Source organism: Sylvia atricapilla, chromosome 2 (genome assembly GCF_009819655.1).
Source record: "Sylvia atricapilla isolate bSylAtr1 chromosome 2, bSylAtr1.pri, whole genome shotgun sequence".
In the NCBI taxonomy this organism is placed as follows: Eukaryota; Metazoa; Chordata; class Aves; order Passeriformes; family Sylviidae; genus Sylvia; species Sylvia atricapilla.
Window position 1 is genome coordinate 8,213,402 of NC_089141.1, and position 72,089 is coordinate 8,285,490.

The window sequence follows — 72,089 nt, forward strand, 5'->3', positions numbered from 1 at the left end:
TGTTATTAGGATTGTGGATTTTAAACATAAAGACTCTACTTCCCCTTAGATCTGCACAGATGGTTTTACAATAAGATACATTATCTCTGATAGCCATTTTTATACCACTATTTTGCAAAAACTTCATTTTTGGGTTCTTTCTTTAAAATACATTTTTAAAGTTTTAAGCATCAGCATTAAGAATATTGAATACCACATTAAAAAAGATAAATATTCTGTGTAACATTCAATCAGATCCACAATTTAAGAGACATGGATTTATCAAAGATGACAACTACTTTTGGCATAGTTACTGGGTTTTACATTTCTTTATACTGAGGTTTGCCTCATCCCATTCCCACTTTTTTTCAAATTTTCATTTGTGTAGACCTTGATGTAGAGTTTTCTGGAGCAGAGCTGATTGGTTATATTTTTTAAAACCATCTAAATGGTTATATATAACAAATTCAGACATGGCTGTAATATCAGAATCAAAGATGCAACCTCAAGAAGAGTAATGAATATTAGACAATAACACATTTTAATATCTTTTTGATATTGATATCAACCATTATATAGCTTAGGATGAGATATCTGAGCATTTTATACACTTGGAATCACCTATGGAATTTCCATCAGAAAAGCAACTCAGTCTAATAGCATTCATAGAGTAGAATCTGTATATAGTTCAAATTTGTCTAAGCTGCAATCTTATTATATAGTCACTGAACAAGTAATTATACTATCTATTATTATAATTTGTCCTGTGAAGAACTCTGAAAATAATTAATAAGACTGTGGGAAATTACACTTTAAAAATTCTTGTATGGTACATCAAGAGAAGGAAATTCTTCCTTTTTAATCTGCATACAATAATTCTGCCTTCACACTTTTAATACAGGGAAGGTTGTGGTCCTGTTAGCAGGGTATTGGAAAATATTTCTAACAAAGACACTTTTTGCTGTTTCTAAACAAAATACCTTTTGCGAATTGGTTCATATTTGATGTTTTTGATAAAGAACTGTCAATCTCATCAGTTTTATTGCTGCAAAGCACAATGATTTTTTACTGGACTGATCTTAAAAGGCATTTGAGACATTTTAGATTCAGTCTTCATCCTGGGTGTGATACATTCATTTTTATTTTCAAGTATCTATTCCTACTGCTGAGGAAGCCTACAGGATTCAATTTGAATCAACAATAGGAATAAAGTCTACTTTTTTATCCTCATACTTTTCAGTGGTTGTTCTTTTATGCCACATGAGTTCTTTCCCTGTGACCAGAGCAATCTTTCCAGGACTTTGTGAGATCATTATTTACCCACAAGTATGTGTCATTTCCCTATAAAATCAACCTCATTCTTATAGTCAACTTTTCAAATATGCACACTTGGCTATTAAAATTATTTTATTTCTTTTCAGAAGACAAAGTGAAAACTTCAAGATTGCTTAACCAACAAAATTTTTATTTGTGACTTTTTTTCCAGAGGAAATTTTCATTTTAGTAAAAAGCCTAAAAAATTTTTACTTCCAACAGTCAATATTAAGACATAGTCTTAGTATTTTCAATATGTAATTAACATTGCTGACCATTAGGGTATATCAAAGTCCTATTCTTTCAGCTATATCTTACTCATCTCCCTGTATTAAGTGCACGGAATATGCTCAAGGATTGCAATAAGCAAAGGCACACAACATGAAAAATAACACAGAAGGATCTCTGTCAAATATTGCTGTGGTAGGTGGCACTGAAATGCCACAGATTTCTATCAATGCTTAAAATCTTCTATTCATTTTGTTACATGGTGCAATAACACTATCATTAACCAAGATGAGAGCTAGTTTGTGCACAATTTATGTTCTAATAGTTGTAATAAAATAGGTACATATGTTTCCATCCAAAGTACTTATATCTCATACATATGCCAAATGATTACAATAATATATATCACTGATGGTCTTCATATATAATATAAATTTAGCTACAACTTTCCTGTATCATTAGCCATAAAAATTTCAGGAGCACTGAGGCAGCATGAGATACCAATGGACAAGTAATAAAACACTGCGCCTTCAGGGGATAGTTTCAGAAAATCATTATCAGCTTTACTTCCATTAACTCACTCAAACAAAGATCAAAAATCATCTTGGTTTTGCTTTATTGACAAGCATTATTATCCAGAATAAAAGAACTTAGTTCATTCTAACACAGTACACATGTGTGTGCTAGACTGATTGTGAGCTTATGAAGTTTCTTCCCAGTGTACCAATTCCACACATCTGTACCTGCAGCAGGTTTTACCTCAGAAATTGAAGATAAACCTCCTTAAAAATGGCCTGCAATTTGCTCTGTAATTATGTACTCATCTGTATCTTGTCACCTTTATATGAACTGTTATTGGTAAGCAATAAGAAAATGTGGGAGTTCATACTTGCTATCCATACCATCTATCAAGTGAGAAAAAAGATGCAGACTGAAGAAGACGATGAAGATTTTACTCCACTTGATATGTAATATTTTAATGATATTCTAGTGGCATTATTCAGGTATGTCCATTTGTGTGCTAGTGTCCCAACAGCCAAAGAAACTTTAGCCATTTATTTGGTCTGACATGTCAAAACAGTTATATATATATATATATATATAAAACAATTATTTATTTATGCTAAAATATTTTATTAAAATTAGGAAGATGTATCTTGTAATCACATCAAACAGTCAGCTTTTGCACCACACAATGTAAGCAATATTACTTTTGGTACAGAGTTTTGTTGGACCTTTCTGTAATTAATTGACTAGGAACTCTATTCTACATAGGCTGTTACAGGAACATCAACAAACTGATACTTGGTGCTTGATTAGGGATTTATTCATTTGGAACTGATTCAAGTCATGGTGGAGAAAAGAAATCAAGATCTAATTTAGAAGTCTGAAAAGAAAGAGTGGACAAACTACACAGCAAAGAAAAACAGGCAAATAAAAGTGGAGAATCTTGAGCTTGAATTACAATAAGTAATAATGCTCTGAATTTTGCAGATTGAAAGTCTCTAACTTTCTCATTTTATATGAACACAAAAACTTAGTTTGTGGTTGATAGTGGTCATTAGATGTTTCTATGTCTTTTTTTCTACCTGCACCTACATCAATTTCATGCAAAGCCTACATCTAATGTACAGTGTAATTCTGTCAATTAGTTAAATAGCTATGAAGATCCACTCATTTAATTCTTAGAAAAATATCAACATAACTGACAAGATACTGTGTCTATGGTGATGTTCTTTCAAATATACACTTTACAGTTTGTAAGTAGGAAAATAGTTTACTCTCAGAATGAACCTTGTAACAAGACATGTTAGTTTGTGGCAAGGACAATGAGCTGGTGGATAGCAGCATCTTGCAGCTTCATGGATGGCAGCATCCATCACTAAGGAGTGTGAAGGATCTTTCATCTGGGAGTCACAGGGTTTGGAAACTCATCAAGCAGATACCCATTCCTCAGTGGCAAGAAATTCTTGCCTTTGAGGCCATTGAGGCACTGACACAGATTGCTCAGAGCAGTTGTGGATGCCCCATCCCTGAGACTGTTCAAGGTTAGGTTTGACGGAACTCTGAACAACCTGGTCTAGTGGAATATGTCCCTGCCCACGGCAAGGGGTTGGAAATGGATGAGCTTTAAGGCCCTTTCCAACCCAAACCATTCATTTACTTGTGAACATGGATAGACTTGTAGCTGATCTAAATCATTAGAACACTGGCTGCTAATGTACTATTTAGCCAAATGGAGTGGAAAAAAGTTTTAAAGACATCATTTTAGGCATAAAAGTTTTGAAGGCATACATCTTAGAAGCAGCTGTTATAGACTGGAAACTTTCATCATAATGATAGTGCAGATCTCAAGAACCTGTATGTTATATGCTTTCTCCTGTTCAGCACATTTGATATGCAACCTTGCCTTTTGGCTGCTGAGAGTAAATTTATTTAGAAAAGTACTAGAGACCAAAAATAACTTAGAAAAATAAAAATATACATATGAGTGACAAAGTAACTGCTTATTCTGGTGAACAACATTTCTATAGTTTATAAATAAATCATTCAACTTCTTAACATTCTCTTATTGAAGTAGCTCAGAAGCTACTCCAGAATTTGACATTTGGATTTTAAGTTGAAGTGCAGAAAAACAGACCATGTGTGAAGGTCAGCAACAATTCATTAACATTAAAAGTTATAAACTGTCTAGCAACATTTCAGATGTTCATTCATTTATGAAAAGACATTATACATCTTGTAAGGATTTAAAATGGTTTCTAACAAATAAAATGAAGAAAGGACTTAAATATTAGCTAAAGTATCAGCTAAACAGTGTACCCAATTAGATTATAGGTGCAAAGGTTATTGTCACCATTTTTAGAAACAGGTAGGTTACATACCAATCTTTGTACGTACATTTTTTGTCGACGTGCAGTCAGCAATTTATCAGTATTCCCTATGCAGAGGTCATCTGAATTTTTAATGGCATTTGAATTTTTTATGTCATGTATGTTTGTTCCTCAAGAATTACACCAAGTATTTTATTTAAAAAAAACCTCCACACACAGAAAAAATAATAGTTTTTATTTTACAGTGATTAAAATCACCATGTATTACAAAACAAATAGAGCTTCCATTTTTGGTTGCCTATTTTCAAATGTGCAAATATGTAGGATGACTTTCAGAATACCATACTCATATATGATGTCCTAAAACTGTATATTTTGGAGTTCTTTGATAAGATCAGACATTTGTCACACAGAGAATAAGTGAAGATCAACATAGGTCCCTTCTGGCACATCATTAAGAGAAAATGGAATTCTGCCATAGGACCAAGGTTCTCCTGTCAGATTCCTTCTAAGGAATCTTAATATGCCCCACCTCTTGTACTAAAGAAATGGCTTGAAGCTGCAGAACTTTGGAAGGCTCTGCTGCATCAGAATAAGCTTTCTGAACAGAGACAAAAAGTAGAATAGCTCATCTTTGCTTATAAATCCTAAATTCTCCTGAATACCTTAAGATTCATGGGATTTACTCTTGGGAGTAAGACCTGCAGGTCTTAATGCAGGTTAACAGCACAGGCACTCCTTTTTTACAAGTTCCATTGCAATATGATATATAAAAGTAATTTAAATGAAAATAATGGGAGTGGGGAAACTTAGTTTTAGAATTACTATAGATTTCTTCAAGTTAAGCTATATATATAACAAAATTTTAGTGAAAAGTAAAGAAAATATCATATTTAAACCTTGAAGATTCCTGTTTTCCCTTATCTCATTAATTTCTTACAAGAAAGAAGATACATCTCTTTCTCAATTTTAATAATCTGAAAGTTTGATGGCTACAGTTAATATTGCAAAAGGCAAATTCAGATTAAAAATTGCACCAGCTAACATGAGCACTTATTTTAAAATGGGATGAGCTTGTGTTCTTGTGCAATAACCTCAGGAGTAACCTGAAAACCAGCTAAAGCCAAAATCAGGTTCCTGATCTAGCCCAAATCTAATCTATCAGCCTAATTTAATCCTAAATTCTCTGAAATTAAGTCATCTCAAACCATAACAAACACGCTTATATATGACAAACACACCTATGGTCTTCTTGGGTACATAAAGAGAAAAAGGTTCACATATCATATTATATTTCTGTAGCAGATTGTGCAAACTCGAATAATACTCAGGAACAAGGAATGAAAACTGAAAGTCTGCAATGTTTCTGTAAATTCCACTCCACTGGTTTAGGATACTTGGGATACAGGGATTCAGAATTATTTTCTACACTCATCTCTTAAAAATACTCAATTAATCTATAAGTAAAACTACATATAATTAAAGTTATTTTTATTTTCTATATTACCATATGATGATCTAAAAGATAAAATGTGGCATTGTGAATGTACAGATTTACACTATTCAGCTTTATAAATATGACACGACAGCTACATTCTATAAGGTAGAATATCCAATCTCATGAATTTTAGAGCTGTCAGTTACTGGAGGAAAGAGAAAGACTTCAACATAACAAAGTATCTCTAATTTCAGTATTGGCTATATGGAATACATATACATGGTATGTTTGGAAGTTACTAACTACAACACATTCTGCAACATAAAAGGTTATATTTAAAACAGTGAATACAGGCTTTCTTCATAGCAAAATTGTCCATTTTATATCCTTGGTATGCAGGTAAGCGTGCTGGTTTTGCATTAATTGACATTTAGTGAGCAGAGAAGAAACCAGTCACAGAAGTGATTTTCTAAGACAAGATGCTACCAGTTTCCTTTGTGCCTGACAAAACCGATCAGTGACTAGTTTGAATACTGACACCTTGCTAAACCACCAGAAAGCTGAACACACCTCTGTGAGATTCATGTTTTAAGATGAACAAGCCCAGGAAAAGCTCTTCTCCGGCCTGAGAACAGGTAAGAGGCTGGCCCAGCCTTCTCCATGTGGCCAGCCTTTCTGAGACCCTGCCACAGCCCATCATGACTGTTTCAGCCACCAGTGACAATAATGACCATCCACAGGCCCCGCGCAAGATATTAACTCTTTAATTGCACAGATGAAACTTGCTAGGAGCAAGAACAAAGGACATCGATTATCTCTCAAGAGAAAAGGACAGAGTGAAGACACACAGAGAAACAACATGGAGACACCAAGGTCAGTGAAGAAGGGAGAAGATGGGAGAAGAATGAAGAAGTGCCTTAGTCTTAGACTGAAATTCTTTTGCAAGGCCACAGTAATGGACTGTATAGGCTAGGATATCCCTTTAATTAATGAAAACTGTGTGGGGAGATGAAAGGTTCAAGTTGCAGATATGAGCAAAGGCATTTGTGTTGAAGCAAGTAAACATTGACGTAGCTGTGATCTTATAAGAAGCTTGAACAGAGAAAGAGGACCCTTGTCCTCAGGGAAAGAAGAAGATCTCTGTTCCCAGAGATGATCTCAGAGATAAAAGAAGAGAACCTTTGCTTTTGAACAGCTTATCCTTAGAATGGTACATCATAAGTTTGACATGGCCCATGAAAGCAGCTATAAGAAGTCCTATAAGGGAGGAACTTCATAAATGCAGATTTCTAGGTAGCTGTTCTTCGTGAATATTGAAGCCAAGAGAGAACTGTTTCCTTGTGGAAAAGTCTCCATGACATGGCAGGAGATCCTCCCCCTCAGTGAACTGATGGAAGACTATTTTAGAGGTGGTAAATGGACCTAAGTCCCAAGGTTTTTTCTCTGTAAGTTGTTAGTGGGAAAGAAAGGAAGGTTGTAGGGGGAGGAGACATGTTCTGAAGGTTTTATTCTGATTCTTATTTTATCTTTTATTTTCTTTCAGTTCTGCTTAAATAAAGTTTTCTTTATACCCTTTAAAGATTTCAGCCTGCTTTGCTCTTCTCTTAATCCTATCTCACAGCAGAAAAGGAGTAAATCTAGTGGTTGCAATGGTCTTTTGCCAGTGCTCAACCCACCACAGGAAGTTTATACATTATTGAAAAATAAATCTGATTTTTATTCAGATTTTTATTCCATAAATAAATTAATGTCCTGATTAAAAATTTCATCATTTTACTTATAAACTGCAGTTGACAAGTTTTTATGTAATGTAAACCTTTATATAGCTTACTTGTTAATATTGCTTTAATTTCCAAATATCTGTATATTTTCCGAAGTTCCTTATAATCCTTTGTTGGATTAGTGCCTTAGGAATTTCACTTGGGCTGAAGAGCACTGAGATATTGCTATAGAGGCCATTGGGATTACCCAGACTTGCAGTTCTGAGATTTTCAAATTAACTACAGAACAGTAGAGTTTTGTATATTGAGTTTAATAATCACAAGGCTAAAGATTCTCCTCAGAATATGGAAACAGGCTTCAGAGCTTACAGATACAGATAAGTTTAACAGAATGATCAATTGATAAAATATTGTCAAAACTTCTTTCTGGTTTTGATTCTCCTTTCAAAATTAAAATAACAGATAAAAGAAAAGAAAATAGTTGGCTATAAGTGGTTGAGGTCATTAGCATAACTCTTACCCCATCTGTCACTTACATGTCCATGATCAATATGTCAAAATAATATGGTCAACATAAATTAGTCTGGTTCTGATTCTAACCACGACATTATTATACACTCCTGAATTTAAATTTTTAAAAAAATATTAAAACCCCTAATAATTTAGGGGAAAAATGTTAAGCAATATAAAAAATATGTGTGCCTTTGTTACAATAACTGCAAGGAGCTGGGTATTTTTCATTATGTTAGGAAGCATGTAAACAATATGTGCTAAACTTCATTTTAATCTAATCAGCAAGAATTTTTATTTGAAAAACAATTCTCTGCTCAGCAGCTGAAGTGCCATGGCTGTTTATAAACTCGATAGCCTAACATTCTTCTTGATTGCTGATTTTCTCCATAATTTCTTTGAAATTTTCCTCCAAAGCATGCCCTCTCTATATTTTAGGACTGTGAACTTGGCCGAAAATTTAATTGGAATTGCACTTCAATATGTTTTGGCTCCCTGTCCTGGTACTCAATCATGAGCAAGAGAGACAGGATAGAGCATCTTATATAAATGTGAAGTTTAATATTCTAAAGAACATGTCCTTCCTTCCTTCCTTCCTTCCTTCCTTCCTTCCTTCCTTCCTTCCTTCCTTCCTTCCTTCCTTCCTTCCTTCCTTCCTTCCTTCCTTCCTTCCTTCCTTCCTTCCTTCCTTCCTTCCTTCCTTCCTTCCTTCCTTCCTTCCTTCCTCTGTTGAAAATCTACAAGCTAGAAATACCTTGAAACATTTTAGGTTGTTGTGATAGGTTTTACTGAAAGAAAAAACACCAAAAACCCAACACCCAAAAAAAAAAAAAAAAAGAAAAAGAAAAAAAGCCCACATCCACAATGTTTGTTACTGGATGACTGATTTATAAAAAGTAGTAGATGGACCCTAAATTAATAGAAAGGTCTTGTCTTCATGAAATCTCTTTGTGGTAAAACACTGTTTTTCCAGGCGATTTCAATTAATAGATATATCTGTTTCCTATCCTTTGTCCTTCCCTGGCCTCTTGGACTCTTCTTGACAGTAAAGTAAAAACACGCCACAGTTTTCTGCCACTTGATATGCCTCTGAAAATATTTGCACCAAGAAATGGAAAATGGTGTATTTATGATTAAACTGTTGAAACACTGGTTTTGTTCACAAAACTGTAAAATGAGAACAACTCTCCCAAGGCCAACAGCAAAACAGGACTGTAAGACCAAAATTAGGGACACATTCATACTGTTAACACTTACCATTTTTTTTCTTATGTCATTGTCTAGCATATCTTCCATCAAAATGTAGCAGGTAAATACAGTCTGTTAAAGCTTGTTAAAGCTCTTACAATAAAAGATCCAATGAACTGAAGTTGGCAAATACCCAAATATTTGGCAATTTGCCATAGGTTTAATTTTTCTAAAGAAAATATAATGGTTTCTGTGAGGTAGCACACAGCTTTCTAAAGGAAGTAGATTTTTCCAGACAAGAATATTTAAAAATGTTTTCAAAATGCACTTTAATGACTCAATACTCAGCTAGCTGCTTCAAATATTTATATTTTGGAATATAGCTTTAACTCCTATGAAAATTAAAGTCTCATTTGAAGGGAGTATGATTTAATGGAACTTCAAAAAATTTAATTTTAGTCTAAATAGGTACAGTATTGCTAGACTGTACCTATTTAGATTAGTGCATAACTGAACAGATTTAAAACAACTTTTTTATTAAAAGCATTTCTTTCAGAATAATAGAACCCTTGATGCTATCTCTGAAATAAGCTGTGGGAAGATAGAGAGAAAGTGAAAGAGAAGCAGGACAGAGTTTGAAGATGTATGCAAACTGAAGAGAAATAATTCTGGTATTTCTTTATTTTAATTTATGCAAATATTAAGACTTCAAAGACAAAGAGAGAAAAGAGATTTCTTATTATTGACCAGTGGGTACAAAACAAAGAATAGTAATCTATAAAACTTTCCTGATGAGAAATATCCAGTAGTCATTAACTAAGAGACATAAAACACAATTAAATTTTAAATGAAGTTGGGGAGAGGAGCATACTTGTCTCCAGTGTTAATGTCACAGGGAGAAAGAGGGAAAAAATCTCCTGTTCTAAAAATTTCTCCTATTAATTCTGCTAGGCATTTACCAGGAGAAATATTTTTGAGTTATACGCAACAATATGCAACAAAACTTCTCTGAACCAAAAACATTGTGTTCAGGTGGTCAGAAAAACACAAGGTCATGCAACCTCAAGGATTTCTTGTACTTGACATGAATACAAAGAAATATGTTTATTGAGATTTAAACATATACCTATGAATATAGAAGAGTCTTAACAAATGTAACTGAAAGGTTATCCTCAGATTAGGAGGGGATTTTAATTTGTCCCTTTTCAGATATTGACAAGATGAGCAATTCAATAAAAAATATTCATTAAAGACACCTACCATAACTGCAAGAAAATGTATTTAGGGGTAGAAATAACAAAGAAAATAGGTTCTCCTTACGCACTCACAGTTCCATCTTAATCAGCAACTATCAAAAGATGAATAGAGGTCTCCTTTTAGAAGGGGAGGAGAAGGATTGGTGCTAAGCAAATGCTATTTCCAAGTGACCTTTTGTTATTGCTAGGAAGAGCTCTCTGAATTCTTCTTTGCCACAGAAAAACATCCCACAACCCCTTAAATAGAGTAGAGAATATCCACAATAAAATCAGTCATACATCTGTAGGGCACATTTTTAAAAACCCAGGTTGGATTTAGTAACACACAAAATATTAGCATATTTCTTAATCTTTTGTTAGACATTTACCATTCTGTCCCATCCAAATTCATAGAAGCACACTGCACATTATTTTATTTTAATTTTTTTTTCTGAATAGAACTCAGAAATTAAAACTAGAGCCTCACTGTACTGTGTCCTGCACGCATCTGGGATGAAAAGATTGCCTCTTCACCAGAGAGCTTACATCTAAATTCTTAGAAAGAGAGTGTTGTTACAGAGGTGATTCAAGGTATTTGATCAAAATGCCAGGATTTTCAAAGGCAGATAAGAAAATTGAGTCTGCACTTAACAGAATTAAGTATTCATAAGATTTCTTGCATTACTCTCATTTTATCACTCATATAAACCACTACCATGTATTTATTCTAGACAGACTAAAAATTACACTTTCAAGCAATTAATAAGTATTAAAGAAAACTTTCAAATGGCAGTGTTCATTCAGCCAGTCTTCTGACAATAAATTCTAAATGTTAGTGCTGAAATTTAAAATTTTTTGGTTTTGTGGTTCTACAAACTCTATTGCATAAGAGGATGATAAAAAATATCTAGGGACCCTTCCAAAACACTTTGCACTTTGGAATATTTTTCTGGCTTCATAGAAATCCACAGCAAGTCCACAATTAACTCCTGAATCTGAGCTCAGATTATATTTATAACTACTCTGGCTACAACAGTTTCTACTGTGTTTTCTGATAAAATGTTGTCTGAAATGGCTCATGTTGCACACTGCTGGGGAAGATACAAGTTGTGCTACTGCTGAGAGGTGCCATGAAACAAATACCAGATCTGTCCTAGCATGCTCAGATTTCCATCTGTGACACTAAATGTTGCTGTGAAAACTCACTATATCAGCTTGTGCTGACAATCAGTTTTCTGACCAACCCAGCCCTTTCCTGACTGTGAAAAGTAGAGCCTCTGAGCTTTCCGTGTTGCCTCTCCAGGTAGTCTGCCCTCCACATATCTGCTGTCCCCCGTGTGTGACACGTTAGCCTGCTATATGCTTGTTTTGTCATACAGGACAGGGGTGCTGACACATCTCCTCTGTGTGTCCTCAAGGAGCACTGCCACAATATACAATCCCTTCACCTCTTTGGGATATTAAATGGATGTATTTCCCCATGGATACAGCCCTAGCACCACTCAGCCTGAAGTTCTACAGAGACGAGGCAAGCAACTTGTTGGAAATGTATCTTAAATTTAGCTCAGTTTTGTAGCCCAAACTTCAGGACTGGTTCTAAAAGGACACATGCAAACAGCAAAGTTTGAATGAATCAGTAAAATTAGTGATATAAATTGTTTATCTTATCTGAGACTGTGTATACAACATGCGTTATAACTATTAAAAACACATAATAAAAATGCAGTTATTGGTCTCATTTAAACATAGACCATAAAGAAATATTTGTGTAATAAATTATTTATGCAAGCATTTGCATTATTGTGGCATTTCTTCAATATATTTTAGCAGTCCCAAGCTGCAAACCTAACTTCAGCTCAACATTGATTTTCAGCTGATAAGCTTCTTTCAATCTTCAGTAAATTAAAACTGTAAATTGTGGCTACAGTTACATAGTGTGTTTATTCTTTCTGAAATACTCTACAGGACTTCTCTATTCTAAAATAATCTTATTTGAAAAGATGGAAAAGAAAAGGAATTTCCAATAAATTCTCTTAAAAATTCTTCATTCTAAAGCACATTTTTCTTCATTTACTTGAAAACAATAGCTGAATTTTTATTCATTAAACCGATTTTTCGGGGTTTTTTTTTCAAAATTTGCAATCTGCAATTGTGTTTTCTCCTGTAAAGTTCTTATTTAAAAAAAAAAAAAATCAATACAAATATATTTTCTACATGAGTATGTAACTGCAATTTGACTCTAAGGACAGTTATATATGCCAAATGAATGACACTGAAATTAAGCAACAAAAAAAAGAAGCCATAAAGAATTCTGAAGAAAATTGGAGTCTTGTCTGAATGCAGACGTACTGCAGAATTTACTGTAGTGCATCCTTATACTAAATGTATATTTATTTAGCATGTTAGACCCTGAATAAAAACAAAATGTGAAAAATGGCATTTGTAAACAAAAAATTTCAAGAGTTAAAGTGAGAAAAGTGGTGAGAAAAGTTAGGGAGAAAAAGAGATGCTGAAATAAGGTGTTGGGTTGTAGAACTGAAGAAGTTCTGGAAACCAAGACCTGCTTTTCAGCATTGGAAGTCTATATCTCACAACAAACCTAAAAAGCAGTATCCCCTCTCAACAACAGTCTGCAGGCAGAAGAAGATTCTCAGCTGGAAATACTAGATCAGACACATAGCCCTGAATAATATGGATGGTAAAAAACAGGAAAGACACAATACTGAGATTCTCCTCCTGCTTCCAGTGGCAGAGCAGGAGCAATAGTGCCATGAAATTCCAAACTATCCTTCAGTGCTGTGCTGCCTTGGGTGGGACCCAGTACTTTTTCTAAGTAGTACTACTGTTAATGAGTTGCAGCATCTAGTTAATTTAGGCTGATGGAGGGGAAGCCAATGGGTTACCAGAGGAGAAACTGGCCTTATGACTATTGCAATGATTTTGAAATGTTTAGAAATACAAGATTTTCTGGAAGTTGCTACAGCAATAGGATCAGTGGAGGAATGAGAATGAGGGTTTCCCAAAGTGGTCTTGGTGAGATTCCTGTATGATACCTAAAATCTTGTTTTTTTTAAAAAAATAAAGAATATACACACTTTAGCTCTCCATTCATGCAATAAAAAAACCTCAGTAATTTCAAATGTGAGTAATATATCTTGGAATGAACAGTATTATAACCTATAAACCTCAAACATGAATTGGCATGAAAATGTAAATTATACTGCTTGTTATATTACTTAGATTTGTACATTTGTTAAAACAATTTAGCAGTTAATCATCTTGCCATGATTTTAATCTGTTGGTTGCTACAGGTTGAGATAATTTAGAAATGGATTTTCCCGCTTTTTATTCAATTAAAGCACCATTTTCTTTAGAAATTTAAACCAGAATGTACATGGTGGAAATATGCAAAAGTATTATTATGAAAATAAACCATAAATTATTACATATCTATACACTGTATCTCCACTGCAATGAGCATAAGACAATTTTTATTTTATTAATCTGTGTTTGATGAAGATTTTTGGTTAATTGAGAATTATTAAGAATAGCTAAAGTAGGAAGCCAAGATATAAATCTTGTTTGGGTTGACTTGATTTTTTTCTGGACTTCTTACTGTGATATAAATTGTTATTTCAAATCAGCTGTTAAAAATCCTTTAGAATCAGTGTGTGGATTTACTTTAGGATACTCTGAAAAAATGGGAAATAAGCGTGGGATTTGAATTGTGAGATAAGTAGTGTGAGAGGAAAAGAGTGAGAAACTAATAGAAAGGCATGAGTAATTAGAAAACAAAAAATGCCACCAAAAAAAAAAAAAAGAGCTATTAAACATAGATTGAAACACATTGGAATAAAAGCTTTACTTAAGAATTAAAAAATAAAATAAAATAAATAAATAAAAAAGAAGACAATAACAATAAGAGCAAATTTAGGACCAGAAAAGGACTTAATGAGAGAACTGGAATTAGCATATCTTCACATCCCAAAAGTGAAATGAGTTCCCAAAATGTCAAATGCCACAGAAACTGCACTTGTTGTTAATTTTGCCAGGAAAAGGCTTAGAAAGGTTAGACTGATGACAAAATTTATGGGGGGGATGAATGGAGAGATAGAAGGACAGAAAGAAGAGTAAAATAATCATCTTTTCTTTACCCTCAGAAAAGTTTAGACAAGGTGAATATTGTTCCTGGGTATTTTTGTTTGTTTGCTTTTAGATTGTTGGGATTTTGTGAATTATCTTCCTATATGTTAAAATTATTGTGCACATATTAAGCACATATAAGTAATAGAAAGGAAGAGAGAGCTCTGACCTTGTACAAATGCAAAAACAAGGATAACTTTGGCAAAACAGGTGAAACAAGGTTCTCACTTGCTCCTGCTGCAGACTTCTTGACTGAGGGCTGACACTGAGGCTAATATCCAAATGCTTCCAAAGAAAACATACTGTGGGACAATTTAAAACATTTCTGTACTATTTCTGACTCTTGTCTCCTCAATGGTGTCATTGTAAGTTGTTAATGGTGTAAGTTTCAGCTCCTTCACTCAGCAGTGGTATCATTTACAACAGCTGCTTCTGCTATTGACTGATGAAACTAAAATGCACCTAAAAGCATTATAAATAACAGACTTGCAGATTGTTCAGTGAGGATTGACATTACCTTGAGAAACTGTATTGATTTGCCATATTTATTTATGGGACTTCTTCCATGATAAATTTTTGTGGATATTTGAGGGAGGTGAGAAAAAAACCCCACAGCTATGGTTTACTTCAAAGACTCGAAGTGCTCCAAACAAGTCCTCCAAATTTTATGGGTTTTTTGGCCAGCTTTTGAGTGGCAAACCCTGCTATCCTATTAAGAATTTTGAGACTCAAATTTACACAGACAAAACTCATTCTACAAATTATTGAGAGTATGAAAAGGTCTTTTTCTCAGCCTTCCTGAACATACATAGAGTTGTCATTCATACTCTTTTCTGTTACTTTTTACCTGTCTCTACTTTGTGCCAGAGACTTTCCTTCTACATTTCTCTACCTGTTCCCCATCTGGCATGTAGAATGGCAAATGGAGCTAAATGAGCTCACAGAACAAACTCACTATTATGCAATTAATGTTTAAACTCCTATTAAGTTTCAAAGTAAAGTTCAGTGTGAAATTACTCAAAGTAGGCTGTCAAAAATTTCATTTGCAAAAGTCTTTTTTCATAATTCTGGCATAGTGTTGTTGCTATTATTACATAAACAAATCAATATATTTCAAAGGTTGCTTAGATGTTGGCATAAAGGTTGTTTTAATAGCATGGTGGCAGAGAAAAATATACATTCATGTTTATAAGTAGAAACTATTTGCAATGGAGACAGTACATGCAATGCAGACAGTATTACCTTGATGTTAAATAGGATCTTCATGAGTTCACTCTCATTATCTTAACAATTTCAGAGAGAACAAGAATATTGATGAGACAAGGTAAGTCATCTGGTCCCTTACAGTTGAAATAGTGGAGATATTTCATCACTAAAACAGTACCTCTAATTGTATCTCATCCTATGAAAAATATTATTGTGTTACAGTTAAAATGAAACATATTAAAAAGTTTATTCTTGAAGCTAAACTGACCTCATTCATTGAAGTCATGCCTCTCAACATTCCTAGCCAAAACAGCTTAAGACTTTTCTTCCCCAATTGGTGAGACCCCACCTGCAGGGCTGCACCCAGCTCTGGGCTCCCAGCACAGCAAGGACAGGGACCTGCTGGAGCCAGGCCACAGCAGGCACCAAGGGGATCAGAGGGATGGAGCAGCTCTGCTCTGAGGAAAGGCTGAGAGAATTTGGGCTGCTCAGCCTGGAAAAGAGAAAGTTTTGAGGCACCCTAATTGGGTCCTTCAGGTACCTGATGGGACCCTATAAGAAAGATGGAGAGAAACTACTCATAAGGGTCTGGAGAGACAGGACAAGGGAGAATGCCTTCAGAATGGGAGTAGGTTTAGACTGGATATTAGGAAGGAATTCTTCCCTGTGAGAGTGGTGAGGCACTGGAACAGCTTTCCAAGAGAAGTTGTCTGCCCCATCCCTGGAGGGGTTCAAGACCAGATTGGATGGAGCCTGAGCAACCTGGTCTTGAGGGAGGTCTCCCTGCCCATGGCAGAGGGTTTGGAACAAGATGATCTTTAGGGTCCTTTCTAATTGAAACCATTCTACCACAACTCATCACATTTCTACCAAACAACAGACAGATGAGACAAGCACTATAAAAATCAACACATGTGTTTCAAGAATATGAAACATCTCTTTCTAGGAAGAATATAAGAGTAGTACCATCTTTTTATCAAATATGCTATTGCATATCAGTGCAAGTATTGAAAGATGTCCAAAAATCAGCAACAGCTTAGCAACTTTTGTTTTGTTGACTGTTTTCAGGAAATATATAATTTATATCAGTTAGTGTTAAAATACAGCATTTGGAGTTACATATTTTCATAGAAAAATTATAGATTATTTTTTAAAAATCTTTTGGAATGCCAATGCTTTGTGTTATCAGATTATTTCATTTATCTAAACCTTTCCTCTTGTAAATTAAGCTTTACTGAGACAACAAACAATTCCGTTGAAGGCAATTTGGATTTGACTTCTTACTTACCTTGTCTTTCTGTTATATCTTCTTCACATTTGTTCCTATGTTCTCATGAGCAAAATGGTCTGAGTTTCTCAGAGCAATATTTGGATAGTTCCAAAAACTCAAGGAGTCTATATAACAATATTAGCATTATTTTTGCACATCATCAAGAGTGGTGTTGATCCTTTAAGCAGCAAAAAAGACCTGCACTGAAAATGCAGTTTAAAAAATCCATGAAATTCAATCAGCTTATAGATCTGAATGTCCTTTCTTCTCCTTTTATGGTTTAAGAAACAGCATCTAAGCTTGTAAAATGCTGTAAATAGCTGATATAGAAAAGACTGCTTTGAAATAAGGACAGACTGAAAATAAACTGCAAAATTTTATTTAGAAAAGATGAATTTTTCTGTGTTATTGAAAAATATATTTGTATATGTTATCTCAAGATACTAGAGAGATTTCAAAAGCTGTTCAAGTGAAAGATTTAAATGTATTTTATTTCATTATAGACTTTGAAATGTGACCATGCCTTTCAGTATCATCACTTTGAATCGACACAATATATACAGCAACTTCCCAGTAAGCCAATAGATACTTTGGAAGTATAATAAATGAATACATTGTGAAGGGGTATTGTTCTACTTATCTTGATAAGAGGATTAAATTCACATGCACTAAATTAAGGCAATGTGTCCCAGAAAAATGCTGATCACATAGCTGAATTTTCTGCTTCAAACAAACAAAAAATTAGAGTTAGTAGAAAAGACAAAAAATATAAAAAATTGTCCAATAGTGTATGAATAGTGAGCCAAAAAAGAAATCATATATCTAACATCTCCAGCAATGTCCTGCATTTGTAGTCATAACACTTCAAGCTAAGTTAAATGTTACTTCTCCTTTCCTTTACTCAGCTCAGTATTACATAATGGTTGGACAAACAGAGGTTAAGTGAAAGACATCCTGTGTTTGAATAAGTGTCTTTTCTTTAATTGCCATGCCTTTCATTACTTTAAAAGTAGTGAGTGATCACATTGATAAAGAATATAGTTATGTAGAAACTAAGGTGAGCATTGAAGAGCCAAGATAATGGAGACTGATTGGACTCATTTTGTGTTTGTGAAACATATAAAAATATGTGCAAGTACATGTACACATAGATTGATTATTTCTTGTCATAATATTAGCAGATTTACATATATCCAGATCATGCAGCAATATTGATCCAAACACTGTGTGTTGGCTGCAAATTTGTGAGTTGGCTCCAAATTGGTCTCGGTTATTTTAAATTAACAAATTATCTAATGACTTAATTCTTGTCTTTTGGATTTTTCTTTGGTTACCTGTAGAAAAATAATCAAGGTAAAATGTTCCTTACTTCGATAAACAGGGAGAGACGGGTATGTGGTGTTCAGTACTTTTTCCAAAATTTATTTAGTACTAAATTGCACTAAATAACACTGTTTTAAAATACATGTTTAGCTTTTTTGATTGGAGTTTATTTGAATTTGCCCAAGGAATGCCACATTCTAGATTGTTTGAGGGGATTTATTTACAGAGTGACTCACTTTCATACTTAATGTGATAGAACTAGTGATATACAGACTTGTCAAATACAAAGTATTACCATTTTACACCAAGGATTAAGGGATTAAACAAACAAGCAAAAATAATTTAACCATACTGTCTTAGGTTACAAAGTAAGATGTAACCAAAAGTATGTATTCTTTCACCATCTCCATAAGCTGTTAAAACCAGGTGAGGCAGTGTTCTTTATCTCATCCATGACACAACCCTGATAACTCCCTTCGAGGGATATCTTCAGTTATCAAATCTTTCTGAATGCCTCATGAAGTTATATCATCCCATCGAGAGATGTTCCACCCAGGGGAAGGAGCAAAGCATTCTTACTTGGATAATATCTGAGGTTAGGAACACCACAAGTAGCTTTATCCACTGGATTCCCAGAGGACAAGAGCTACATCACCATCACTGGACCTTCAGAAAAAGACCAGACCCTTCCATAGGATCACTGCTTCAAGAGAACTACATCTATTATTTCAATAGGAATGCAACCAGCATTTAACTGGACTGCTACCACCACTGTGCCTGACAACCTGGTCAGGTTGTATCAGGTTGGGTGTCAGGTTGTACCCTGGCTCTGTCAGTTTAAGGCAGTGTTTTCAGCTTTTATTTTAATATTCCTATTAAATTATAGTCCTGACTTGGAATCACTCACTGGTTTTCTTACAAACCAGTACACATACAAAGATGTAGTAGCCAAAAAACAAGCTGCAAAAGGAAATTGGTAGCAAACCTCTGCTCAGTTTCTACAGTGAGAATCTAGAGATCCTCTTAGAATGAGTGGAATTTCTTGAATTTATTTTGTCTAAGAAACATATTTTTGCAGTATTCTCAGAGGCGTTGAAGAGGTTTCTGGTGTAGTTTGTTGGGTTGGATTTTTTTTTTTGGGGGGGTGGGGTTGGAGTGGAGAAGAACAATTTTTCATATGGATAATTTTCACAGAATTACTACCTTAAAAAGACAATTCATTGGGAATGTGTAATGATGAGTAGTTTCTGGAACTACTCTTGAAAGGTCAAATTGACATAGCATTAAGGTGCATATTTGGTTATTTGAATCCCCTGCTTCTTGACACAATTATGTGGCTGCTGAAATGCTTACTAGGGCAGAGAGTGACACCATGGGCAAAGATATCAGTGATCTTCAAAGTGGCTGGAAAATATAGCCATATTTTCAAATGGAGTTCAATGATTTCGAGAGTAGACAACTCTTTTTCTCAGCTAAGAGAGAATGGCAAGGTGGCTCAGGTAGGTACTAGGGAAGTGAGGAACTGGCAGGATGCAGATTTATCTGCATGATTTACCTGTCACAGATTCATTAAACTTTGTACCGCTTTTCAAGAAAAAAGGCCAATCAACCGATCGCTGCGCCTTCACCAACCTTGTCAAGATACAAAACCCTTCTATAAATAACAACATTAAAGAGCAACTTTCAAGTTTCACCACAGTGCACAAGAGGAAAAAGTTTAAAATATTGAGAAGACAGAAGAAGATGTTTCTTATCTTTTATACTAAGATCTAGAACCCTTCCTGCTGGCGTAGGCAAGGCAAGTTTCCCTTTTGCATCTCACCAAATATTGCCTAAATTTAGTGCATGGACAAGAGTTGGGTCACCTACCTGAAGAGAAATCTCAGCACCTTGATGATCACATCTGTTTTGAAAGCAAAAAGTGTTTCCTTGCTGTGATTTTAGCAACAGCACATTTGAAATCTATAAAGTGCAAGACAATATGAAGAGTTGAATGGGAGAATTCTGGACCTCCTGTAGCTGCTACACAATTGTGCTTAATCCTCTAAATCAAGTTATAAACACATCTGGGGGAAAAAATAGTAAAATAAATTCTAAAATAAAAGCAATAAAATATAATATCATATAGTGGCAGGTAATTTTAAAGCTATTTTCATTGGAACAAGCTAAGATCTGAAAATATTTTTTCAAACTACTGCAATGAGTACTTAATTCTTTTGTCATAAATACAAGACGAATTGAATGCTAGTCCATTGACCTTCCTTTGGTATACCTTCCAGATATGGTATCTGATTGTATTGATATTACTAATATTACTTAGACTTGAACATTTTTTTCTGCTGAATATGGACACAATCTCTGCCCATCTCCCGCTTTTAATTTCACTACTGTTTTCACTCAATCTTTTGACCCAACTTGGAACCAGGCAGGCACTGGTACTGCAGAAAAATCATTAACTTGTGAAGAGTTTCTGGAAATCTCTCACCTGTACTTTGGGTGTCTGTGTGAGTTCTGTAGATAAATGGCATAATGAGGATTTGTCCCTGCCTTCTAAGACCAGGTCATCTCAAATAAGGATTTACCTACAGACATCTTGCAAGAATTGCAAAAACATTTCTTTCATAGACGCTTAAGAAAAGCTGTGCTGGCCCTCCATCTGTTTGCTCGGTCATCTCATTTTTATAACTGGAGGCATACACTTAGACAAAAATTTCCTTCTCAAATAAGGAATTGGGTTGAGTGAGATTTTAAAAATCAATGTCTCTAAAAACAACCTGTAAATTTATGAAAAATATCTACTAAAAGAAACTCAGAAATAATTGCAACAGCACTTCCATGAAACATTCTTGTAATTGATGAAAAACATGGGTCTTGCTGGACAGTATTATTTCAGTTATATTGTATATGGGTTTATAATTGCTAAAACTGTTATGACTTCTGTTTATGTCTTGTTACCACAAGACTCTGTGGGAAGGCACAGCTGCAGGCTGGACAGTTGGAAGCCAGCTGGGAGGTGAGAGCTAGTTATGACTCATGGACAGAAAACTGCAGCTGAGCAGCCAATAGGTGCCCTTCTTCTGTTAAGTTTGGGTTTTGTCTGGTTGAGACAAAAGGCATAAAAGCGAAATGACTTCTACAGTAAAGTGATTTCCTTTTTATGCACAAGGGGGTCCATGTCTTTGTTCCTCCATTGCTACACAGTTATACTCTTTCATGAAAAACAACTATGATTTCTTCTGTGAATTACATGGACAAGTAAAATTTCACTTCTCACTATGCGAAATTGAGACCAGTTCCTCTGCACAGTTTCTATCTCGACTTATGCAGTGGGCTTGACAAGACGGTGTCAGAGTTCTTGGCAGACTAGTCTTTCAGCTCAGTTTCACTCAGAAAAATAACTGGCATTCTCTAAAATTAGATTTGTGTACTTTGGCACTCTTTGAAATTAGACAAAAATATTTTGCAGAGACTACTAAGAAGTTTCAAAGAATAAATTAATAATTTGAAGTAACTAACAGCCGGATAATTCATATCTTCCAAATACCTACAACACACATAACACCTCTAAACAAAAACAATTACATGAATAGAGTGTCACTAGCATAAAGCTTGAGCAATGAACTGTTAAATCAGTCTCTCTAATCTCACAGGAATTACAGTGCTTATGCACTGTTTATCAATATGGCACCAGACTATTTAATCAGGCAAATCTACAGTTTGATTTTTTTGTCTTTTAATAGAAAACTTTTTGTTTCAAATAAAACAGACAAGTTAAAGTAAAAATTATACATAAATATATATTTTCCAATGTATTTTTTTTTATTATGCTAATTTTCTGGTCAAAAATGTTATCTGCTACATCTTGTGTTTCACTGCTAAATGATCTAAAACAAATTTCTATAAAATGATAAAATAATATTTGCATGACAAGGAAGAAAATTCCTTTGGGTTTTGATTTGGTTTGGTTTTCGGATTTATTTTTAATTGTGTACAAGAGGGATAGAAAAAAGTAAAATTAGTAGACAATGTTGCTACCAAATTTTATACAAGTAGGACACTCTAACTCTCTTGAACAAAGAGTTACGCACAATGTTGATATTAAGCCTTAACAGAATTGTCAAGGAAGTACTGCTTTCCTAACTTCAAATTTGCTCAAAACTAAAGTTCCTACCTTTCTAATTTCCTTTGCAAGCAAAGATAAAACTGTTTAAGAACCATAGTGCTATTATTAATTATCACAGCTACTTTGAATAATGAAAATATTGCAGAAAGATATTAATATTGTTCATTTTCTCAGAATTTGACATAAAAAACTCTTAATATTTAATATCCAACTGATTCAAAAAACCAACCAGCCTGTATAATCTGACATCTGGGATTTGGGGTAGATATAAATGTATGTGTCTCTGCTAAAGTCAACAGAGCTGGATTTCAACAGCTATTCATCTGAGGCATCATTTCTAAATTGCAAATTACAGACTTTAAGCTTAAGGACGGCCAAAAAGTTTGCTAAAGATGCTCTTCTAGCCCATTTAACTTAGCATATAAGAAGTCTTCATGTATTTAAATCTTAGCTCATCATCAAGTCTTGATTTAAATGATATTACAAATTAGAGATATTGCTATTTGGTTCATATTAACTGAGACCAGAATCAACAGCATTTTCAAATTTAGAGCTTTTTAAAGCTCAGTTTAAATGATTGGATGCCAGAAATGAATAGAAAAACAAGAGGTTTGCTATACACTCTCTACTTGCCTTTTTATAGTCAATAATGAGAAAATAAAATGTTCTGTATGATGGAGAGAAATATGCTAGCTGAGACTAAAATGCTTTAATAAAAGAGCTGAAAAACAACTGTTTTCAGGAGGACAGATACCTATACATCACTGACAGGTGAGGCACAAGATTTAAGGAACAAATTTGAATGTGATGTAGCTCATGGTGATCCCCAGGGTTCCACATCCACATCATATCTTGACTAGCAGTGAAGCTTGTATGGATGGCCCAAGCACTCAAAATCACAGAATATGCTGAGTTGGAAGACACCTACCTGGATTACCAGTCCAGCTCCTGGCTCTGCACAGTACCATCCCCAAAAGTCACACTATGTGCCTGAGAGCATTGTCCAAACATTCCTTGAACTCTGTCAGAACTGGGGCTGTGGTCACTCCCTGGGGAGCCCACTCCAATGGCCAACCACCCCCTGGGTGAAGAACTTTTTCCTAATATCCAATCTAAACTTCCCCTGACACAGGTCCAGCCATTCCTTTGGGTCTTGTCACTGGTCACCAGAGAGCAGAAAGAAGTGTCCACTCCCCCTCAAGAGGAAGCTGCAAACAGCAGTGTCTCCTCTCAGCCTTCACTTCTCCAGACTGAACAGCTGAAATTACCTCAGCTGCTCCTTATACAGCTTCCCTTCCAGGCCCTTCATCATCTTTATTCCTCTACTTTGGATGCTCTCTAATAGTTTAATATCTTTCTTATACTGTGGTGACTGAAACTGCATATGATATTCAAGGTGAGGCCAAATCAGTGCAGACAACTGCCTGTGGAAGATCTTTGCTTTCCTGTGGTAAGCAGGGGTTTCTGACATGTCCCTTCTGTGACAAAGTCAAGCATCCCTCCAACCTTGGTTCCCCCAGGAAGAAACATGTTTAAAGCCCATCCATGATGCTCTTGAAGGGGTGCTGTGAGATTCCTATACTCATACAACATTAATTTCTGCCCAAAATGAAACCTTCAACACTAAATCATTGGTGTTGGCAAACAATTTCTCTTGTAAAGGACGTACATAGTCCCCCAGTGTTCAAATTCTTAGTCCTATCATAAAAAGTGAAGGGTTTTTTACATATACCTGAAAAAGGCTTGTGAGAATGGTGAGAGAAAACATTGGGCTGCAGCAGACTGATGGTCAGGACACTCACCAAAATACAAGACATCCAAATTCTAATCCCTTCCCCATTGCATAGTTTTAATTAGAGGAGAGGCTATCAATTTTTCAAGAGCAGGATGCACCTTGCTGTCTGCTGTGCTGGTTTTGGCTGGGGTAGAGATAATTTTGTTCACAGTGGTTCATACAGGGCTGTGTTTTGATTTGGTTAAACCATGACAGCTGCCAAGAAAGCATTCAAAATTTCTATGTGCCTTGGGCTGTAGTGTAGGATGTACACAAAGTATTTATTCTATCACCATCTTCATGAGCTGTTGAAACCAGGTGGGATTGTTTTTTTCCCAGACCCCCTCCTTCTGGGCTATCTTCTGTTAATGGCCCATCAATGCCTTGGCCACATGACTCATAGGTAACTTCCTCTGGGATCTGTCTCTGTTTAATGGGCCATCAAGGACCCACTTCATAATTCATAGAAAGATATTATCCCATTGTGAGATGCTCCACCAAGGGGCAGGAGACAAGCATTCCCACCTGGATATAATCTGGGGTTTGAGACAGCACAGGCAACCTTTACCCACTGGATTTCCAGAGGACCAGAGCTACCAGACCTTTTCTACAGGATCACTGCTTCAGGAAGACCACCTCATTTGGACTGCTTCCATCACCCTGCTCAGGTTAAATTCTGACTCTGTCCATGGTCTTCTTTATTACTGCAGTTATTTTATTTTATTTTATTTTCCCTCTTCCTATTAAATTGTATTTCTGACTTGGAGTGTCTCACTAGTTTTGCTTTCAACCACTACACTGTGCCAGAAGGAGGGTGGAAAATTACTGTGTCTGTATGTCCTACTGGATAAGGTTCTTGGGTGGTAACGTAATTTCTTTCTTTCTAAAGATTATTGCAAGAAATTTATGCATTTTGTTTCATCACACTAAGAATATTCTAAATTAATTTTTTTTTTCCTTTCATGTGAGAAGAGACCAGAACAAAAATTCCTACTGGTGATGGAGTACCTTTACCAGCAGGGGTAGAACTGCTTGCACTTCCTTGCTTTGCAACCAGGAACAGGTAAGGTAAAAGCTCAGTTTCCCTTCATGCCAGGAAGCCTTCAGTATAAATTTGCACATCGATATGCCCTGATCGGTAGAATATAATGGGCAATACAGACCCTACTGTGCACACCAGGAATGTTCAACATTTACCTATTGGATCAAGACTTCAGGGAATAGTGACCAATTTCTTTCTAATCCCTGGATCCTTGCATGACTTGAAGATGTATTACATTTGCTACTTATATGAGGAGATTTTGACTTGGACAGAAGCAGAATGCAATCAGATCCTGAGGCTTTGATGCCCCCAGGTGTACAGTTACTGAGTAGCCTCTGTCAATTATCTTTTTGGACACTTTTGTCTCTGCTCACTTATGTCATTTTTAGCTATTTTAAACAGTGTTTAAAGCACTTTTATGCTAAAAATGCTTTTCTTTTCTTGTTTGGAGTAGTGAATATAAACAAATATTTTGATTGTCTTCCGCACGAATGGTTTCTGAGAAAAAAATAAAGAGCTAACATTTTTTTAATTATCAAGATGCACTTGAAATTAAATTTTAACAACCAAAAATAAACAGAGAAATGCATATTCATTATATTCGTCACTACTCAGGTGTTATTAGGGTTAGCTATTCATCAGTTTCAACAGTGAGCAAAGACTGCCATCTTCTGACTTCCACCATATAACTGCACAACTGAATATACATCTTAGTTTGCCCTGTTACGGTTTATCACCATAACAAGGCAAACTAAGTAACAGTGCTCCTAACTGGGAAAAAATCCTTGGTCATATCTTGATCCTCTTGTCTGAAATACTGTGGCCCAGTGAGGATGTTCACAGTACACTGTTCCACCTCTGAAAGAGGAACATTTACCTGTGACGAGTAAAACTTGCTTACATCGTTTTCTTGCAGAGCTCTTTATTACATAATATTTTCATCTCATCCACACTTTAAAAGAATTATTTTCTACTGCCACCAGTTAAATGATCAGTTGACAATTTTCTAATAACTTTCATACTAAATGGTTAATGTTGTGACAACACAGATCAAATGTGTATCCACCTCCCATTAGAGGTCAATAATAACCCAGCAACTAATGCTGGTACCTTTAGAATTTCCACCCAAAGATTCAGCTATCTGGCCTGTGAACCTAAAAGTAAGTATCAGGCATTTAATCAGATCGCTCAAGCTGTTCACTAAATTTTTAGTGATATTACAGGAGATCTGCAGCACATGGAACAGATGTACCTATGTACATTTTGCCCCATTTCCATGCATTTGTTGCTCAAAAAACAGAGTGAGATAAATAGTCAGGCCTGTTTTAGCAGAAGGAAAGTATAGCTAGCAACAAGTAACTGTTGTTTTCCATAGCTTTTATTCAGACTTCAGCCCCTGGCGTGACATTGACAGAAAGAAAAGACAGATCACAAGCTCAAGGTGTTTGAGCCCTGTCTCTGAAGCCCATTACATGTGGATATCACACAAGGAAATGCAGTCTCTCAAAGCAAGCCTTTGGTGGACATACCAATGGCACAGAAAACCAGTTGGCATATGCTCAGCAGGAAATCATGTTCTCCTCTGCTGAAGACACTGTTAATCCAGCAGGCTTCAAGAAAGAAATCTCTTGACTATCAAAGCTCATCTGAAGTTTAGATCACTTTCTATCTGACCTACACCATATCCTTTCATACAGCACAACTAACACAGAAGATTCAGAATATATCATACATACAGATCAATTTCAATACTTCACAGTTTGATCAGTAGTCTGGAAGAGTAAAAGAGTGGAATATTAATTGTTTGCATGAAGAAAGTAGACACCTGTACTTGCACTTGCTCTGTTACTTCCATCCTTATTTTAAGGAAGTTCTTTCTTCATATTCTCTTTCATGACTCTCAGAGTGTTTTAATCTCTTTTAAATAATCCTTTCAGCTCTTTCCTGAGGGGAAAACCTACTACCTAGAAATATTTTATGTTATATTATACAAGATCCCCTTTTCTGATAATTCATTTCAGTGTATTAAAGTGCTAACCCAAAATTTATTCAAATATAGAAGTGACTGGATCTGAATGCTTCTGTGTGTTTATGGACAAATTGATAAATATCCTTCATTCGAAATGCTCAATCATCCAAAAAAATTCTTACTGCTTAACCAATGTAAGCAGAATCCTCATCTCTTCCTTTCCCAGCTTTTTGATGTCACTGGTTCAACCATCAGTTATGTATTTGGTCCCTTAAGAGGAAAACCAAAACAATAGCTGTCTTTGAGTCCTTACTTGTGGTCTCAGTATGTCTAGTTTTTGTCTTCCTTATACAGAGCCCAAAACACAAACTGAAATACAGGAAACTGAGGTTAAAGAAATATTTTTTTATCTCACTATCTGAATGTGCATTGGTTTTGCATTTTGTTAGGAGAATATATGCTACAAACTATGGTAACAAGTTCTTCTATCTGAAAAGAAAATTCTTTTCTTTCCATTTAGCAGTCAAGCTGAAGAAAACAGATAAAAAGTCCCTCTATGTTGGAGCAAGCAAAGTGACACTTCTGTAAATTCTGTAACAGGACACTTTTCACAAGCCAACTGAAAAAACAGACCTCCATCCTGCTGGTCAGTACAGGAACCAAAAGAGAAGAAAGATACGCATCTGGAGGTTGTAGTGTAGCCTGTACTGGTTCACACTTCACTGTCCTGTTTTTCTTTTCATCTTATATTAAAGGAAATAAAAAAAATCCAACAAGGCCTTTGAATTTTCTGCACATGACATAGTTCATTTCAGGTAAAAATATTCAGAACAAAAAATACCATGAATGAGAAAGGTAAGCGTCCTGATATCATTTCAGAGAATGATTAATTATTTTACAAAAAGTAAAATAATGTTAGCAGTACACCCAGCTCACAGTATGTAGATTCATCTTCAAATGGCACCAGACAGAAAATCACTTTGTTTCCAATTTCTGAGTGTAGGAAGAAGACATAAGTATGAAATAAACTACTTGTTCTGACCAGCTGAGAGATAGATCAGTACCCATTTTTCCCTTTCTAAACCAAAGCTCCTCATTTAATGAAGAAATAAATAAGCTTCATTTCAACAGAACTTAATAGACAGCCTAGACCTATTTTCATGGACTTAATTTCACAATACACATGCTATTTCAGTACAACAATAGAATTATAAAACTAGATTTTAAAAATTATTAATATTATTCTTTTTTCTGGCCAAAGTATCTATTATGTTCTCTGCTGGGGTCTCTTCATCACTTAACAAGTATATTTGCTTGCTTGACTTCCATTTCCATCTTAGAGGCAAGAACAACCACATTCACATTCTGAGCATTGTGTATCTGACAATTAGAACAAAACAAGATGCTAAATAAAGTAAAATCTAAATTTCTTCTCATTCAAGATTTCTGCTAACAAAAATAGCACCCTCTCCTTTCTCATATCCTGCACAAAGAATGCACTTAGATTTAAAGAATTATACAAAAAATCTTGGATAATTTCACTCTCAAAAAGTGAACAAACAAGCTGTAACATTATATCCTTAATCCTATGATCTATGTTTAACTATTTCAGAGTCCAGGAGATGTTTTAACAGCTGTAAACATTTCATAAATTGGTTTCCTACTTAAAGCATTATTTTTTTGCGTCAAGGAATATATTTAGGATAATCATCACAGATAATACCTTGAACTAGAAGGATGATCAGAATGAAATAAGAAAAAAAATCCCTGCATTATCTACCCAGAAAACAATCAGGTCCTAAATTCCCACATTACATGTGTTTATGCGAGTACCTAAACACCCAAATACATTCACCTATTCCAACTATTCACACTATCCAAATACATTCATCTACTCTAACTTCACTTCAAATGTTCACTTGCATACTAACAGAAATATTATGAAAGGAGCAAACAAACAAAGTGATCAGAAATTGCCTACAGACTTTAGGCTGCAGCAAAATGCAGCATACTCAAAATCTTTAAAATTCAAACCTGTCCTGGGGTGACTATGATGCCTATATCCCCAATTGTCTGTGCTGTGTGTGCTGTAGGTTGTGTTCTGTACCTATAAGAGTGATTCTGAGGGTGAAGCAGGGAAAGAAGACTTGTGCAGTTTGTTTTGAAAACAGTGTTCACTCCTCTGCAGTCTTCTTTTCCTCTGTCTGGGGACGGTCTGTTCATCGCATACTCTGACAGCGGCCAGAGAGAGTATTTTTTTTTTCCTTTTAGTTAGTTTAGCTTGCTGAGGCAAATAACCTTCCTAGACTGTTTTTTCCCTTTTTCCTGGGACTGTTTAAATCTGCTCTGGAGTGAAAACCCAGAGGAGGACTGGAATCTGGCACTCACAGCCCACCCTGGGCCTGGACCTTGGCATTTTCCAGCACCGAAAGGACTGGGACTGGTCAGAGACTGAGGGAGCTGAGCTAACTCCTGGAAAGGACTTCCTCAGCTTTGCCACCTCTCTTCGGAGCAGCGAGAGGTTTTATTGTTTCATTTTTTTTTTTCATTCCTCATGTTTGTTAAATAAATAGTTTTTCCCACTTTTCTCTGAAGAAGTTATTTTTCCCCAACCGGCTGCAGGGAGGGGCCATTTGGGTTTGCTCCACAGAGGAATCCCATTTGGAGGTTTCCTCCCAAATTTGCCCTAAACCAGGACGAAACTGTACAATTTTCCAGTGCTTACATGATGGTGTTGAGAGTCTTGCCACCCCTTAGCCTGTGTTGAATGTTAATAGTCTGAAGAAAATTAGTATTAATGAATATTGACATAGGAACAAGAAGCTGAGAAGTGCCTAAGTGACTTTATAGTTCATATGCATAGTCCTTCTTTTTCATAATCTTTAGAATCACTGTGTTGAACATTACATCCTGGAAGATTAAAAAAAAAAAAAGATAAAAGGATGCTTTTTTCCTACAGTCACATACTTCCCATACTGCTCATTGTTTTTCCAATTGTGACACACTCATACCCACAATTTTTCTAGCTAGTATCCTGAATTACTTAACTATGTTACAGAGATGAGAAAAAAGCCTCTGGGAATAAAAAAATGAGATGAAGCAAATATAAACAGAGTTTATTTTTGTACAGTTACCATATCAATTGATTGAATTTTCTCTTTTTTTTTTTTTCCTTTTTCTAAAAGTATCTTTAAAGGTAAACAATAGGATTGAAAATTTTAGTAAGCAATTTGAACTCTCTGCAATACTCAGAACTTTGGTGAATGCAATAAATTACTTGCCAAGTATCTTAGCATGAGATGAATTTGAGAAAACTTTGTCTTCCAATGCCTAATGGATGCTGATAAGGAAAACCGTTGCAAAAAAATGTTGCAAAAACAAAACATTTGCAAAATATGCAAAATGTTGCAAATTACTGCACTGTTAGTAAGTCTTGGCAGGTCCTTCTACAGGAACCACATGAGGGTCCCTGAGATGACATTATGTCTTCATGCTCTTCTATGGCTATAATAGCTTTTTCAGAATTCCTCTCAAGTAGATATTTGGCAACATTTCAATCAGTTTTTCTTATTTAAATTTTAATTATGTGGGATTTTGCAAAAAGTGAAGTGTAAGCAAAAAAATCCCCAAAACACAGATGTTATATGAAACCCAGATAAATCTTTGGATTTTGTCTTCAGGTGACTTACTAATCTTCTGGGTTTGTACTGGAAATTTCCGTACCAATGCATGGGTTTTTTCAATTTCATCCTTTTTCCTTCATATTTGACCAACATAATTGTGATGGCTTTTGGTACAATAGGTTTAGTCAAATATTCTCCCATTATTGTAAGGCCTGTCTGAAAATGAGCATAATTTTTGTTCTTTCCCGAAACTCTTCTTTAAGAATGTTCTGAAAGGATGAAATTGGCGCACACTAAAATATTCAAGTCCTCTAATTTTAAGACATTTCCATCTAGTATTTGATTGAAAAACGTGTCAATAATAAGAGGAGAGACATAGCTGTAAAGAACACAACTTCAGAGTAAATCATGTAGATTACTCTCTGTTGGAAACAATGTCTTTTTAGAATTCCTTTAATAAAATTTAAAATGCATGTGAAGGAATACAAAATGTGTTTGAAGAAGAAAGAATCTTTCTCAAATTCAGCTCATTTTGCATGGAGTGTTATGTACCCAGTTTCAACACAACTATAATTGAATTTAAATAAATTGAAACAGCATTCTCCTAAATAGAGCCACTTAATCTGAGGAATCCTTTTCTTCTTATGTGCAGGGTCTGAATGCAATGCTTGTGGAGTTTTCTTTTATTAAAACTTAATGTACATTCACTAATGTAGGTTTAAATGTGGCCTAATTATTAATCAAATATATTTCAGCAGCAGGAAGGCAAACATTCAAAAAATGATTAATTGAAAACTTAATTAAATACTTCAAGACATCACATGAAAGTGATTTCAGGTCATGCAGTTTGCATCTGAATATGAGTAATGAAAAAGAAAAGTTTGATCCAGAAGCCTTTGTAATCAGTGACTGAAATTACCCCAAAGCTGCTGAAGAAAATCTGTCTTTGAATCTTTGCAATTAAGTTTTCTGGGAGAGCTTTGCATTATGAGGAGTATGAAAACAAAGATTTGCCTTCACCTGACCATTCCAAATTGCTGCACTTCTGTGTTTCCTGTGCTGTAGAACACCACTTTACAAAACTTTACAAATTCAAGATTCCCAGAAAAAAAAAAATCTTTTGCACTCTAATTGGAACTAAGGCTAAAAGATGTGAAGATTGTTGGGTTTAAGTACATTAAATTTTATGGCTAACATACATTTTTCTGCATGGTTAGTCACAGCATACTGATGGGCAGCAACTCACACACCTTCTAAAAATGTCCAGATTGTAAAATCAGCTTGATCTACTCACAAAAGAAAATATTTGTTTAATTATTTTCAATTTATCCCACATTTTTGCTGACCCACAGGTGATTCATATCATACTTGATGTAACTTTGATTTAGCACTGTTCCTAGCCATACTGGATGAAGGATCCGGCTGATGGCTTGATTTAAAATCAGTTATGAAGGGTTGAATTAATATTGAGAGTCCTGTATGTGATTATGCTGATGTGTGACCTTCCTGTATAAAATCTTCAGGACAAAGATTAATTTAATTCATCAAAAAGATATCTAGAGGTAGAAAAGACAAAAAGGAAAGACATGGTAAGAACACTTTACCAAAAGGCTTGTCGACATGTAAAATGAATAAATTAGACTGCAGACGTATTTTTCATGGAGATAAGCTGGGATGGTAGGTGGAGGTGGGAATGTGCTTGCACACACATACCTGAACACATGGCCATATAGGTACAGGACAAGGGGTCATAGCCTCAAGCTGTGCCAGGAAGGTTCAAGTTAGAGATCAGGAAGAGTTTCTTCATGGAAAGGATAATTCCCCAATTTAGTGTTCCCACAGAGATTACTCCAAACCGTGCACCTCATTCCCCCATCCTCCCGTCCCTCCCCTGCTGCTGGATGGAGGAGAACTGGAAGCACAAAAATTAAAGGATCATGGGTTGAGATAAGAACAGTTTACTGGAAACAGCAATGAAATAAGACATTGAACTGTAACAGAAACAATACTGACAGAGCATACAAGTAAAAGGTGAATTATTTCAATGCGATTCCTCACCCTGCCATGGAAAACTCCTGACAATACCTAACCCCTCCCTCTGCCTTGGAGGGTCCTGGAAGGGAGCCTTTCCCTGAACCATCACACCCAGCAATGATGTGAGGCGGTACAGAATGATCTCTGGGCCGTGGTCAGGCCTCATCCCAGCCACTGCAAAAATTAACTCTATCCTGGCTGGAACAAGGACAACAGCCCTGCTCATTTCTCTTTTCTAAAGTAATGCTGTGGCCCATTTATTATGTCATATCTGTCGGTAAGAATTCATCAGCTCTGGCAGTACAAAACCCTCCACAACGCAGGGTTTGAAGAACATACTTTACCAGGCTGCTGGAGCTGTGTGTATTCTGTGCCATAGTGGGCTTCAAGTGGCTTGTTAATGTTAATGTAAAGATGGGATATATCTCCCTGCTGGCTGTTATTAACATCAATTTCATAAACATCTCTGGATTTTACCTTTCCGGTTCGGCTAAGCAGTTCCTTAAATTGTTTGATTGATTTCCCACTTTTGTCTGGTTCTTGCTCCTGTATGCCTTGATGTTCATTCTCTGAAGGATAGAAAGGAAATTGCATGTTAAAATAAGGAAAAGAGGAATACCATGGCTTGATTTCCGCTGCCAGCAGCAGCATATTACGGCAGCAGCTACATACATCTGAGCCACATTTATGAAAATAGAGAAATCCATACCTAATACAGAGAAAAGCTCCTCAACTATGTAACCTGCCATTCAAGAGAGATAACTCACACTCTTACTATCAAGAAAAGTGAAAATGAAAGAGTGCTTCATAAATAGATTTTTGATGTAAATCTTACAAGGAGATATCACAGTATCTTTCAGTCATATACAAGAGTGCCTTAACAGCTAAGTCAATGCAGCCTACTTTGCTTCTTATATCTTTAGCCATGCTGAAGCTCTAATTAAACCTTCCCTGTTTCATTTAAAACAAAACCAAGCACATCACCAATCTAAGGGAAAAAAAAAAAAAAAAAAAAAAAAAAAAAAAAAAAAAAAAAAAAAAAAACCAACCATAAAAGGACTAACACTCCTGGAGAATGTGTGTGATTATCAGCTTTGTCTATTCGTTGAAACTCTTCCATTTTCTGCACTCCTCATTACTTTTTTTTCAGAAGTCTTCACCAACATATAGATTTCTTTCCATTACTGGTCTCATAATTGCACAATTATCTCTCTGAAATCAATGTCTCCATAGTTTGCCCTAATCATAGGTTGTATCCTTAGAAGCACAGACTATGTACAGAACCATAAAGTAGATAAAAAAGAAGTCTCATGTTAGATTGGACTCTGCCTGGAGAGAATCCCATTCCAACAATTCTATTGCTCTTTAAAAACGCAGTTTTAGAGAACCAGAGTGACACCATCTTGATAAGCATCCAACTTCTCCCCTGTGGAGCTGTTCTTCAGCTCTCCGAAGCATCATATTACTCAGATCTCTGCAGCAGAAATCTAATAGGCTGTGCCTATTTTTTTTTTCTCTTCTTAACTGGAATAAATTAAGGATTTATAATGCATAAATGATTGTTATGATGGATTAGGAAACTATAATTTGTAATCAGGTCTCATCCAGATTTTCTACTGTCTCCTTTTGTGTCCTTGCCAATAAATCAATTAAAAGTGTGGGAAACCAGTGTGTAAAATTATCCATTTATTTCTGTTCCCAAGCATAAATTCTGACTGCCCAAACAATCCCCTGTGTCTGGCTAGCCTCCTTCCAAATCAGAGCAGAAAGTACATATGACCCTTTGCTGCTCCCATCAGCAGCTCAGTAAATTGTCCTGAGCACTCTGCTCTGTAGTTTTGGCTCTGGCTGATGGCAGTAGGATTCATCACACTGGACTGGCATCCACACAGGCAGCCCTGCAACCACCACCTACTTCAGCCTAATCAGCCTGACAGCTTTTCAGAGTCTATGTACCTACCTGAGATTTCTGGTAGGTGGAGCACAGTAGGACTCTCAAACATCAAGTAACACTGATCACTGATTTTCCTGACTCCCCAGGGAGATTCAGGAATCATTCGCCTCACATGCACTTGTCAGGTACATAATCTCACATGAATTTTGATTTCAATGTTCTCCCATCTCCTTTGGTCTGTCATGCTGTCTGTTGATGTATGTAAGTGCACGAAACAGAAACATGGAACTTTTCTTAAGTTATATTCCCTTATCTCAGTGACACATTTGTACAGGATATTCAATGCATGGTAGATGCAGTCATTTATTTTTATTTCCTTTTTTTCCCTTTTCCCTCTTTTAATAATAAACTACCTTTTGACTTAGAAGGTTTTCATTTAATGAAGTTCTGGGATGATTTGCAAAAGGCAGGAAACACTACATAGGTAACAAAAATGGCAAACATGAAGGAAGTCTATTTGTTCTACTCTTGCTATACTTTTGCCTTTTATTAACCCTCTTACTAACATCCACCTGATCTTGTACCTCTTGTGGCATACAAATCACTCTTGCACTCAATCTCTTTTTGAAAATCCTTTGACCTAATCTGTAAATCCTTTCAAAGTACCTGATTCAGTATCTTAATCACTAAAATCCAGTCACTTCGCTAGTTTGATTCTTTCCAGAGTGGTTTCCATCTTCTCCAAAGAGTCAATCCAAACTGATTTCAGAAAAAGTCAAAAAGGAGCTGCATCCATGTTTCAACTTTTCCAATTTAAAATTTTCTAACCACTTTACATGTGCTTCGTTTAATTTGTCATTGGGTATCTGGACACTGTCATAAATTTCATTTTCTTCAGGTTCTTTTTTTATCTCATGCACTGCTGTAATTCTAATGCACATGTCCTTAGGTAAAACACCTTTCTGCTACAAATAGCTGCCTTCCAAACAAATAATTTTCAAACTTCTTGCTTTCCCTTTCTGAGCAGTGTGCAATCTAGCAGCACTTACTTTCTTCTTTATTTCCCACTCCCCTTTGCTACTGGCAGTCTTTTACTGTCAGCTTTGACCTGAAAGCTGTGGTTGTTAGGACAGGGAAATTAAAATTCATTCACCTGCATTGGGAGGTAGAGCAGAAGGAGAGCACAAGGCAGTATTTCCACTGAGACCAGGATTCCCAGTTCATGCAGGTTATCAGGTTCATTTATTGCTTCCTTATTTTTCACACCTTCAATTTCTTTTTAACTTCTCTTTTTCATCTTTGACCTTTATCAAGCAAGGAATGAGAGGTCAAGAGAAAGGCGTTGACCTGTTGGAGTGAGTGAGTCCAAAGAAAGCCAAAATTATTTGAAGGCTGGAGCACCTCTTCAACAAAGACAGGCTGAGAACTGGGATTGTTCAGGCTGGAAAAGACTGGGGTGACTTAACTGTGGGAAAAGGAACCACCTGAAGGTCCATCTGAACTGACTTGTCTTTGCTCTTCTTTTAGATATGGAATTCTAATGAAATTGCTGGTAGCATTAATTTAAATAAACTCCTAATTCTTGATTTTTAAAAATATTTTTTTCTTTTCTCTAAAGTAGTTTGCCCTAAATTTTACCTGAATTCCTTACAAGTTGCCAGATTCCATTTTAAAAAGTACACTGTTTTTTAAAAATAGTGCTTAATTGTTTATCTTAGATTGATTTCCCTCTAGTGGTCAAGACATTAAAGGACACTGTACTGAAGTGGTTTATTTATCTTAGCTTTAATATTTGTTCCCTGTTACGTATAACTTTCTTTCTGCCTCCTTTTAATTTTTAAAATTAATTTCCTTTAAAGATCACACATAATGTTTTTGGTTTTGTTCCCCCCAGTGCTGCCACTTTATTCATCTGTATGTGCCTTAATTAGATTTTAAAGGGAACTAATCTAGAATAACTTCCCTCAGAACAATTTGGAATTCTTTTAGTGGGAACATTAACCAGTTTTGCTCACTTAATATGCTGCACACATAACACCAAAAATGCAAACAACTCTCACCTCTGACTCATATTTACACATGCCCTTTATTAGTATTTTAATGCAAAATTACTTAAACAGCATGTTATCAGAGAAATCAAACATTAAATGTGATTAATAAACTCTTTTTTTAATGCAATCCCCACAGTATTAAGAAGAAAAATATATGGATAAGAGATACAATAACTTGTTTGTTTGTATAATGGATTGCATCAACATAATGAGCTATTTTGTAATTAATTACAACTGGACAATCACTGTTTCATGCTGAGTAAATGATCACCAATGGAGTTTATGCCAAGATATTCCTGGCAGCCTTTAATATTAAAGCTGTAGTAAAGAAAATATATGGTACATTAAATTGTAATTAATACCTCATATCTAGAAACAGGTACATTTACATGCCCTTGCATCTTACTATAAAGCTAATATTTACAAAATAATGTACATTTATATTTAGAGATAAAGTCAAGCCATCAGTTTTCTCCAAATGTGACTATGTTCAATCAATGTTCATGTCTTATTTAATATTCACCGTTAAATGCACATACGAATTTCATTGGTGAAATGGAATGTATATTGCAGGTTACAAAAAGACCTTAAATGTAACAACTTGTCTTTACACACATGTGCAAAGTCTATCTTAGCAAAGATGCCTTTTTTTGTTACTTAAGACTAATGGTGTTGTGAGCATTTTGCTATTGAATTTAAAGCTGGAAGGATTTGACAGTGAAAACTGTTTTCATGAAAGACTTGAAAGATTACCCTAATGTTCTTTTTACTTGATCGTTAATATCATCTTGATTTTGTAAGTCTTCTTGAATAGCAATGAGAGCTCTGTCTGTGAATTGTAAGATCTAGCTATTATAAAGTCATTAATTATAATCCCTCCTAGAAAGGAGAGATTACTTTAAAGTTAAATCACTGAGCCAAGCATTTGGTTTGGTAAAATTAAATCTCCAATAAATACGTCTCTGATGGTTTAATCTGACTTTAAATAAATTCAATTCAGACCCATTATACTCTAAAAATAAGTGATACATATGAACTATGACAGGATATGAAGTACAAAATACCCCAACTGGCATGAAGATGGCATACTTAGACCTGTACCTCTAGCTTCAAGCTAGACACAAGCACTAGAATATGGATTTATTAAAAGAGCCAGTGGGACAGTGAAGACTTCTGTCATTCATTAATGATGAGACACATATATTTCCTCCCCTGAAATCTAAACATCTGGGTTTCTACTGGCTGAAAAATAGACAACATGGTAAAAGTTAAATTCATTTGGGAGGCTTGCAGGACAGCAAAGACAACCCCTCTTTGTATTGCCCAAAATGCAGTGATTATGGATGAAAGCTCATATTGTCCTAGGAAGGTAAGGCAGCAAGAAGCCAGATCTTCTGTGTTTTAAAGAGTTTTTAATAGAGAATCCATGTAAGGGGGTTTGGGGAGGATCAGGCATGGGGTTCTACTCCTGCTCCTCTGCAGAGGTGAGAAAAATTCTCATTTCAGTTGGAGAAATCATCACTGAATGGAAAAGCTAAAAGCTTGGTGAGAAGATGAGTTACAGCTATAGCATTCAAAGCCATGCAGGCAATCTAAAATGAAAGAATTGTAATTGCACAATTCAATTGCTTCAGACACATATGTTTGTGGGGTTTTATACCTTATATACCTTATTCATTAAATATATTCATTGCATTATACTGACCATAATAGAAAGTACAGAATTTTAAGTATGTCATTTGTTTTAGGGCAATCGCCTATAAAAAGCTTTTTAGCAGCAGCTTCTTTTTTTCAGACATTTGAACTACCATCTGTACAAATTCATGACACTGACACCCTCACTAGAGAATTTGTTCTGGCACTATTCTAAGACAATTCAGAAGTACCTTTTCTAAATAGTGTGCAGTGTTATTAGAATTATTGTCAATGAAACCAAATGTGCTGGTGTGAAGAGAACATCTCTTCTATTAACCGCAGTAATTTGTATGATGACTTTTACTTTCAGACGTTATACAGATCATGCAATGGTTCACCGAGGTTATCAGGTAATTAGGCTTCTATTTTCATGGTACAAGTACATTTAAGAGTCCAGAAAAAGATCTGAATATAGGTACTGAGCCCATACGAAAAATACAGAGTTTCTGCACCAAGAGACTTACAGACTATAAAGGAGAGAAAGACAAATGGAACAGAGAGATAATAGTCGGAAAAAAGTGAGCAAATGCTCATAGTGGCACAGATCCAGGAATAAAATCCAAGTCCCCAGTACCAGACTGTTAATGCTCCTCCTGTCAAAAAATTAACTGTGAGCTGCATCTTCCAAAACTTCATTCATTCTGTTAATATGTAGAAACCTATGCATTAAACATATACATTGAGGGCACAGAATACTGGTTACATATTTATTGACATCTTCTGCAACAATGGCATTTTATAACCCATCTTTATACTTAACATACCTTTTTTTTCTTTTTATCACTCCAAAAACTTGACTTTCTGAAAGTCCAGATTTGGTAATAGGAAGGTGAGATCTCCTTGCTTTCTGAAGGTCTTTTCTCAGTACATTCAAAACCCCCAAGTTACATCAGAAAGAGCAAGGTTCCTCAAAATCTTGGTTTATGTTAATATGACATAAAATTACCTATAAAACTATCCTCTAATCAAAGTCCCTTTTCAAAGACCCGTGCAGCAAATAGTTCTTTCAGTTATCAGAAAAATAAGAATAGGAAAATATCTCTCTCCCCTAACAACCTATTGCAAGCAGAGATACTAAAAATGAGAATTTCTATCCTTAGAAAATTCTGGAATTTTGAATAATATTTCACCGATGAAAAAAATCTAGATAATTTCAGACTTTTTTCTTATGTAAAAAGTCTCAGCAAAAATCAGTGAACTAAGACATAGGCTCTTTGTTTTCTTAGAAAATAAACACCTAGAACAAATTATCCATTGTTTTGGATTTTTAAGGACATACACATTTCACACAGGTTTATGTCAAGTAATTATGTCATATGAATAGGAATTTAGGAGGTTATTTTTTTAGAAGACTTAAACCACATTTTTAGCTTTGAAAAAATCCTAATGGATATGGATTTATAGGTCTTGACTTTGAGAGCACAGGTCAAGTTTATCTTTAGCAGCTTCAAAAACAGATAGCCTTATTTTACTCATAAAATAAGATTCCACATTGACTCAGAGAAGAAAACAAATTCAATATTCCTCACTTCCAGATGATGCTGGCAACCTTTCCATTGAATTTCCAGGCAGAACTCTTGGTGTTGTTATTGTTAAATCTCCCTCTTACATGACCTTCCCAAAACAATAGAAATGAAATAAATTGCTGAAATAGGAATCTGTTCCAGTTTATAATAGCTTATCCATCCCAGAGATCTGTTAATTCCTTTCTTCTTCCTTCCTGAAGACACTTGTTCACATCGTCTACATCTACTGTGTAATTCAGGGGTGTCCTGCAGACAGAGTTTGAGATGAAAATTACCTGTATCATTTGCTTTCAAGAGATCTCAAAGACAGCTTAGCAGGTCTTGGAAGGGTTCTCTAGAAAGCCATTCCAGTGAAAAATGACATAATTGGTGAGGTTAATAAAATTATTTCTTCATAAGCCACATTGAAAGAATGCTCAGTTCTGGAAAAAAAAGTTCAGAAAATCAAATTATTTTTTGGAGTGAGTATATTTTCAGTGAGTGATATTTTAAAATTTCTTATATTTTCACATATGACTGTTATCTTCTCATTGTTTGAAATTTCCCAGTGAAAGAGATGTAAGTGTAAAAAGACAACATACGAAACAAACTTCTGTAAAAGAGCTGTTATAATATGTTCCTTAAAAACCGAAGGTAAGAACATTTATTTTAGTCAATGTATAGCATTTAGGCAGAAAATTAAAATGTCTTCAACTTCCTGGTTACAGATGTAAATTTTTATGAGCTTGAGAGTTCTATTTTTATTTCTTATGTATCACTTTTCATGTATTTCTAACTGATCAAGAGAGAAATGGGAAACTGTAGATCTAATTAATACTATGAATATTCTGAATGGATTTTCATTATGTTATTTAACATAGATATTTCAATAATTGTGATATATCAAGACAATTTTGTATTAAATTGTTTTGCAAAAAATATTCATTATTTATCTGGAGAGAGGTAGATACAAACTGACCTATGGGAAGAGGGCATTTAGGAAACTCCTCAATCTATTTTAAACACTGAGTTTTCCCAGTAACATTATCTAGTTTATCATCTACCTGAAACTATCAGGATAGAGATTTGTACATTGGAAATTATATATTCATGAGTCTCGTGTACACACTTCCATAGATGCACAGAAAAAAACATGGATAATTTCCAGTGGAAACCAAAATATCCTTCATTTTAATGATTTTGCTACTTCAGATCAGTTGTATTCATTGTCAGTCTGCTTCAGAGGAGGATATAGTAACAACCCAATAAGTCTGGTAGTAGCTCTGCCTCAGAAAAACACTTAGTATAAAAAAATTAAAAATCAATAATTAGAAAACTAAATACCTCTTATAACTTGTATGGCAAATAGTGTATCTATATAAGCACATTTGGGACCTTCCCAAAATGAAAGGAATATATGGGAAATCGCCTCCTTTTACAAATTGAGTAATTTGTCAAGATTATAAGAAGTCATTTATTTGTGCAAACCTCATGGCATTTGACTCCTTCACTGCTTTTTACTCATGATCCTTCCTCTCCTTATTTTTCACATCAGTGACACTTCTCCATGCAGTTTAGAAGCTCCAGAATTTTTCTACTGATCTCTCAATTCTGGAGCTCAACTGCAGTCCAGAAAGGAGGCCAAGACAATTTCTCCCAAAGAATCAATAAGCATGTCTTCTTTAGTCTCCCCACTTCAAATTAAATCATAATTTCTGTTCTATCACTGACTTCACACATATTTCCTTGAGAAACTGACTGAGGAACTTCCAATGTTAAAATTTTCTCTATGAGCCAAACACCTATATATGTAGAGCACTGTCTAAGTCAGATTTTTGAAACACTTAAAGTATGGTCACATATTTTCTTGTTTTTTTATATCAAAAATCACAATTTGAAACTGTAGAAACTAAAATATTTCATTATAACTATCCCTACTATCAGCACCACAGCCAAAGTTTCTGAAGATGTCAGCTGTTTGCTTTGGTAACTTACTCAGTTTAAGACCAGTGTCAATCCATAACTATTTCTGAAACACTGCTCAGTAATTCCTTTGGGGAAAAAAATAAGGCAGTAATTGCATGTTTGTGGGATTAATTAATATTTGCCAAGGATTATTAAAGCATTGTGTTATTTCTGCCAACCAAAATACTTTTTCAGTTTAACCATTCCAAAGACTAAGTAGGATTATTTTACAGCTTAGAGACTGTATTGTGGTGTTTTATTTGAGAGACCCAGCAAAGCTTAATTTTTAAAAAAATTATTAACTCTTACTGTAATTAAATAGAAATCATTCTATTTATCAGTTCAGCCAGCAGTGGAAATATTATCATGACATTTGTTCAAATTATGCTTCACTGTCTTAAGGGGCTTAAGAAAAGAAAGCAAAAAATATTAGTTGAATGGAGTGAAGTTTATGAAGTTTAAAACATTTGAATTATGGTAGCAACTCAATGAAACTTTAAATACGCCTTTCATTCTGTTTGCTGGAATATTCACAGGTATCTGCAGTGTGAACACAGAGGCACTGCTGAGGGCTTATACAATTCCTCTCAGTTTTAATACAGTCACTGTAAAGAAAACTATAATGAAAGCATAGAAAAACTCTTAATCTTAAATTCTGGTCATGTTTACAGTGTGGTAGTCACAAAACAAACATAGGAATAATATACTCCTCATGTTTTATTGCCCCAAACAAGACAAACAAAACATAAATAAAATAAATAGGCATGGATAGAGTAGATTAAAGCAGTGAGTGTATTTTTAACAATGTTTCCAGCTCATAGTGCCTCCTGCTATAGGCTGTAGACCCTGCTGGGCTGATGATGATGTATCCTGGTGGTGGGAGAAGGTCTCACCTGTGCAGGATTTTTGTTCCTGCTGTGCCTCCAAGAGAAATTTCTCAGTGGTGCTGCAAGGGTTCAGGACACTCATTCCTCCTGTGACTGGGCTCTTGCACTGTTGCTCTGTGTGGGTTCATGCTCTGTGACACCAGCAGTGCAGCCACAGCCCTGGGCTGCACTCATGACTCTGGGTCCCTGTCCCTCACCTGCAGAGGGTAGGATCCACCTCCCTTGGATTGCCCCAGGACAACGTGGGACAACAAGCTCCAAGGGCCTGATTTGCCTTGAGCAACCCAGGCACCACTTCAGGCTCCCCAGGCACAAAAATCCCAAGACAGCCATGTACAGCATCAACTGGATTTGATCAGCCAAAAGTCTGCCCAGATCCCACAGGTCATCAGCCTAATCCTTCTCATAACACCTTCTATTTTTGTACATAATATATCCCCTCCACAGGTCCTACACTTGTGTTGCCAAACAGATGTGTTTGACTGCAAATCAACTACTGATTACTTCTTCCAATAGTCATGTATAAACTAAGAGAAAAAATATATATGTATCAGAGGAAATCCTTCCCCTCCTTTTCCTTACTGAAACACTAGGATGCAGGAAAAAATTTCCACACCTGAGTCAGTGCTATCAGCCCTGTGCAACTTCAAAGACAGATATTTTGAGACATACCAACAATCTCTCAGGCCCTACCACCACTAGATTTTGTTGCCTTTCCTCTGACTTTAGCAAGCGTTATGCAATGGAAATGATCTGATCTACATTAATTAAAGACAGAAACCAAAAATTCTGTGGATTTACAGTAATTTTGTAGTAATCTTTACCAGAAATAGGATTTCAATAAACATCTGTGCAGTAATTCAGAACTTAAGAAAAATGTTACACAAATAGAGCTACAGGACATAAGAGAACTTTGATTACAATTTGATGAAGTTGCAACAGAATATGGATTGCTTAAAAAGCAGCCTCCATTTTTGCTCCCAGTGAAACTGTTATGCTATAATTTGCCTTGCCTAGCTATTATCAAATTTTGCTTTCAGTTTCTTAACTTGACAAGTTTTCAGGAAGCAATGGACATGCCTAAGAAAAAAACATAGGCAGGACTCCAGCTTTGCATTTGCCAAAGGTCAGAGAGATCAAATTGCAGTGTCTTCCTGACAAATATACCTTTAAAATAGGAAAGCAGTCAAGAGGAGAAAAAATCAAGCAATCAAGTTTTAAAAGATCAAATGTTAGATAGGACCTTACATTATGGGGTTTTTTCCCCAGTGTGAATTGTTCACCTTTCTGCCTCTCGATTTTTAGGAAATTTTCACTGTAATCTGCCTACCTTAGAGTTAGGAAATAAGAAAGGTTGGTTTCCAAATTCTTTAAAAAGTCTTTGCCAAGCAATACAGATTATCAAGTTTTTCTTTCTCATTGTCTCTACCCTCTCTCTCCCACTGAAAAGTATCCATATATCTTCTGTTGTTGAATCCAGTAGATTTTTTCCACCAAAAATGACTTATGGCACTATTACCACTTGTCCAAATCAAGTAAAGAAAACTCATTGTAATGAAAGAAATTTTCCAGCTAGTCTTGGCAGTTCCTGCATCCATGGATGCTGCTTGGACACTTGTGATTGTTCATAGTTTCCTCAGCAGCAGTGGATCTCTGACCTTTGTCCCTGCCACAAGACAAGAGCCCTGGCTTATCTTATTACATATATTTTACATCAGATGTCAAATATAAACAGTTGTTTGCTCCTCTGCTATCTGGCTACATTTGATGATATGTACTTTTTTTTTCTGTGCTTCCACAGTGCTGTTGGAACACTTGGAAGTAGATGTCCTCTGAAAAGGCATAGAGACTAATTAAAATTTCCTTATGTGGAATCCAAATTGTCTGAAAATTTTTAAAACAGAATCACAAAGAGGAAAAGAAAAAATTCTACTGCAATTCTTACTTCTAGTTTTCTGTACAAGTTCAAAAATTATTTGCACTGCAACCAAAAAAATAAGGATTGGATTTCTCAGTGATTGACTAGAGAATGCAACCAGATTCTGAGTGCAAAACCCTGAGTACCAGGACTTCAGAGATTTATTGGTCTGAATAGGTAGCACCAGTAACACAGGAGAAAAAATACACCCAAGCAGATAATATTATGTAGAATATATTCATATTGATTTGCAAGCTAAGAAATAATGCAGAAAAATTAATGTGCAGCTTTACATAGTCTGGAAAAATCAGAACAGACTGTATTTCCAACTGCTGTTTAAACCCATAGAAATATTTTCAGCAAAAATGCAGTCAACATATATATATGTTTAAATCTCAAAGAAACAGGATACTGGTGCATTTAATACATATGTTTACAGAATAAAAACTCCAAACCTGAGCCCCAGAAGCCCTTAAAGGATCACATTTCATTCCTCAGAACATACCTTCTTTAAAAGAATTTCAAACCTTATATAGGTAGGAAAAGTTTAGGCAGGACTAAACCCTGAATATTAAACACAAAATTCTCAAATGTATGCATCTATTTTTTAGCCCTAAACCTATTTGTTTGTAAGCAACATTGACCAAGACCAACCAACACTTAAACAAAGAAAAGAAAAAATATGGATCCAAGTATTTACTTAGTTTGGGTCTAATACGACTTAACTTTTTTTATTTTGGAAAGAAGTCCAAAAGAAGAGGGAAGCTGCCTTTAAGGAAATGTCTGATTGAGTTTAAATTCTGGAAAAGTAAGACAAGATCCAGGAAAATAGAAGGTTGTGACAGAGTGTTGCTTTCAAAAGATGACACAGCTTTGGCTAAGAGACAACAGCCAAAGTTGCAAAGTCAATTTTAATCTTCATAAAAATCCACTTATATCCTTTCATACACTGGCAGGAAAAATGTATGTCAGGATAGATGTAAAAAGATGTATGTTTCAGAAGTGGAATTAAAACTCTTAACTCACATGTTCCATATTTAAGGACAAATTCAGGTCCCAATCTTGCAACAAAAAGGTTGTCCTTTATAATTTGATTCAGGATCTTACATACACAATGGGACTGAGTCCTTTCTGAAAAAAATTCCTAAAATAAATGACTGGTAATAAAATGTTTTTCCACCGTAGGTTTTTTAATAATGTTAAAATACAAAAAACCTCACAACTAGAACACAAAGTGGCAAAATCAAAGAAAAAAGAAAAATCAGCAACAGACAGTTGAATAAAATACGAAAAAATTGTGTCCTTGAAATTAACTATAGGAGTTATACATCATATATACTTCAATTTCTTCAAATGGAGACAATAACAATGAGTAGTTGCATAAAATTGTACAAGAATAGAAATATGGGGATTTAATGTTCAATAAAATATGTGCAAATATTTTTTATAGTAACAGAAATCCTTCTTGTGTCAATGGGAACTACTATAGTCCTTATTACTGCAAAAATATATGAAATTAAAACAGGCAAAAACTTACTTTTTTTACTGAGAAATAAACAGATCATTCAAGCAAATATCTCAGTCTATAGTGCAAATAAAAAGTGAATATATTGTCCTCAAAAAATATATTCTTAAGTCTGAAACTCCCCACTGCTTGTTTCAAAGGTTTCTGACTAATTTTGTATAGTTCTGACTTCTCTATCATATGGTCAAGTACTTTTGTATGTGCTAATCTTTAATTACAAGGGAACAGTCTAAGATTCAGCTGGTGGATCTTCCTTGCTTCCAATTATTCGTATTTTTAAAAAATACTTCGCTGACTGATGACATGATCTACTCTTTGTAAAGCAAATATGAACTATAAATAATAAAATATACATCTATTTTATAAAACAGGTCAAAGCATTTTCCATGTTCCTTCTCCAGCTTCAATGTCTCATCTAAAGCTGTGTACAGCCTATAACAGTGTGTTCCCATGGAAAAAAAAAAGAGGTCAATCTATTAAGTGCTGCCTCCAGAACCAGAGATTATAAGTGTGAAAAGTTTGTAATGTTACTTCTCTTATACATTTCTATCTCATAAGGATAATGTCCTTCTCCAGATGTTTGGAAACCGAGTGTCAAGGACTGGGAAAAACTTAGGCTATCTTTTCACTTACTTTGTACTTAAAAGACACCCTTTTCTAATACTTTTTGATAACAATGTTTTATTAGTGTATGATGTTACACCAATTTTTGAATGGTCTTCTAAACTCAGAAGATCCACACATTTTGCAAGATGGAAAAAAATATGCAATTTCACTTTAAGCAATTTAAACTGATGCAATCATGTTTCTATAGATATCCTCCTCCCCTCTCCCCCCCCCCCCCCCTTTTTTTTTTCTATGAATCAAAAGTATTACTTGGTCTTCATTGTGGTTTATTCTCCTAGAAGATTCTAAGGTGATTACAAACAGAAATTGAGCATTAGTATTATTACATTCTGTGCAGAATGCTCTGCTTTTTACTCTGTTCTCTTTAATGTGTAATGTGTTTTTGATAGTATGAGTTGATTAGTTCTGCCATAACACTCCAGTCAGCATTAAAAACTGATATACCCACAAAATTCTTCTTCTCTCCTTCAAACACTTTCTAACAAATTTTCCCTTTTATTAAATAGTATATTTATCCCTTTATCTATAGAACATTTTAATATGAACAAAATTAAATTAGAAAATGTATTTTTATATGTTGGGCTTGGATTTTTTTTTCATTCTGGATATACTTTTAAATTATTATACTCACCAGTTACTTAGACACTATTATGCAGCTGTGAGTTTACTACTTAACAGCACATTAAAATCTCTTCTCTGGCTGTTGCTCCTAGAGTCAGTATAATATTTCTCAGTGCCATATGATAACTGCACTGTATTCCTGGAGTGTCATTAAATAGTTTACTGATGAGACATAGATATAAAATATTTTGGCAGGCACACATTTATTTTACAGAAAAAAGGCCAGTATTTAAATGTTCCTATAAATGAATGAAAAATATTTTTCAGAAGACTACCATCTATTTGGAACTAGAAAGAAAAAGATTTTAGAGGAAAACTGTATAGGAAAAAATAAACTGAGAAAAATTATACCTTTGTTTCTTTAAATAATTAAAGTCACGTAGTATTTTGAATGCAAAAAATGATACAGTGTAGTTACATTAATTTCTCATTCTGGTCATTAACATTTAATTTTGCCATTTATCAGCTGATCACAAGGTCTTTGAGTTACTGAGATGAGACAAACAAATGACAAAAAGAGATTCACAAAGTCATTATCCTTCACCAATTCTTCCTTCCTCTCAGAGGATCCTGAAAATTTTGCAGTGGGAACTGTAGAGACAGCATCCTTTCTTGCCAGGGAAACTATGATCACTGGAACAATGAAAACTGACGGGTCCATCAACCCTGAATGTCATGCAGCAGCCTGGCTCCTAAAGGTCACTCTTAACACATGAAATTGAAGACTGCTGCAACCCCCAAATGACTATTTCAATGACCATAGGGCACATAGTTTGGGCTGGAGAATTTGTTGTCACAATTTATTTCCATCCCTTTTTTTTTTTGTAAAATTATCTACAACGGAAATTTAAAATATACCTTCAAAAGATTAGTTCAAAAACTAGGAAGTCATGCTCTAGATCCAAAAAAGAAGGATTGAGAAAGAATAGTATTCCACAAAACATAATTTATGGGTTTTTTTACAACTCACCACCAGCTGAGTTTTCAATTTTCTGAGGGCAACAAAAGTTATATTTACCTATATTTCTCATTTACTGGACAAAAGAAGTTTTCTATTTTAACTTTTGTTAACAACTCACTGAATGTGCTTGTTTGCCTAATTAGGAAGACTCAGAAAATTCTTTCCAATCTATATTGAAGGTATCAGTTCTTGTATACCTTAATCCGAATAACCAATGTAGATCTTCGGTTGTGCTGTAAATTGAGAAAAAAAGACAAAGTTCTTGTTTTGTTTTGTTTTTTGTTTTTTTGGTTTTTGGGTGATTCCATTATTTAATTCCTCACAGAAAGCAGGCCCACAAATTTAGTTTCAATTTAGCTTCTAAACAAGCAGGACCTCTGACATAAAAAGTTGAGATTCTAAGGTACTGAGAAGCCAATATAGAATGACAAAAGCATAATTGCAGAAGGCCAGTAACAACTAATTCATTTGTATGATAAGTTATAGCATATCATGTCAATTTGGAGGCTAATCATGCTAATGCTAATCCTGCACATTTTAACCCTACATCAGAGTTGTGAATCTCTCTTTTTGCAAAAGTCTATGAGAGAATAGTTTTAACAACTATTGCTGGGGAGTAAAGTTGCTGGAAAGAAGATAAGAAGAAATTTCTTTTAGGGGAACACTGTGACTATCTCCTGGCTTACTTGTTCCTGATTTTGAGCTGAGATTCTATATACAGAAGCTAAACCTGTTAATTCAGCTCTCATATACCTCAAGTAAACACCATGGCCATTTGGATTCTATTTGGACCCATGCACTGGAGGGTTACTCTACTGATATGATATCCAGGTTCCCTTGGATGGCAATAAAGGTCCTCTTCAACTGTCAAAATACTCAAAAGCTGAGGAACTGCCTGCCAAGACTTATATTAGTCTGTGTTTTCCTCATATTAAATTCTCTCTGTTGCTGCAGCACCCACAGAGGACACACAGCAGGAAAAACATTTCCTGTTTCAGTTCTTACAAGCACATTAGACATGGTCATGAGAGACTGCAGGAGTGCTGAGCAGCAAAATTCAGTGCTTTGTCAGACTATTTGCATTTTCTTACAGTCCTGTACTCAATGTCAATTAGATACTTGTTAGTATTTAATGAGAATTAAGTGCCAAGATCCAATATTTTTGATCATTGCTCTGTTTTATAAACTAAGACAATTTGACACAGCAGCTTACATTCTTCTCAGCAAACTTTTCTGGAAGAGGAGAAGAATCTGAGAGAATGGATAATTCTTCATCGTGGTTTATTTGCATGCTATGTTCATACATATTTTCAGTAAATTTATTATGGTCTAAATTCCTGAAGATCCATTTCAAGACCCCCCAACCGCTTTTTTGGTGGGTAACAAGTTCCAGTGAATTTGCCCATATCCATATATGTAGCTTTTTTCAGTTGTTTTGTTTGTTTCCTTATGAAGTGTTCTAAGTTGCTGTCCCAAAGTGTAAATTAGAAACCTTTTAACTTCCAACCCTTCTGATCTCTATTAGTCCTGTGAGACTTCCCAAGTCTTATTACAACAAAATCCTTTTCATTCTGGAAGTACAATATATTTGTAATTCATTATTCTTCTCTTCATCTTTGTTATCCTTCTAATAAACAACCTAAAATTTCCATTATTCTAGAGCTAAATTATTCTTACAGAAATACACCCTTATGTAAAATATGGATAATGATATTCATCACCTTTGTATACCACTTGAGATCTTCAAATGGGAAATACCAGATAAGTAAATATTATCATAAAAAGCAGGTTTTTCATATAAATCAACAGTCATAATATAAAACAGATGCCTTGTCAAAAGAAGTAAACATTAGTAGTCTCCCAAGCACATTTTTGTGTTGAACAACATACCAACATATAGACAGTAATTATTTGGAAAGTGGTAATGAGAGTACAGACTCAAAGAAAAATATGCTGAAAGTTTAATCATTAAAAAAAATTTAAAAAAAAATTCTTGGTAGCCTGCTTTCTAAACTTACTGATTTTTTTTCTGACAAAAGGAAGAAAGAATATTAATAAGCACTGCAATTATTTGTTCACTGTTGTGTCTAAATAGGCAATTAGTAAAACAATCAATTAATTGAACTTTCAGTATCTCTCTTTCAGTGTTTCATCATTCTACCATGAGGCTAAAATATCTCCCTGTGTATAGAAATGTTTGTCTTGACTTCATAAAAATTACAGTTCAAAAATGTAGCCTTTTTTAGTTCTAACTTGTGCAATATAGAGTGGAGTTCTGTGGACAAGGTTATTAGTGTAATTATCTCATTTTTATACTGTTCAGCTATTACCAGTTCTAAAATAAAAATAATAAGGAAATAATATTGACCCTGAAATACATTCTCTGTGACTAGAGATCCATCAAGATTCTTAATCAATAATACCCTGTTATTTCATTACTCCCCCACAAATTTTACTAACTAAAATTCAATATTTACTCTAAATTATTTTCAACCATGTTTTCCTATTAAAATAAAATAAATTGTCTTAAACACATCAAGCAATAACTGAATTAGAAAAATCTCACTGAAATACCTTGTTTTGGAAGGATGTCTCATGAAATGTATTATGCGGCGTCTCTGTTATGTGCTATATAACATCTGGGCTGGGAGCCCAGAAACCACCAGTGTGATGGGCTTTATTAAAACCCCCATGGCAGAGAGAGAATGCCCCTCTGCCCCCTCTGCTGAGACCCCACCTGCAGGGCTGCACCCAGCTCTGGGCTCCCAGCACAGCAAGGACAGGGACCTGCTGGAGCCAGGCCACAGCAGGCACCAAGGGGATCAGAGGGATGGAGCAGCTCTGCTCTGAGGAAAGGCTGAGAGACTGGGATTGTACAGCCTGGAACAGAGAAAGTTTTGGGGTGAACTAATTGTGGCCTTCCTGAAGGGACACAGGAGTCCCTGAAGGGAGCCCACAGGAAAGATGGAGAGAAGCTATTTATAAGGGCCTGGAGTGAAAGGACAAAGGAGAATGGCTTCAAACTGAGAGTAGGTTTAGATTGGATATTAGGAAGAACTTCTTCCCTGCGAGGGTGGTGAGGCACTGGAACAGCTTTGTAAGACAAGTTGTGGATGTCCCATTCCTGGAAGTGTTCAAGACCAGATTGGATGGAGCCCTGAGCAACCTGGTCTAATGGAAGATGCTCCTGCCCATGGCAGGGGGTTTGGGACTAGATAGTCTGTATGGTCACTACCCACCCAAAACATTCTATGATTTTTTTATGATTGCATGTTTTTCCCAACATTTACTTATACATGTACTGTCATACTATTCACCCAAGCAATTATTTTCTAGTTTAAAATGGAATATGGAGGGGGAAAAATATCAGAGAGATCAGCTGTTAATTATCTGTCTTGGGGTGATTTTATGAGGAAACTCTATTCCCTGATTGTCTGTCTTATGCCCACAAATCGTTGCTGTAGCTTTGAAGTGGAGCCAGGGTACTCCAAGCTGAAGCAAGGAAGGCTCATCTCTGTGAGCCGTGGCAAGAATAGTGTGCAATAACCCAACTGTAACTCCCATTCCTTGAGCCTCTGGGGGAAGGAGGTAGAGCTTAGAAAGAGGGAGAAGTGGTGGGAAGGTGTTTTTAAGATGTGATTTACTTCTCATTATCCTGCTCTGATTTTGTTGATAATAAATCCAATTAATATCCTCAGTTAGAGTCTGTTTCGCCCATCATAGTAACTGGTGAGTGAACGCTCCCTGTCCCTAACTCATGAACATTTTGTGGTATTTTCTCTCCCCTGTGCAGATGTGGAGGGCAGTGACAGTGTGGCTTTGGTGGAGGGATGCTTGATGTACAGCCAGAGTCAAACCACCACAACACCCAACACAACAATCAAAGAGCCATGGACTACAACAAGCCAGGAGATGAGGGTGGCATGGGCCATTCTGCCATCAGCTGCCCTGACCAAGGGTTGGTGATAGTGGGACTGCCCACAGCCATGCAATGACCACCCACAAGGTGACAAAAGAGGCCCAGCTGGACAAGCGAGGGAGTGAACCTGATCTTCCTGTGAGGCCAAACCCAAAATATGGTTCCTGTTTTCCTGGAAGTGGAGCATGAAGGTGGTCTCCAATTTGTCCCAGGGCTATTAAGGACTGCTGGTGCCCTCATAGCTCTGATATTGACTGATATACACATTTATGCTACATGTTTTAAGTAACCCTTACAGAAGGATATATGATTCTTTCTGTGTATAAATGTAGTTGTAAGAGATTGCTAAATATGATTCTTGTGTGCAGTGTATCATATTTTATATATTTTATATGGGTATGTCTCCTTATCAATTTTGTTTGAAGTTTTCCTGCCTACAGCTTATGGTCGCCCTATCAGTTTAGAAAAACATCCTAAACAGTAAACAATGACAGTCACTGAAAAATAAAAAATATAATTTTGGAAAATGCATTGAATTACAGGTACATTCATAGTACTTTATGTCTCTCGGATTTATGACTATACAATAATATGACAACAGTCTTACACTGTATAGTGGATGAATTTCTGTTCTTCCGTTTATTGTATTGTTGAGTACTCTATCCACTTTATAAGTTATGCTCTGTAGTTTAAAGGTTCTTTTGGATGGGTTCACTCTTTATCAAATAATTACCATGTATTCCCACTATTCATAGTGGAAACTAAAAAAAGAATTCACATTGGAGACATCTCTATTGTCATTCAAAGACTACATACCCTGGGTTACAATTTTACATTTTAACTTGCAGATAATTTTCAAAACACATGGGGAGCAGCACTGATATGCATTAGATGAATGTACTGTTAATGTGAGAAAATATAGGCTAACTAGAGGTTGTTTTCCAGGAAAACACATTTGTTTCAGTGGAGATGATTTATGAAGTAGTCCATGATGGAATGTAAAAAAGAAACAATTGCAATACAGACTAGCCATATTAAGTTGCTTTAGTTGTCATATATGATGTGTTTATCAAACTACATCTCAACTTAAGAAAATTTATTTCAGATTATTGCAAAATTATAAGAAAACCCAGAAATATTAGGGGAGAGTAGGAGAATTGAGAAACACCTTCTAACATTTGAAAAAGATGTCACTGACTATTCTTATAAGAATATGACAAGAAAGTTTAAAACAGGAATAAAAATATTCTAAAATGCATTAACTTTAGATGAAATGTGCTTTATTTAAGAAATGGAAAATAATATATGTAACCCTGGAAAGTTTTGACTACAATAGCAACCATAGTGGTAAAATCTGTGTAATTTAATAAAAACTACTAATACTGTATTGACAACAATTATACATTAATTATTATTAATACATGAAAATATAACATTATGATTATCTGAAGAGCTAAGTGCAATGCTTCCTTCATTAGATTTTAGGGAGAACTGATGACATGTGAAACATGTGGAGCTATTACAGCAGTATGAAATACTTTCTTCTCCTCTTCCCTTTCCAGAATTCTATATACTTATAAAATAATTTCCAAATCATAGACTTTTATTGTCCTGAAGGACAAGAGTGCTCAGTTCCACATCTCTTACTTGTAAGGAATCCAACTTGACATGAATTGATTTAAGTCTATTGATACGAATTTTGCTCAAGTCTGAGATTTAATCAATGTCTTTAATTTACTAACAGGAATTCAAATCAAACCCTAGGAAATAGTATCCTTCCTATCATTTTTCAATTAATGAAATTCAATTAAATTTTTTATAGTCAAAAGACAATTCAGGCTGAGGTTGTTAAGTGATAACATTAGAATAGGAGAATTTTAAGCATTGTGGAAGGCAGATATTTGAATGATACATAGAATTGCTATTCAGAGTTTATTTTTGATATTTTTTTTTTTGCTGAAAATAAATCTGAGACTTTATCAGTTTCAAAGAAATAACATATCAAGGGACATACTAAAAGAAAGTGACAAATATTTGGTGAATTAATTCAAAACCAGCATTCCCTTTTCAAAGAAGCTAGAGTAATAGAGAAACTACAAAAGCTTCCAGTTCTGATTGACTGAAAGAATTGAAGAGCAGGTTTCAAATATATGTACAAAAAAATGTGTGTAGAGAGTACTCCACACCAGAAGCTGTCTTTAAATTTGTTCTGTTAAAACTGTATCACATCCTTGTTTGTCTCAAGATTCAATGTGCATAGATCACTGTACATAAACACATGCTGTGTGTCCTTTCAGCCACTCCATGTATTTCCCAGGGTCTGGCCTTGGCAGGACAGACTCTGGCCACCCCTCCTGCCTGAGGGGATATTTCCAATGAGTTCTGTACACAGTGGTTTGGTCAGTTCTGCCCTCCTTCATTGACCTTGGCCTTGTGGTTCCTTCCCCCTCGATGTGTCTCGATTGGCTTCAGGGTGGAGGTAAAACCTGCCCTTTGCTCCACCCCCAGACCCTCTACTTAAGGAGCTGGGGTTCACTCTCTTGCCTCTCTCTCTTCACCTTCTCCTCCCACCCTGGGTTGGGTGGGGAGGGAATAAAATGGACTCTTGAGCTTAACAAAAGAGACTTGTCTCATCTGTTTGCCTGCTAGCACCTGCACCTCCCTGGACACGATGATCACTGTAGCCACACTGCAGTAAACGTAATGGATAAATTCGTGTATATAATATTGTATCAAAAGTTTGGTCTATTAAAAGCTACTCAAGGCTGTCTCCAAAAGTCCAAGGCATATTGTGCAAGCTGTGAAACCATAAAATTTGCAACAGAAATGACATGGCCGGACTGGAGATGGCCCATTCATCAATGATGGGCCTCCACTTCATGGCTGCTCAACATCTGATATCAGTCTTGATAGGGAACCCAGAGGGTGATCAAATCAGCACCCCGAAGACGAGATCCAGGAAGACTATCAATATCTTCTCATACTTACGGGAACCCCTTTGAAAACCTTGCTTGGAAATAAAGAGATACATGAACATTTGGACTTTCAATGGACACAGCCTCAGGACAAATAAACTGTATAAAAACCATGCACCGAGACCCAGTGGTGTGTGGCTGAGGTTGGACAGTACCTTTGTTACTGTCACTCTGCCCACCCAGCATTCAATCAATGTTGTCCCACTTTATTGTGGCCTTTCAATTTGATTTTGGAAAAATTGCTAAATATTTTTTCTTTTGAATTGGCTTCTAATAATTTATAACACACGCGATGATACAAAATGCTTTAGATATTCTCTCAGGTATGGATGTCTGTCATATATGTTGTACAAAGGCCTTTATTCAAAAAGATTGTAAAAACAGGCATATCAAATCTTCGTTTAACATAACTTCAAATACTGAGTTCCTCCTTCTTTAGTTGTCATATGGCAAAGATTCATTTTAAGAGAATGTCCTGGTGAAAAAAAGGCTAGCTTTCATGTAACTACCAAGCTTAAGTTGAATATTTTAAATAGTTTGTTATTTACATTTTTCCCTTTATATCAAAGACATCTGCAATGTAAACTTTTTACCTCCAGAATCAATTTTCAAAAAAACCAGCTACATTGTTATATCTCTATAACCAAGGTTGCCTCAAAGTAGGAAATCTGTGATAACAGAAAATAAATTGTTTGTCTTTGTAAAGACTAAATAATTATCAATATCAATACTGATTGTCATTTATTCCACCTTTCTAGGGCTTTGCATAAATGGTTAGGTTAATATTAACATGAACAAAAAATCTTTTAACAACCAATCAATACTTAGATCACCACAATATCCTTCAACTCAAAAATTTATTTTATTAGAACTGCCATTTTTGCTCCTAACTATATTTGACTATTTAATAACTAATGATGATCATCAGTTATTTGACTGTACAATTTCTTAATGACATAAAAATATCCTTGTGCTATGAAATCACAAAATATTTTCCTGATTTGAAAAAACAGCTAGCATTTCTGGATACATTTTTCTAACATCTTCACCTTCAAGAAAGAGAATCAAACAGGCGTCGATTTTTGCTCTTTGGGTAATTTCTTCATATCTGTTGTAACCGTTTACCTCTGGAACCACATTTGCACTACTATCTGATTGAGGGCCTCTGGGAGGAATTCTGTTGACTGGCACCACCAGCTCTCAAGTCAAAACTTGTTGAAGGGTACTTGTCAGTGGTAGAGACAGTTACAAAAGTGGGCAAAGTCAGAAAAAAGTCTTGCTGCACTCTGCAATGGAGTTGAGAATTTAAAAATCAGTCAATATTTATCTGTAACTAATTGAGCATTATTAAAAAATAATAACCTATACAATTGTGAAAATACTGGGGGTTTTCCTGAGTTTTTTTCACTGTTTTGGCAAAAAAACCATTGGGGAATGCAAAAATTTGGTGTGCCTCACTTTTGTTCAATATAAAAGAGGCTATTTTTTCCAAGTGATTCACTGTCTTCTTTCTTCACTAACTAATGAAAGAGCAGCATTCCAAAAAATTGGTACGCATTAGTACATTGGTTAAACCATACTAAATTCACTTCTTAATGTAGAGAGTGAGAAAATAAACTCTTGCACAAAACTAAATCAGACCAAAGAAATCTAGTAGGATAGATCCACTACTACTTAAAAGCATATCTTAAGATACATTTAAGAATATATGTACACTCTTAAACAAAGGTGCATGCACACCCATTCTACCCATGGCTGGCTGCCTTTAATGGCAAAGCAGAGTTGGTTTTGTTCTATCGTTTGTGTGACAGTTACATGTTCAATTCTCATATGACCCTTATTGGTACTTGCCGTTTCTCAATTTTCAAAAAGGAAAGGGATCCTTGGAATATTTTCATATCACATTTCATAGGTTTTTCTCTCTCCTGTTCTTGTACTTTTAATTTAAATGTGAGGATATCAAATCTTTTGCCTTATATGCAGATAAAAAAATCCCAATGTGACAGTACAACAAAGAAACAATTTTCTGCTGAACTGCACTTCTCTATGAACTTCAAGACATACTTTAACTTCACTGAAAATAACAATTTTATATAAAAACTATCACCTTAGATTCCCCCTTTTTCCCTTGAGGTTAATTTATTTTTAGATGTTCCTAGTTTTGTTGGGGTTTTTTTCTTTTGTCCAGTTTGGTTTTTTGGTGGGGTTTTTTTGGTTGGTTTGCATCCTCACATCCTAGCTCTGTGTTATTAACGTATATTTTTGCATAGATTAGAGGATTTCTTTGTAGTATGATTCATCAATATTTTAAACTGGATCAGGAATGACACATTTGGGAAACTTGTGAAGATTTCTGTGAATTCACTTCCCCATGGCAACTTCTTTCTATTAATTAGCTATCTTGGTATTTTTGTATTATTTATATCATAAAATCAATAGCTGCACAAAGCAAAAAACTAACAAAAGACAATCTCCCAAATTGCTAAGGTAATTATTGCAGTTTTTTGATATATGGGCAGAAGTTTGCCTCAGACTTCTTTGAGACTGAAAAAAGAATAATCTGGGCACCAACGAAGCTCCTTCCTTGATATCAGCTGCGTAGATATTGGGAGCTCACAGAAATAAATAAACAATATATCTAAGTGCATATATATGTGTGCGTGTTTATGCAACTTTTGGCCTTTGGAAAGGAACTCCAGAAGCAGAAAAAAACCCTGTTGTAATACTGCATATAAAATCTAGGTGCTGCTGAGGGATTACACATGTGATTTATAGATTGCAATTTGGCAAATTGATTACAATTCTTGCAGTGGGTTGACTCTCTCTCTAAAGGCTGTAAGAGATAATCCTGTTCTGCTTTTTGTTTAATTAACTAGCTTAGCATTATTGAACATATAACCTGCTTGCAGTTGTGCATCTGTTTCAAACAGAGCAAATGACCCAACACAAAATACATTTTGGGTGTAATAGTTAGAAAAAAGGAACATAAACAGAATCAGTTTTCAAAATATTTAGACTTAAGTTAGATGCAAGCAGACTAAAATTGTAGTATCCAGGGATCATTGAAATGGTTACCTGAATAAATATGCAGATATTGCTTTACTCAACTAGCTAATTAGCCAGATGTTATAAATTGGAAATTCCATCTAAGTTTTATACAGCAAAGGTTAAAGAAAGATGCAACATTCAATTCAAAGGTTGCTAGATCTCATTTGTTATGGAGGTGCAAAACTGTACAGTGAATACCTGCAGAAAGCTGCTTCTGAAATGTGATCCACTCAATAATGTAAACTGTCAATTTTTTGACATTGTCCATCACAAATTCCCATCCCATCCATTCCCCAAAAAAAAGGTTGTTATTCTTCTTTTTCAATTGAAAGAAATATGGATTATTCCAATCAAGAAGAGCACTGATATTTGAAAGTGACTTGAAATAAAGTCCCTCGATAGAAGTAGACTATGACTCTAACAAAAATTCTGATTATTTCTATTTTGTAGAAACAACTGGAAAACAAAGGGAGATATAAGGGTGAATAAAGCAGCTATGAAGCTGCCACTGCCTGATAACTGGCACATCTATCTCTGTAATTAAAGTTGAAGAAATGAGGTTTTTTCCTAGAGTCTCTGGATGCAGTCCTCATCAGAGAATATCTCAGCTGAATGTTACATTCAGAGTCCAATAACATTGTATTTGAAATGAAGTTTTGGAACATACAATACTTCTTGGCAAAAGGTGGTTTTGGTATTGTTTCCCCCGACATTTTAGGATGTAACCTTTTGCCACTGAAATATACAAGACTTATTGCAATGAAGAATCCTTTCATTCTGGAAGCTTAATGTAACTTGGATTTGGAACTAGATCATCTTTAAGGTCCTTTCCAACCCAAAACATTCTATGATTCTCTGATTGATTCCTTTTCCTTCCAGAATTTCTAAATATCTATTATTGAAAATTAGAAAAAAAACCCCAACACCTGAAATCTATACAACTATTATAAAGTAGGTATAGATGTTGATTCTCCTTTTAAAATGTTGTAACTTGGCGTACACAATTATCTTAATTTTAGTGGCAGGTGTTTAATTCCACATAAAAGAAGTTACCAAGTTAACTTCAAAAAGACTAGCAATAGTTTCAAAAATTGCTTCTCAGTGGAACAAATAATTATAAATTTTAGAAAACATCCTGTTGAATTGACACAATTGTAATGACATCTCTGTAGGTGGCTTATATCTTGCACTGTTTTATAAGCTGCTTGGAGCATAATGACAGCATTTGCACAATAGACCTACACAAGGGTGAGGCAGCATAATTGCAGCAGCAGTCAAGCATGAATACAGACTAATTAACAAAATTGGAACTGCTACACTCATGCTCACATTTCATCTATCTTATTTCATTTACTTCTACGTGCTTTTGTGGTCACAGAATTGCTCTCTTTGTTGTCTGAATACTGCAGATAATACTGTCTATTTGGTGCCTCCATCTTCCTGTTTTCTCAGAATGTATCAGATGTACAAGCTGATACTCCATTTACTGAGGATTCTCCTTCAATTTTTTACTTAAGGTCATGCTGAGGGTGCTCCCTTGCAAATGCAGTATGTATTTAGTTATGAATAAGCATGTGTGCACACCCACATCTATATGCACACGCACTTATTTTCACACATACTTCTAAGGAAGATCAAGAAAGACTATTTACAAGAGCATATTTGCAGGACAAGAGGGAACTGCTTCAAGCTGCAAGAGAGCAGGTTTCGATCAGGTATGTAGAAAAACTTCTTCCCTGGGGGGGGTGGTGAAACACTGGAGCAGGTTGCCAGTAGAAGTTGGGGATTCCCCATCCCTAGAAGTGTTCAAGGCCGAGTTCAATGGGGCTCTGAGCAACCTGTGGAAGGTGTTCCTGGCCTTAGGGGGGTTGAAACTAAATGATTTTTATGGTCCCTTTCAACCTAAGCCATTCTATGATTCTATGACTATCCCTTTTCTATGTCTTTCCATTGGCCTAGAGCTAGTATAAAACCTATGTTTGTATGTGTATGTATATATATATATACACAAAAACTCTTACATGAATCACATACTATTTTCTGCATGTTTATACACACTCAAAGTTAAGCCAAGACAATATGCCATTGTAAGTACGAAAAAAAAAAAAAAAAGCCTCTAGGAAATTTAATCCCCTAGTTTTGAGTTATAACATGCATTTTTAAAAAAAATTATACAAATATTCTGCATTAAAAAAAAATGAAGATACACACAACAGGTGGCACACAATTTCTGCTCATGCTGTGCTAGAAGAAAAATGTCTGCTTCTACACATGAAAATTCTGAAAAAACATCATACCAGAGAATTTCATTGCTATTCTGCAGTAGGTGTAGTGCCGCATCAATCTCTACGTATGTCATTTAGTGTCTTCTAGGGGAAATAATCACACAGGCATCTAAACATTTAAAAGTACTTTCCTAAATTCTGTTCTAAGAATGTTAAGCCTAAGAATGTGTAAGAGTTCAGTAATACAAATTCTCCTAAGCACCAACTACTAGATATTTTTCAACAAAAATTACCATATCATTGCTTTATGTTTCTCTTATGTTTCTCTCTTTCCAGTAAGTGGGAACTTCACTGGCCTGCCATGGCTTCTCAGATATAATGGATAGTGGTTTAGCCACTTGCTCAGCAAATTCTCTCAGGACCTGTGGAAATATCTTTTCAGATTCCAAGGATTTTGGAACCCTCAGGTGCCTTAAATGGTCTCAAAACAAGTCTTCTCCCACAGTGGTTAGTTAATCATTCCCCCAGTCACTGCTTGCACCTCCTGAAACTGGGGCAGTGTGTTTGGAACACTTCTGGTTAAGAATGAGGCAAAAGAAGTTGTTGAAGTTAAGACTGAGGCAAAAGGAATTCAACCTTCCCCGTGTTCCCTGTATCCATTGTGAGAGGATCCACATTTTCCCTGGTGTTTCTTTTATCATTTTTTCAGGCTTTTTTTTTTTTACCCTTGATGTCCTTGGGTACATCAAGGATAACACACCAGATTTATGACAGATTTATTTCTACCAGTGCTCTAACTTTGCTAACAAGATTCCTGTCTGTTTAGACAATTTCTCTGTATTCTTTCCAGGCTACTTTCCCTGCTTCCATCCTCTGTAATCTATCTGTTTTTGTTTAAGTTTCTCCAGGAGCTCCTTGTTCATACATGTCTGATGTTCTTCCCTAGTTTCCTTTTTGTAGGACTGCATAAGTCTTGAGCCTGGTACAGACAATCCCCAAATATCATCCTGTTCTTTTTGGCCTCTCAGCCCTCCAGCGCTCTATTTCATGGCACTCCACTGGGGAGACTAAAGTCTGCTCTCCTGCTCTAGGGCAAGGGAGTTTGCTGTGCACCCTCCTTTCTGTCCCAAGGAACTCAAACTCCACCCTGATCACTGAAATTCAGGCTGCCCTTGACTTTCACATTCCCCACCAGCTCCTTCTTGTTGGTGGGAACAAGGTCCAGCACAGCATCATCACCAGCTGGCTCCTCTGTAACTTGGAGGAGACAGCTGTAGTGAAGGCATTCCACGAATCATCTGGATTCCTGTGCCATACTGTGTTTTTCCTCCAACAGATCTCAGGACTTTGGCCTTCTCAGTCTGTTGTAGTTTTCTGTCTGGAAATTTCTTTCTGTCACTTGCCCCTGCAACATTCTGGCAAAAAAAATTAGATCAATGGAAGTTTGATTCTGAAGATATAAAGGTTAAAACGATAAAGACAGTAAAGAAGAATTTGGGATAAAACAAAGAAAAAATCAAACAGCAAGAAAAAACCCAAATATTTTTAAATTACCAGATTATTGGAAACAATAAAGAAAACATTACAAATTCATACAATCATAAAATGGTTTGAACTGGAAGGGATAAACATCATCTCATTCCAACCTCCCTGCCATGGGCAGGGACACCTTCAGCTTGACTAGGTTGCTCAGAGCTACATCCGATCTGGCTATGGACACTTCCAGGGACAGGGCAGCCACAGCTTCTCTGGGCAACATGTACCAGGTCCTCCCCACCCTCACACTAAAGAATTCCTCCCTAATATCCCATCTAAACCTACCCTCTGTCAGTTTGAAGCCATTCTCCCTTGTCCTGTCACTAAATGCCTTTGTTAATAGTGACCCTCTTCTCTTGTAAGCTCCCTCTTTCTTCTAGACTTCCTTCTGATGCCTTAAAGAACCCAGAAATAACACTTTTGAGATAATAGCAGTATAGGAGGTAATATAAAGGCTGCTCTTTATTGGAGGCCTCCAGGGGCAGATATAAAAATGTCCACAATATGCCCACCCCCACATGGGGTGAAATGCAGTTTTATAACTTTAGTAAATCAGCATCTTGACAAAAATCCCCACTTAGAGACATAAGTGGTGAGGCAATTTCCCTCCAGTTCAAGTTCCTCCTAAATCCTCTCCCCTTTTTTTAGGGACTAAATGTTGTTGTTGAAAATGAGTCTTGAAGAGCTGTTTTAGACCTTGATTCCCAGGGAGAACCAAGATAGGATAGGGAGCCTTGTACACCCCTGAGGCTTGAAGCTCTGGAATATATTTTGTCTTTCTCCCTAGGGAAAAGGTAGGGAAGAGTACTGAGAAAACTAGCTACAAATACACTAATAGGCTACAGAAGTATATGCAAGGAATACAAGAGAATGTGTAAAAGAAAAGAGGCAAAAAACAATTCAGCATCACTTCAAGTGCTATTTCTTTGGATATGTCAAAACAAATACTGATATAGGCAAAGAAAATTGCTTCCTAAAAGTGGGAAACAGGTGGTATTTCTCACTGGAGGTACAGGGGAAAAGCATTCTCTTTGAATTAGCCGTATTTATTTTTTTAAACTGCTGAAATAATAGAGCTGAATTTGTACTGACTGAAAAAAAATAAAATGAAACATTGGAAGATGAACAAGAAGTGAACTTATATGGAAGATCGATTTCATAAATATGTTTAGTTTCTATCCTATTGTCTCCAGCAGGAGGAAGAAACAGGCAGAACCTACCAGCTTTGCTTTAGTGATACTCATTAATCCAAGCAGAGCAACACTGTGTGCAACTACATAAGGCATCTCTTAACAGTACCAAATATTCAGTTCAATTAATAAGATCGTTACGCATGGTTTTACTCAGCTAAAATTAATTGTTAATGATCATCCACAACATCTAGGAAAGAACAGCAGCTGCACCACATGAAATGCTTCTGGCATTGAATGGCACATTGTCTTAGAGAAGAGACTTCAGAGAAGTGATGACACTGGGTCAGCACAAAGGCATTACACAGTCAGCCTTGCTTGTGTTTTCTGCTTTTTTTGTCACAAGTGGAATTCTGCACACTTGATTTGCAGCATCTGTTTTTTCATGCTGTTTAATCCTGCTGCTGGATTCTCCCTAGAAAAAGATCACATTGCAACTTGAAGAATAGTCGAGGGCAAGTTTTAATTATTTGACCTGGCTAATTTTAGTTGCTTTACATAGGTTTTCTTGGTTTTTTAGAAGACCACCTGTAGGTTCTGTCATTCTAGATTTCAATCACCATCTGGTCTCCCACTAGGGAGGTTTTTTCAAAAATTCTGAGACCCCTAGATCATACAGCTTTTTTCAATTTTCAGCTTTTTGTATGTTTAAAATATTTTTTTTTACATCTCAATTTTGTAGAATTCATTTTCTGTAATAAAAATTACATACATTAAACACTACATTTTGTAATATTTACAAAATTATGAAAACCACATGTTTAACATCAGTTTTTGCTGGAAATAATGATCCTCTTCCTTTCTGTCATCAGCATTAATCAATCAGCTTACAGATACAGCATGAAGCTTCCTTTAAGCTTCTCTGCTACTCCATCAAATTTTGAAATTATTTTGGCTGTTAAGAGCTTTTCTCTATTGTTCCGTTCTAGCCATGTTTCACTTGATAATTTATGCATGATAATCTATGTTTGGAAGTCACTCAGAGACAAGTCTGAATAAGGTCCATCTCAATTAGTCATAAAATGTGTGTGATGAGGAAGATAATTAAACTTTTGTAAATAATTAAACACACAGTAGAAAACAACTGGAAGTGTTTTTCTTCAGTTGTATATAAAGTAATTTTCAGGCAAATACTGAATGAATAGGAATGACTTTGTACTTTTAGCTAAGACTGTCCATGCAAATGCTTCAGAAAAATTCAGTTATATGTGCTTGAACACAGGCTTAGGAAGTAAACATTGTCCATTTTATTAACTGCTGCATATATATGTTTTAATGGAGACATAAGTATGTTTTGTATCTCAATCATGTTAATGTTGTTACTGTGTATCAAAAATAGTTTGAAATTATACCACAAAAATAAATGAGAACAAAAATTATTCTGGAAATATAAGGAAAAAATAATTAATGAAATATATGGCTATTGGTCAGGGAAAAGTGAATCAGATTTTTTTTTTTAAATCATGAGTTCTACCATTCTTACTTTTACTGTTGTTATTTACAACACCAAATTTTTTGTTTATCTATCAATGATATTTCAGAAGCACGTGGTACCAGTAAGACAGTATTTTCTTAATACTAAATGCTAGCTGATGTTGGAACATTTCAAACATCAAAAATAAGCAATGGACAAATTACTATTTTACCTTTGAAATTCAAGGCAGTAGACTGAACTCCACGAGGACTGAATTTTTCCAAAATTCGTTACTTTTTTTTTTTTTTTTTTTTTTTTTTTTTTTTTTTTTTTTCCTTTATGCTTACATTCAGTTAGGCTGGATAGCTGGAAATACCTTTGGGTATTGTGACAGGTTGACCCAGCCAGCTACTAAGCACCACAGAGCTGCTCACTCACTTCCCTCTCCTGTGAGACAGCAGAGAGAGAATAGGAAGCACAAACATGAGATAATTGGTTGACTGAGATAAAAACTGTTTAATGAGCAAAGAAAAGATGAAGAGAGGGAAGGGATGCAAAAATTCTCACCATTTCTCACAAGCAGACTGATATCCAGCCAGTCTCTGTGTAACAGCCGCCTTCCATACCAGCCTCTCCCCACTGGACTCAATGATCCTGGTGGGTCCCTTCCAACTCAGAATACTCTGTGACTGTGTGATGTTACACTTCGGGTCACAAATCCAAAACATAATGCTGTACTCTATTATGATTTAATAATCATAAAATTATTTGAAAATTACAGTAGGAAATAAATGAAATAACTTTTATAGTTCACTGTAGTACACAAGAGCAAGCTCAGTTTCCATAGATGGAGCTCGACTACTCCAATTCCAGCCCCCATTCACCTGCCCAGGAAAAGCCAGTCATCAGTGTTCAGTGATCCAGGTCTACTTCTCAGAAACAACTAATCAAATCATCCAATGTATTAAATGAAAATATTAATGAGGAACATTAAAAGAAATGCACGAACATGGAAGGTCTGAGGACAGCTAGCACTTCTTTGGAGTTGAAGAGATATGAGATCATTTTAAGTGATGCCTTGAAGATCTGCTTGCCATTTTTTTAAAATTAGGTTCTGGAAGTGTATAGTGGTTTGACACTGCCCCAACATCAGGCACCCACAAGAGCCACTCACTCACCCACCCCTGATACAGCTGGGCAGCAGAGAAGGAAAAAAAATAATAAAGGCGAGATAAGGACCAGGACAAAACACTTCAAGGGCAAAACAGGCTCAACTTAGAGTTGCAATGTGAATTTATTACTAACAGAGTCAGAGGAGAATAATGAGAAGTAAAATAAGCCCTCAAAACATATTTCCCCCCCCAGCCCCTCCCTCCTTCCTACCAACAGTGAGGGGAGAAAGTGCATGGGGATTTTTGGGTCAGTTCATGACCAAGATTTTCTTCCGCTGCTCTGGGAGAGGAGTTCTTCCCCTGTGAGACCATGGGGTCCTTCTAATGGGAGATAATTATCTGTGAATTTTTCAAGTATGGGTACACTCTCACCAGCAGCAGCCCTTCCACATCTGCTGCAATGTAAGTGCCCCCCGTGGGCAAACAGTCCTCCCAAAAGTGCTGCGGCATGGGTCACTCTTCCATGGGGTGCAGTCCTCCAAGGACAGGCTGCTCCAGCCTGGAAACAGGGGCCCTCTCTCCTCTGGATCTCATACTGGATCACAGCCTCCTCCAGGCATGCACCTGCTCTGGTATGGGCATCTCCTCCACGGGCTGTGGGTGGATCTCTGCATCCCCCGTGGATCCCCAGGGGCTGTGGGTGGATCCCCATGGGCTGCAGGGACACAGCTGCTCCACCATGGTGCTCATGGCCTGCAGAGGAATTTTGGCTCTGGTGCCTGGAGCACCTCCTCCTCCTTCCCCACTGACCTTGGTGTCTCCATGTTGTTTCCCTGACATGTTCTTACCTCCTCCTCTTCTCTGACTAGAATAAAACTGTGCCCACTTTGTTTTGATTTTCTTCTTAAATATGTCATCACAGAGGTGTTAGCAACCTTTTCCATTGACCCGGTTTTGGCCAGAAGCATGTCTATTTTTAGAGCCATCAGGTGTTGGCTCTGCCAGACATGGGTGGAGGCTTCCAGCAGCTTCTCACAGGAGCTATCTTTGTGGTCCTCCTGCTACCAAAAACCAGGCTGTGCTAAACCAATACAAAGAGAGGGAAAAATATAGAATCAATCCTGAAGTAAATATTCTGTTTAAAAATAAGATAAAATTAACATGTCTTCATAATGTCCTCCTCAAGTTAGAGACAATATTATATATCTGTGGTAGTGGTAGATTTCTGACTTCTATATAGAAAGATTCTATGCTAAAATTTTACTAACAGATGCAATATCCATTTCTTACAGTTCTTTTACATGAATTGAAGAAATCTGGGATAGCTCCTTAATGATCCTGTATTTGCATTCATCTTTTAATACTTATATAGAGCTTTGCTGAAAATTCATTTTTTCTAAATCCATTGGAGGCACAACCTCTGCTAACCCTAATGCTTAGAACCAATTACACAAACATGAGAGCCCATGGCTGCTTAGGAGATTACACATGAGAACTACTTAAAAACATGATAAAGTACCCTATCACTATGCAGCAATCCATATGATATTGCACAGACATTCAAGACAGAAAGGATCTAACCACTCTTTCAATGAGGCAAATGGCAGAAAGGACCGACAGTGCACATAAAAATTAGTCTTTTCAATTTTAAAATGACCCTCCTAAGCTAATTCATTGTTTAGAGAACTAGGGTCTGTTGGAGGTGCCTAAATGGGAAGCATTGATAAATTGCTGTCAGCTATTTCAGACAAGAGATGATGTTACAGCGGACTTTTTCATAGGCTTCCTTCAGTACTCCACTAAAATGAGAACACATACATAGGTAATTAGTTCTTTTTTTCTTTTCTTTTCTTTTTTTCTTTTCTTTTCTTTTCTTTTCTTTTCTTTTCTTTTCTTTTCTTTTCTTTTCTTTTCTTTTCTTTTCTTTTCTTTTCTTTTCTTTTCTTTTCTTTTCTTTTCTTTTTTCTTTCTGTGATAGGTTTATGAAGTGGCAATCAGTAAGTGAACCAGTAGATGCTTAGCTAATAAAAAAATACGGATATTAATGAGACAAATTCTAAAGCTTAGAGATAAGCAGATCCAACAGAAAAAAAAAAAAAAAAAAAAAAAAAGATATTTTATGGTTCCACACTGAAAACTACATCAGTAAAAACTGCATTCCAATTCCATTACTTGTTTCCATGACAAGGCTTATAAAGAGAAAATTTACATGGTTAGAAAGAAACAAACTTTTTTTATTCCCCTAGCTTTCGTGCTGGTTTCTTGGATGGCACACAGTCACTCAGGAATTTCAACTCCATGGTCCAGCTTGTGTGAAGCTGAGTACAAACATTTGCAGGATCCAGGGACAAAAAAATCATGTGCAAAATTATTGGGTAAAAAGAAAAACAAGTGTACATATGGGAAGTAATTTCATAAGTAAAGAGTTCATGTGGAATTTTTGAAATGTGATTGGTTTTGAAGGGAATATTTTTTTCCAGATTTTTGTGATAGTTTCCTAATTCTAATAAGACTTTAAAAACTGACAGTGGAATATGACTACTATCAATTTTATTATTTCAAAGTGTTGTGATAATTTAAAATATGTTTCATATTAATGGATTTGTTAATCAAAGCAGTAATGAAGTACAAGTTAAGAACTAGCTTGGGCTTGTTTTTATTTACCTGTGTGGGGATGATAGCCTTATTTCTTTTGACTTTGTTGTTCACTGTGCCTTTGATATAGTAATATACTGGACTATAGTAAATTCACATCATATCTGCAGAGCCTCTGTCTGAGACAGAAGGTCATTTGATAAGAGATTACCAACCATTTCCAGAAAGGGACTCTTTATCTCAACTGTCTGTATGCCAATTAAACTGTAATTTATCAATTAGTTTATGTGGAATATGAATTCATGCTAAGTAAACATCTACTTTCTGATATATGGCTTTATGAAAGGATTCAGTTCACATTGCAGAAATATTTTTCACAGTTTACATTATTCCTTTCTTTGGCTTGCCATTGCATTAACCTCTTAGTCTTACCAATGAACATTAAAACTTTTGCATCTATTAATATCAAATGAAAGCATTTGTCCTCCAATGTTAAGGAAATAATGCAGGATGACCTTGAATTCATGCACTGAATTCATGTATTACCTTCTTAAGATTCAGGCAGAAGTCTGGATTATTCATTATATATATAGAAATGCAATCCTGATATGATATCTGATACTATGCACTATGGAAGTGTCTACCTTGCCCTAATTTTAAGCTATAATCCTTTATTGAAAGGATTGAAATGCCTTGAAATACATCTCAGATCTAAGAATAAAAGAAGAATAATCTCCTAAAAACTAAGCAATTATAAAATAAAACATTATTGCAGCATACTAAAGAATCCAAGCAAACTCAGACGGACTGAAGCAAACAGCATATTCACCAGCCACGTCACTTACCCCTTAAAAAGAAAATCAAGAAAATACTTTTAGAGGTATGGCATTTACAATGCACAACAAAAAAATTCTTACTGGGCATGCAATATTTTTTATTGAAAGTTCCTAATTACATGGTATTCCAGAGGTGAAATGAAGTAGATTTTTTAACTTTAGATAGTGCATCTGGTCACAGCAAGACATCTATGTGGAGTGTGATAGGAGATAGGAGAGAGGATTTTAATTGCTTTAGACTTAAGAACTGTAATCATGATCTTGGAGATGCCAATATTATATACAATCTTGGAATGAGGTTCTGGAAGGTGAGGTATATGATTTGGAAAGATATATACATTATTACTCTTTCTGTGCATATTTTAAAAAGTCACAAAGACACCTGTACCTGATATAGTGCTGCTGAAATTTCTACACTGCTCTTGAATAGGATCCATTTAGAATTAGACATGGCCTGTATACCTGTTGGACACATTAAAATACATTTACTACAAACAAAGCACTGCTGAAAGTTTTTTACTCATTTCCATTCAGTACTGAATAGCTGGAAATGAAAATAAATAAGCAAACAAAGAATTAAAATTTAGTCATCTCTTACCAATTTACTTGCATGTTGGTTTTAAGCACATAGGCACAGAATAGTTTGAATTGAAGCGGACCCTTCAAAGGCCACCTAAGCCAACTCCTCTGCAATGACTGGGGACACCTTCAACTCAATCAGGTTACTCAGGGTCCCTGTCCAACCTGGCCTTCAATGTTCCCAGGAATGGGGTAACTACCACCTCTCTGGGCAGCTGGTTCCAAATGTTTCACCACTCTCATTGTAGAAAATGTTTTTCTTACAGCTAATCCAAATTAACCCTCAAGACTGAATGTGGCACTGCTGGGAACTGCTTATTAAGCCTACCCATGACTTTCCATTTAACTTTAACTTTTCATTCAGCTATTGCAAAGAAGGAAGTTTGGAAGACTGGTTATGACACAGATGTTAAACCAGAACCTTTTGTTTAAAAATATAGCAAAGAACTTTGTAAGTCTCTGTGTATTTCCCTCATTCTGATATAATTTTCTAATAAATTTTAGAGTGCATTTCTCATTTAAAAAAATTTTAAAACATTATTGATACATGTAGTTACAATTGCAGTATTAATATTTTTCCATGTAAAGTTAAAATTATGCATGAGATCTTCCAGCTCATTCATTTCTACCAGATCATTCTTGGCGCATAAAACTTTAATGATGTCTCATATTAGAGGTATCTCCAAAGACCAGCTAACCTTGCCACAAGGAGTGTTTTTCTCTAGGGATTATTCTTGAAATTATTCTGAAACATTTTCTTTGACTCTTTGTTTTCATTTTGCTCAAAGCGTTTTTTGTTCCTGCTGAACATATTTTCATAGAAGTGTCTTTCTTCTGGGAAAGAAAGAGGGGTAAGGGGAACTTGGATTTTGGCTGTGGTGATGTGTTGTTTTGGTGTTTTCCCTTTTCAGTTTCCTCATGTATGGAAAATAATAACATGGTGGAAAAAAGCAAGAAAAGGTTGTGTTTATTCTTTTAACAATAACAGCTTGTCCTCTTCACTGAAGGTCTAGTAAAAAAATAAAGATATAATAATAAAGTAACCTAAACTCAAGGAGATTTCTATATTGAAACAGTTCCTAGGCAAGTACTTAATGTATTTGTATTTAATGTATTGTGTATTTGTGAAGGATATGTAGGAGTTATCTGGAATGGCTGGCTACAAGGGAGGTTGATGGATGACAAAAGGGCAGTGCAAGGGCAGGATCAGCCCAAGAATATACCACAAGATTTGCCATCACCATTTTAACAACTATCCCAGTCAGCTGCCAACTTTACCCTGAGTCAAGGGGTTTTATCCAGTCCTTTATACAATTTATATGATATCCTTTATATGATATCCTTTATATAATTTTCCAACTCTCGCTTTAGTAGAGGACTAGTCTCGACTTCTTCAGTTCCTTTCATCATCCCACTATAATATCGTATATTGACACTTTTTCTAGACATTATCACAAGTGTTATAAAGTTCTTTCCTTCTCTATGACTTTCTTTCATTGCAATTTCTTTCACTTGTCAACAAGAACAACAATAAAAATATAAATTTCAATTACAATTCAATTTGGGGGAAAATAACTAAGTGTATAAGAATTGGCTTATTGAAAATAAATTGCAACACAAAAAATAACTTCATTACTTCAATGTCTGCAATAGTAATTAGATATCAGCTTATATTCTTTGGAAGTTATAAATATGAATACAAAATTTTGGGAAATAAGTAATTGCTGATTGATTATAGTTTAAAATTGCTTTCAACAATTTTAAACTATAAAAATACAACACTTTTTTGTTTCACTTATAGTTGAAAAAAAGGGCACGTATGCAGACTGGTTCCCTGTATGGTGGGCAAATTTATACAAGAAATTAGATTAATAGGTCTGGGTATTTATACCTACTGGATGTTATTTTGGTACCTTACAAGAGATGTGTCACATTTATCTTCCTAGGCAATTTCAGGGATCATGTGGCAATCACAAGCTGATGAGGGATTCCTTGTACAGCTGGATATTCTGATGTCAATTCGCTTCAGTTGCAATTGTGAGCAGCATTTATCTGGG